A 72,089-nucleotide genomic window follows, 5' to 3' on the forward strand; every position below is an offset into this window, starting at 1 on the left:
AGTAGTATAAAAACATTTAAAAGATACTGTGTTTTTAATATAAAAAAAGTTTTGATGATGACAATTTTTTTTTATTCATATGATAGATTTTTTGAGTCAAATCAAAACTGTTCTACTAAACATGTGTAAATTGTTAAAATTCCAGGGTTTTTTTTGCCTAAATTGTCAAGTTCCAGGTAAAGTGGCAACCTTGTATATAAGTATTATTTTTGCTTAAAAAGCATGAACTTTCTATTTAGATTTTGTAATTTACTAATGAAAGCATAGAGACTGTCAAAATATCATTTTAAATTTTATATTTTAAAAGTTAAGTAACTTTTAGTTTGGATTTAATTACTCAAAACTTATGGTCAAAATGTAAAATTTTGTCCACCTACTGTATCTAAAAGTGTATATGGCAATTCTCAACTTTTAAAGAATTATTGACACTGGCAACACATTATTTAATCACGATATAACTTTACTTTAAATTAACAGGTAAAACTTAATTTAAAAACTATGACAACAATTATAAAAACATGGAAAAGAAAATAATCACTAAAATTTCTATGAAGACAAAAAGTGAAAATGTTTAATAATTTAAAATTACTAATTAGTTTTTTTTTTTTATATTATGAATTACAACATTGATTAAGACATTTTTCAAATGGGAAGTTAACTTGTATAAAAGGGACATTTATTTTTCTTAAACATTTTAAGACATTATATAGAGGAATAAACCAAATAATATGTCCATAAACCACATATTAAAATATAAATCTACCACTTTAACAGCATAATATTATGCAAAAGCTTTAGAGGGGGGAGAGAAATACCAGGATTTAACATCAGGAGTTTAATTTTCAGAAACTTGTTTACCTGATTTGATTAACATGACAGACAAGTGCACTTTAGTTTCTTTAGCTAAAAATACCCTTCCGTTTCCAGACAACTGAGGGAACATTTTTCATGAACTATAATTAACTAAATATGACAACTTTAAATCTAACACAAATGATTTAAAATACTTTTACAAGGAAAATAGTTACATTTTTTTTTATTGATAACTATACGATTTGCTAGAAGTGTTTTAATTTTTTTTATTGCATCAGGAAAAAATAAAACGAAGTTCCTTTGAACAAAACTCAAAGTGCAAACAATTACAAAATCAAAAATTTTAATCAACAACCCTTTATATTTTGCAACAAAATAATAAATATTTACATTACTTAAAAGAATAATATTACAAAGGACTTTAACCTAAAAAACTAACGAAATTAACAAATATTGCTTTGTTTAACCAACGAATTTGATTTGAATTAAAAATTATAACATTAGCTAGATTAAAATTTAAATATAACTATGTAAAACCTTATTAGGTAGTATTCATTAAACCATGAACAATAATAAAACAACAACCTTTAAAGTTTGATAAAAGTTATAACATATTTTTATAAAACTAGCTTTAGAAAAATAATACACGAACTTATTTTTCTTAATTAAGCTATGCACACTATGGATTAAAATAATCTATTTGAAAGCTAACGTAAAACAACTACTTTAGTATTAGTTGTCAAAAAAACTAAAATGATTGCAAAATACAACATAAATTACTAAAAATAGTATAGATTGATTAATTTTAACAAATAGAAGTACTCATTTAAAAAATATATATACACAAAAACATTGTTTATCCGGAAGAAAGCTGCGAAAATTTTTAACTCGTTCTTGCACTTATTCCTAGCCTAATTCTTTATCTTTTCAAACCAGAACCGTTATAAATAATGTTTATTAAGACTATCTTTTTAGAAAATATTAATTTTTTGTCTTTAAGGAATCAAGACTGTACATTAAATTAGGAGTAGGCAACTTTTGCAAAATTTACAAGTAATTTACAAGTAGTAAAAAGTGCTACAAAAAACTAATAGTTTCTTAAAAGTAGAACTGCAAAAAATTTGAATAGAATTACTGCGTACTAAAATTCAAAAACGAGCACATTTTAAGATACTGTTATCAAAATCTTAACTGTTTCTTTTACAAGTTGGTTTCAGTTTGAAAATTTGTCAAATCCAGATATTTCTATTTGCGGGCCAGATTCGACCCGAGTACCGTGTGTTACTCACTCCTAAACTAACTGATCAAGATTTAAGAGATTATAGCATTTGCCACTGCTAGATTTACTTAATACTCAAGTTCCGGGAACTATGATAATATTTATCATAAAAATATCAAGATATAGTAGATCATGATAAACTGTAGTTGTATGAATTGATGAAGTTAGGTAGCGGTCAAACAAAGAACATTCATAGAAAGAAAAAAAAACAGCTTAACAAGTAAATTTGTCTTTTCTTAAAAATTAAACAAAATGAATTAAAAAAAGGGAAAAAGAATAAAATGTATTATTGAAAAGCAAAGTTAGTAAAAATAGCAAAAAAGGTCGAAGTGTCGTAAAAATTATAACATGGTCAAAAGCCAAAAGTTTTTCCAAAAAAAATCATAGAGAAGGAAAACCGAGTAAAGTAGACAAAATAGTTTTCGAGTCGTTAGATTTTATCAAAGCGGATCCTCGAGTTTCTGTAGAAATGGTCGAGTGTCGACACAAAACTAGACTATAAATTCAATTAAGGCGACTACAAAACTTAAATCTATCACGCTTTGAAGCAAGCTTTTAAATACATGAAGATGATCAAAGTTATTTTCTTCATTTTACTTCATTCGTTTTTTATGGTATTATAATTTATTTACGTCAATTTGTGCTTTTAAGATTCGTAAAAATATTATTTATCTAACAAACTTTCTTATTAAAGTTATGTTTTGAATGAAGCCTACTAAAAATAATTATTTGGAAGCTACTACTTTTAAGACGTAAGTCACTTATAATTGAAAAGGTATCTCCGTGACTTTAGAAAAATTGCCATAGTTTAATAACTCTAACAAGTGTAAACGTAAAGATCATAGCAAGCAGGGGCGTCGCGTTGGGTGTTGCACTGCCGCAACTGCACCACCTGGAAATTTTGTAAGGAAAAAATTAAGTATCTATAATATTTTCGTTATTTTTTAGAACGAAATCTCTTTTAAATCTCTAATTTAGAAAACGATCATTTTGCCCACTTCACTGCCGCAAACTTTTAGCTGACTGCCGCAAATGAACTCAAAAAAGCAAAATTTCTTCAAGAATTACCGCAAAATCAATATCTTGCGGTAAGTAAGCTAAGTTGAAAATTCCCTAAAACAGGAAATGCTTAAGTATCATCTACAAGCTATTGTAAACATAAAATAAAAACAAAGCTAAGCTACTGCAAAGGATTAAACTTGAGTTTATGTACTCACATGATTTTTTAAATTTAAACTTGTCATAAATTAATTATTTTGGAAAAAAAAAAGATAAGAAACTTAAATGACCAAAGTCTAAGAAATTCGATTTTTTTATTTTAATCTGCATACATAAACTTAACTATAACTGATTATTGTAATCATAAAGTTAATAAAATATTTATTTTAATCATATTTAAATGTAAAATTTGAATTGATAAATAATAATAATATATAATAAAAAATAATAAAAAAAGATAATAAAAAAAATGTTAAGCAGTTTATTATAAACTTCTAATTTACTCTTACAAAAAAATAATTTAGATTTACATTAAATAAAAATTATTATTATTAAAACAGTCACATATTTAAATAAGGTAAATAGCCTTAACTTAAAATATTGGTCTGACCCCCCAAGAAACTTTGATTACTTAGAGTAGTTTAACATTTTAGTCTACTTTATATGACTTTTGGTTAAATTTTTTCATAAACAAAGCAAAATTTTTAGATTAAATTGTTGAAACATGGTTGCTTTGCCTCATAATCATGATAGCTTAGAAATTAAAAAAAAAAACTAAAGATGACCCAAGATAAATTAAAACTGACCAAATTAAAAAATATTCAGGCTGACTAAAGCAGTTTTAGTTTTTTACTCTGAAAATAAAAAGTTTATTTAAAGTTAAAAAATAAGTGTTTTACCCCTATGGCCACATGAAAACTAACTAACCAATTTTTTACTGTTATAATGGTTACATACTTATTAATTATCTTTAAATTTCTTGAAAAGTTTTACAGCCTCACCAACTAAACTTTAAAAAGTTGAGCTCTTGAGAAAAATACTGTCATCAAAATGAAAAACAAATTAAATTTAAATACAGAAAAGATACCCTTAAAAAAGTATTGAATTTTATATCTCCAACAAAAAACATTAAGTTTAGATAAAAGTTATTAAAAATCTTAAAGTTTATTGAAAAAAATTGTGCAAAATAGTGAGGGGTAAGGGGGGGATTTATAGGCACTTTTATACATGTTGTTCTTATTCTAAGTTTTTCAGAAAGCTAATAGTTACTCTTTAATAAACTTGAAACTTCCAATTAAACTTTTAGATACAACCGGTCAGGCCAGAGATTACATTGATTTATTATACAAGGAGCAAACTAAATCAGCAAAAAAATACAATTTTACTGAAAACCTATATTCTCCATAATTTTTAAAGCAGTTTTTATCAAACTTTATCATCCTAATCTTTTTAAAATTTTATAATTCTGTTGAAGAGAAGTTTTAAATTTTTAACTATCAATATAAATTTTTATATATACAAAAAAATATTACTATCGTTATAACTTTTTTTTCTAAGTGTTTTAAATATCTATTTTAGCAAATTGTTTTATTTTATAAAAGAAACATCTAAAGATTTTGAGGCCAACTTATAAAAAATATATGATTTTAGTGATTTGATTTATTTGTTGTTTGAGTTTATATTATATTAATAAGGACTCTTTTGTATCTCTGACTGTGAATTACCATATCTCAAAAATTAATCTGATTTTTTATATTGAAAAAAAATGCCTTGCAGTTAAATTAAAACTGTATAAAATAAGTTCAGTAAAATAATTCTAAAGTGTATGTTAAGGGCATAAAAGAGGGGTAAAACACTTTTTTTTAAACGCTGTTTTAGTTTGAGCCTCCTGTAAGGAACCTTTTGTTGCCTTCGACTTTGACCGGCTATATCTAGAAAAGTATTTTGAATTTTTAAAATCTGTAAAAAGCATTTTGGAGCTTAGTAAAAGCTTCATAAAATAAGATCAAATTGTGAAGAAAGTGTTTCATCTTCCCTATGCCCTTAAAAGCAAAGCTTATCTTCAGGTGTAGCAAAAGTTTAGTTATTTTCAAACTTGATAGTAAAAATATATTTAAAAAAAATCTTCATGTCCTTAAAGTTATTGATAAAATTAAACTCTTTGTTTTTGAAATTATTTTAATCTTTTTTTTAGCTATATTCAGGATTGCCACACACTCAGGGTACTCAGTGAAACTTAATGATATTTTAAATTTTAAAAATTCTCAAGGAAACTCAGGGTATTTTGATTTTTTCTCAAAAACACATGGTGACTCAGGGCATTTCAAGGTCACTCAGGACAGTTTATTTTTACTCAAAGAGTGGCAACCTTGCTGAGTTTTAATAAATTTTACTTAAAATAAACTTGCAGTTTGTACATAACATTTTTTTTGTTTGTTTGTAGACTTTTTAATGTTCTTGCTAAGTCTAATAACTCATATCTTTTTTTTTTGTTAAGTTAAATATTAGTAAAATAACCATTCTTAGTATGGTGTTTAATCAAATATTTTTTAAATTAAGTTGAGGCAAAAGAAATACTATTAAAGTTGCTGTGTTTTTCAATATAATAAAAATTTGTTTTGTCCAAATTTTTTTCTACTGTTAGTTAAAATTTTAAAGCCTTCTTAAAAATTAATACTCATAAGTAAGATAACTTTTTTGAGTCTTGTAAATTACTTAAAATTATTATTTTTCTTATATTTACTTAAATTTTCAAAGTATTTCCCTCTTTTTTTAAAGTTATTTTCTTACATAGTTTTTTTTTTTTGAAAAATAAATGTTTTATTTCTAAACAAAATTTCTGTAATTGTTGTAGAAAAAAGTCTTTATTTAAGATAAAAAAGAATTTTAAAGTTGGGTTTTTTTTTTCTAAATTCTGCACCACCTAAAAAAAATACCACGCGACGCCACTGATAGCAAGTACTGTTTGTCCCCACGCTTGGAGCAATTATGGCAGCTATGTTAAAGAGAACATGTCTGACTTACCGGCGAATAAAAAAGTTACCGAAGTAGCTATATATCAATATTATTAATATAGTGATAAGAAGTGCTATGGTGACATAAAAATAAACTGTTGAGACTGTTTTCTTGTTTTTAACGAACTTTAATGTTTTTGTATGTTGGAAAATCTTGCTACTAAAAATGTTTACTTATATGAAGTTTTCTTTTAAATTACATTTTTACATAGTATAGGAGTTATTTTTAATTTAAAACAATTCAAAACACAGCAGAAATCTATGTAAGTAAGTGTAAAACAATAAAGATAAAGTTTTACTTTACGAAAAGTTTTGGTTGTAGCTATATAAATTCTTTTAACATAGTTACAAGAAAAAATATACAAAACAATAAAAATTTTTTAATTATGTGTCACTAAAATTGCCTAAATGTTTGCTTGCAAAATTTGTGGAAAAATAGTTGCTTTATCAATTATATTACGTTTTTTGTATAATACCAATTATTTTTTTTTTAATTTCAGTTGTGCTAGTTGTACCTTTTAAATATATTTCAATAAATACAAAATTTCTCAAGGCTAAAACGGTAGAAATAATTGTACGCAAATTCTTTATTATGGAAAATGAAGAACATCAAAACTATAAATCTCTATCAAATTTCAGATTAGTTTAGCAGATTTAGTTTGAAAAATTATAAAAAAAGTTATAAAAATTGAAGAAAGTTAGTGCTTAACCTGTCCACTATTTAAGCAAAATTAATATTACTTATAATACAACTTTTAAGTTTATTGAGATTTAAATTAGTATAAGTTTTATATAGTGGTGAGGTCAAAACTGTATTATAAGTATGCGCTGATATCATGTTTATTATTAGTATTTATGTTCATACAGTTGTTTAACATCTTATAACATTTTTATAACATAGTTTAACTTGATATTTTGTTTACGTAAAATTAGTACATTAATTTTTTAAGTAATATATAAAAATTTGATACAACTATTTTTTGTAAACTTAAAATTTTTCAATTTACACTTTTAATGAAAAAAAATAAAATAAACTGCAAAATTAATTGTTGTCTCACATTTTTATTTAAAGTTAGTACCGAAAAGAAGTTATTGAGTGATATATAAAATTTAAACTTGTATATTTTTATACTAATCAGGTTTATACTAATCTTTTTGTTTAGAGATTGTTTAAAACCTTATACTTTAAATTAGCTCCTAAACTAAACTTGATTAGTATAAAAACAGCAATTCACAAATTATGTTACTCGTTAGAGTCATAATAAAATGTGTTTAGGCTAGTTAATGACGTAGTACAGTTTTATTGGTGGTTTTTCATTGATTATAAAATATAAAATTTATGTGTTTTTTATTGCTAGATGGGATATCAATATTCAATGTGTGCTACAATAATTTATAAACAGTTTCCTAACTGTTATGCTACATTTTAAATAAGAAAAGCAATAGTTTTTTTTTAATTATTGTTTTTCTTGCTAACCGATGGCCAGAAAAATCTTTAAGTAGTTTATACAGCTAACTTATAGTTAACATACTAGCTAGACAAAATTGTTTTCATAGTTTTCGTAGGGCAAATACATGAAAAAAAAATCATAAGTTTTTACTGAAAAAAATTTTCACAAGTTTTTACCTTTATACTTATACAGAGTTTAACAATTCTATAGTTTAAATACTTTTAAAGTACCTAACTGTCTTAAAAGTAAAAAAAACATATCAATGGTTCTTAACAGAGGCATATGTACTTAAAAAAATGGTATATAAATAAAAAAGGATGTTTTAAACGTATATATATGTGAAAAAATTACAAAAAAAATCATACTTACAAGCTGTAAAATATTACATTAAATGTAATAGCTGCTTCAATTGTAGTATATTTTACCCAAAACTTGATGGCAATAAAAACCGTACAATTTTATTTATTTAAAAAATAGTATGGATAGTGTTTTTAAATTACTGTAGAATTCTTAATTAAAAATTTCTATCAAAAAGAAATGTACTATGTATTTAAGCTTTGAAAAACTTTTTAAATAGCCCTAAGGTTGTAAACTTCATTTTAAATAATATATTAAACAATTTTCTACCAAGCAATAAAAAGCTTATTACTTTGGCTATTAAAAGCATCAAACCTGTTAGAAAATTTTAATAGTCACAGTAGAGATTTTATTAAAACTTGTTACAAACTTTTTTAATTTTTATTAAGTGTACATATATAAAAAGTTAAAAGAACTTATCTATCTGATTAGACTATAAAATCTGTCTAATACTATGCAAATTTATTTTAAAAATTTTGTTTATTATATTTACACGATGATTATTTTGGTTGAAAAGTAGTTTTACAACAAGTTAATATTTTTCTAGTACTACAGATAGATTAGAGAAAACTTTAAGGGACTTTCTATTGAGCTAAGAGGTAAATATTAAGTTTAAAGGAAAAAATCATTGGTATTTAAGCAATAGCTTAAAGATTTTTACTACGTCTTTGACAAAAATAACAATAGTGGAAAAAATTCTGTCTAAGTAATAAAAAGACAACACCTAGTGCAGAATATGCTCCTATTTAGACCAATAGTTTTTGCTTTTATATAAAGAAAAAAAACAAAATAAATCTAAGCACTTTAGTACCACCTTTTATACTAGAAACTATTAAATAATAAAAAAGTAAAGTAACAAAAAAAGAACTAATAGCACCAGCTTGATTTAATAAAAAATAAAAACTTCAAAGCGTTTTGTTTTTGTTTATTATAAACATTTGCTAAGCTGTCTTTTTGACTTTGTGAAAAAACGTTAACCTTTTTTAAATAAACATGAAAAAGTTATAATTTTAGTGATTTGATTTTTTAGGATTTTTGTGTTAAAAATTGAATAAACTGTTTATGTTCAAAAATCTAACCTTAAACAACTTAAGTTTTTCTCAGCTAAACTTTTATGTTAATGAATGTTTAAAAAAATTCTGTTAATGACAAATTAACTTTTATAAAACCTAATTTATGTTAGTTTTTGTATAATATACATAAGTGTGCAGATTGGTAACTTTAGGTCAGAATTTTTTTAAAGGTAAAGGTATAGACTTCAAAAAAATAATCTCCTCGTTGTCGTAATTTGTAGATTTTAAGTTTAATTAGAGTTAGACAGATTCAAAATTTCGGTAGCATTTTAAACATATTATTAGTTATTTTTTGTATAAATATAAAAATAAATTAGATATTTGCAAATATTTTGAATTAGTTTGATATATATATATATGCCCAAATTCGAAACTTTAGACCGGCAGATTTATATAGGTGACGGATTAAAATTCAGAAAAAACAAGTCATTTGTTCACCGTTGTGTTAAGTACATTATAAATTTAACTACCCAAATTACAAAAAAACATTTTTTCCTTAAAAAACTGTAGTTTAGAATTAGGTAGACTACCGCTTAAGTACGCACTTTTTTTGGTACGCACCTCGCCTTAAGTACGCACTTACCTAGAATGACAAAAAAAATTCTAAATTTTCTTAGACTTGGATTTTTTCTAAAGACTTGTTCCGTAGAGTCATTTTCTGACGCTTAACATCCATTTTTCTAAATTTTTCTAAAATTTCTAAATTTTTTTCTATTTAAAAACCTTCAGAATATTTGCAAAAGAAAAGCTAATTTCAATGTGACATAATACAAAACTAGTTAACCACAAAAACTAGTTACAATTTTTATAAAGTCAAAACAAACATATAAAAAGAAGCAACAACAACAAAAAACTAAAGTTAAAAAAGTTTAATGAGCATCTTATCATTGTGCACTTATACTATAAATGTTTCTATTGATATAAACTTTCTTACAAAAACAGTCCTGAAACGTTTTTCTTTCAAATAAAAAAAATCAAACACTTTTTAGCTAAAGGTTAATTATAATAAATGTATTAACTAAACTAAATTTAGCTTGACTAGCATTATGTAGAAACTTTTTATAGAAAAACTAAATCATTTTAAAATTTATTAAAACATTTTGCAGATTAGAATTATGTATCAAATGTTATTTAAAATAAAAAGACTTGTCTATTTGGCTTAATTATTTGGTGGCTAGTTGTAAGAAAGAAAACAAACAACTAAATTTCATATTATACTATGTCGTCAAAAAGTACGCACTACCCGTGCTAAGTGCGCACTTTTTGGTCAGGTTCAATTTGCGTACTTAAGCGGTAGTCTACTGTAGTTACGTTAGTAAGGGTTCGTAGTATTGAATAAAAATCTTTAAAAAATGCATGTAATCTGGTTAGTGACGTAACATAATTGAAAAAGAAAGTTTTCTTTGATAATTTTGTATAAATTTCTTGTGTCATTTAAATATATGCTAATAAGGTTTTATCTTCAATAGTAAACATTTATAACCAGTTCATTGAACTGGTAAAAATACTCTGAGTTAATATATTGAAAACAATATCGGTGTCGTAAGTTTGTACGGCATATTTTATGCAACTTGATTGAAAATGTGTTTCAGCTTTTTGAGTTTTAAGAACTTTAACGTTTTCTGTGAAATAACTGCTTTGAAAATATTCATAAGTAAATAAAATTTATAATGTTTTTTGAAACATGCTCACGTACATACATTTTCTACTTTGACTCATAAAACTAAAAGTTTTTTTAAATATAATAAGTTTTTTAGTTGGTAAGGTTATACATTCTTAAACTTCTTTTAAAATCAGTTTGTCATTTTTTGTTCTTAAAGTCTATGAATAAATAAAGAAAATAAAAACTTAAAAAGTAAAGCTCACAAGGTATGTGCAATAAACAGTCTAGTCTTTAAGAATAAAATACAAAAATGAAGTTTTATTAATCTTTTGGCAAATTGTAGCGATTCAATTTAAAGTAAAGATATTATAAAATTAATTACCCGTAAATCTATTTATCCTCACAAAACTTTAGTATAAAATAGTTACGAGTAAGGGTATATACTACCGAATAAAAATCTTTAAACAATGCATGTAATCTAGTTAGTGACGTAACATGATTGAAAAAGAAATTTTTGATCGATAAATTTGTTTAAACTTCTTGTGTCAATTAAAAGCCTGCAATTAAATATCTAAGTCACAATCGTTAAAAATTTAAAACCAGTTCAATGAAAAGTGAAAGACTATCAATACAAGTTTATTAATGGAAAAACTTTACTATGTGTTTTACGACGTATTCAAAACAACTTTGTCGAAATCTGTTACCACATTTTAAGAAGTTTAACTTCGGTAAATTAACTGCTTTAAAAAACTTATTTGATTTTTTTACTACATAATAAATTGTTTTTTTTTAAATACGTTTTTACCTGAAAGTACCTCGCGGGCCGCAGTTTTCCGCTTCTTGTTGAAACCATACAGATTACTTGGTAAATTGTAAAATAAATATTTTTCAATGTTTAGTATTTTTAACGGAAAGTTACATTTAAAATGCTTTTAATATATTTAGTGACGTAACATGATTGAAAAATTTAGTTTTGAATAATAGTTTCGTATAAATTTGTTGTGTTTTTGGATGTTTTATTACTTAAACTAATATTACTAAATATTTAAGACCAGTTAAATAGACTGGTATACTTCATCTATTTTGAATAACATACTTATATTTAGAAAAACCTTTTATTAAATACTTCTAGTACGACACATTTAAAAGACTACTTGAACAAAACCTGTTACTACCTTTTGCATTAAGAACATTAAAAAAAGCTTAAAATAATTAAAAAGTAAATAAATCAATAGTGAAAATTTAAATGGGTAAATTTGCGTGCTTTTATTATTGAATGATATAACCGAAATTAATATTTTTACAGTTTACTTTACTTTCTTAAATTCATTCTACTACCGGCTTAAAATCTATTGTTCTTTAAGTCTTAGAACAAATAATAAATACATTATAACTTATTGTGTAATGTATAATTTATATATGCATATAATATATGTCAAATGTACATAAAAATGGTTTAGTCTTTAACAATTTAGTTCAAGTATAGAGATTTTATAACTTCTAGATTATAAGATAGAAAGACTATTTAAAATGAACTCTGCTTTTTGGATCTCATACATTTCTCACAACAATATGCAGTTTTAAGAATATTTACCTTTTTTTTTATAACTGCATTGTTCTTGCTCTTTGTTTAGTTTTGAATCTCTTAATTTATAAATTCTCTAAAAAAACTAATATTTAAGTTGAAAAAGATTTAAAAAATTTATTAAGTACTATTTGGCCTAATTCCAGAATTAGGAATTCTAGAATAAGTCCAAATAGTACAAAATATTAACCGTTGGAAAAAAAAATGTTGTGCGGCATTTATTCACATACAAATATAAATAATTAAAAAAAAAAATATGTTTTTTAAATTTGAGCTTAGTAAAAACTAATAACAAAACTCATGTTTTGTACTATTTGGTCTTATTCCGGAATTAGGAATTCTAGAATAAGGCCAAATAGTACAGAATATTAACAGTTGGAAAAAAAATGTTGTACAGCATTTATTCGCGAATAAATATAAATAATAAAAAAATTTTTTTTTTTTTTTTTAATACAGTATACTACCGCTTAAGTACGCACTTTTTTTGGTACGCATCACGCCTTAAGTACGCACTTATCCAGAAAGACAAAGTAAAGGATGTTATACTAGAACTTCAAGAAATTCCAGTTTTTTTGCCTAAATCATTTTAAAATCTATTAAAAAAATTTGCAAATTAGAATTATGTTTTAAATGTTATTTAAAATAAATGACTTGTTTATTTGGCATAATTATTTGGTGGCTAGTTGTAAGAAAGAAAACAAACAACTAAATTTCATATTATACTATATCGTCAAAAAGTACGCACTACCCGTGCTAAGTACGCACTTTTTGGTCGGGTTCAATTTGCGTACCTAAGCGGTAGTGTACTGTATTAATTTCGAGCTTAGTAAAAATTGATAACAAAAGTCATTTTTTTCTAAGGGACCCCACACTAAAAGTCAAACCTCAATCCAATGTTTGTTTTTCAATTTAAGACAAAGAACCATTATCTAGAATATAAAAAAAAAAGATTTTTGTTTAGCTATTTAGGTAAGAAAAATAATTGGGTCTAAAGTTCAGACATTTTTAAAAAATTCTTGAAAAACGTTACCAAGCTAACTTCACACTCGTCTATTTCTTTCTATAAGACTATTTTGTTTTATCGTTATCAAATGTTATTGAGTAAATGATTTTTTATTTTCATTTATTTATTGTAACTAAATGTAAGAACTATCACTTTTTTATATTGGTCAAACTTAGTGTTTAATATTATTAAGTTAGTGTATTACTTAGTTAGTGTATTTTCTTTTTAATTTTTTACATCTTTAAACTATTCAGTAGACTCTTCTTGAGTTAACTAAAACAATTACTTTCAGCTGAAAAGTAACTTATTAACTTAAAAAACAGTACAACAGTTTTAGTTAAAACTTGGCAAATGTCAAATACTGCATATGCAAGTTTTAAAATAAGTTAAAATATTTATTTAAACATAGAAAAAAATGTTAATAGTCATTTTGCTGCTACTTTTTAAGTTTATTATAAAAATTCAAACTAAAGTTCGTAACAAACTAGTTACCGGAGAAAAGCTTTAAATAGTTTAAATTTATACAAACTCAATTTTTTTAAGTTTAAAGCTGGTAACAAACAAGTTACCAGAGAAAAGCTTTATATAAATTTAAAAATATTGAGTTTGTATATATTGATTTCGAAAATTTACTCTTATATTAAAACAGGCTCAAACGAAAGTTTTTAAACAAACTACATGTAAAATTTGTAGTTACTAAATAAAAGTTAACCATATTTACTTTTTTAAGAACTTCACATTTTTTCGTTTTTTTTTTTTATGATTATTGTACAAGTTTTTCAAGATTACATTCCAGTTTAATCTTTTTACAAAAAAATACTTGAGTTATCAACTAATTCATACAAATAAATGAGCTTAGAAATATCTATAACATAAACAAATTGTAAAAAAAAGATTAAACGCAAGTTTTTTTTGACAATTAAAAACCCTTTGATTAACTTTAGTTAAAACTAGATGCTTTGAAAAACAGATGTGTAATAATACACAATATTTTAACTTTTAGGTCTTGCAGACACTTATATTATAATATTCTTAATTTTTATTTAACTATTTGAAGTTTATAAGAAGATTAATGTACCTTTTCAAAATACTTACTAACAGCAACTATTATTGTTGCTGAATAAATTTTCCTTTCAAAATTGAAAGGTATTTCATTTAGAATACTATTATACTAAATGGATTATAATTAATTGTATCAATATTAATTGGTTCATTTTCATCTGATCTATTTTATTTTGTCGTTTTTTCTGTACTTGGAAAAAAGCAATTTATTTCAATGGACAGTTTATTTATGAATACTTTTGTTCACTCTAAGTTTGCAGTTTTAAAAAACTTAAAAATTTAGTCATTTTGAAAACTGTTTACTATAAGTGTTAAATTCAGTAAAGCCTAAGCAAAAAAATTTTTGAAATAATATTTTGTTCTTGCTCGTTTCTTTAGCTCAATTAACTCAAGTTGTGGAAGTAACCCAATAACATACATTGACATGTATTAAGTTAGCTCACTTCTAAATAATTATATAGTAAGACTTTAAGAATACGCTATAACTATTGATTATGTAATTTTAGGCGGCATTCAAGGTGCATACTCAAGAGGAAAACCAAAGTGATTAAAAAAAGTTAAAATATAATTAATACAAATAAGTTAAACAGTTTTCATCGTTAATAGCGGAACAATTGTAAAACGCTACAAGAAGCTTTTAGCTATTGCCCTAGACAAGGCGTTAAAAGGTATCCAAGTGTTGTGCGACTCGATAACCGAAAGGTTCCTTCATACACTATATCCCAGGTCCAAATATTTTAAGCGCTTTTTTTGTCGTTCAATAAATAATATTTAATCAGACAACTTAAGAAAAAGTAGAATAGATTGTTTGTTAAAATTATTTATAAATAAAAGAGTCAACTATATGAATAGTATAAGAACTTTTTCGTTTAAAGATTAAAAAATGTTAAAATAAATTTCATTCGCTAGCTAATGTTGATCGAACTGCGGACTTTTTGTTTAACGTGTAAAGTATTCAAAATGAAATCTCTTTTTCTTTGATAAAGTTTATACAACTTTAAAACATTTAAATATACAGTAGACTACCGCTTAAGTACGCACTTTTTTTGGTACGCACCTCGCCTTAAGTAAGCACTTACCTAGAAAGACAATTAAAAAAAATTCTTAGACTTAGATTTTTTCTAAAAACTTTGTTACATAGAGTCATTTTCTGACGTTTTCCATCCATTTTTCTAAATTTTTTGTAAAATTTCTAATTTTTTTTTTATTCAAAAACTTTCAGAATATCTGCAAAAGAAAGGCTAATTTTAATGTGACATAATACAAAACTAATTAACCACAAAAACTAGTGTCAATTTTTACAAAGTCAAATTAAACATATAAAAAGAAGCAATAACAACAAAAAACTAAAGTTAAAAAAAAATCAATGAGCATCTTATCATTGTGCACTTATACTATAAATATTTCTAGTGATATAAACTTTCTTACAAAAACAGTCCTGAAACGTTTTTATTAAAAAAAAACAAACACTTTTTAGCTAATGGAAAACTATAATAAGTATGTTAACTAAACTAAACTTAGCTTGACTAACATTATGTAGAAACTTTTATAGAAAAAATAAATCATTTTAAAATCTATTAATAAAATTTTGCAGATTAGAATTATGTATCAAAATTATTTAAAATAAAAATATTTGTTTATTTGGCTTAATTATTTGGTGGCTAGTTGTAAGAAAGAGAACAAACAACCAAATTTCATATTATACTTTGTCCTCAAAAATTACGCACTACCCGTGCTAAGTACGCACTTTTTGGTCGGGTTCAATTTGCGTACTTAAGCGGTAGTCTACTGTACTTTTTCTAATGCACTATTGATTCGATCTGTTAGTTTAGTATACGTTAAATGTGAAGTTTGAAGTTTTGAAATTTAGTAACTTGTTTACGTCTAGCGCCCGGTAGTGGCATATTAATAAAAGCTAATTATTGGATAGTTATGTTGTTAACTAACTGTATTTCTGTTTGTATAGGCTTTATAAAATAATTTACAAACAATTCAATTACAGTTGTAAATTTATTTTAAACTGCAAGCAAACAAAAAAGATATAATTTAAATTAGATTGGATAGTAAAAAACTATGTAAGTCTGTTTGTTAGTACTGAAATGGTGTGGTTTGGTTCTTATAATATCCTGGACAAGACGTCACAAGGTATCCATAGTGTACAACTCGATAACCAAAAGGTTCTATGTGCACTTCTTTGTCTTAGGACCAAATATTTTAAGCTTGTTTTTGTTGTTGCTGTTAATGGCTTTAAAAATTATTTAGTTGAAGATTTAAACTTCTATAAAGATAATGTGTGGCCTAATGGTGTAAGGGTGATAATAACAGCTATGAAAACTCTGCATATATACTAAAAACCAATAAGCATTATTATGTGTTAAGAATAGTTTAAGAGCATAGAAGGGGGTTGAACACTTTTTTTACAATTTGATCTTATTTTACATAGTTTTAACTAAGCTACAAGTTGCTTTTTACAGATTTTAAAAGTTCAAAATAGTTTTTGAGATATAGCCGGTCAATGTTAGAAGCAACAATAGGTTCCTTATGGTAGGCGCAAACTAAAACAGGATAAATAGACTATTTCACTCAAAATCTATCTTCTTTTACGTTTTTTGAGATAATTACTTCAAAATTGCTAAAAGTTTTCATTGATATATTTAGAAAATTCTGTCAGAAAACAATTTTATAAAAGTTAAAAAACTATATTTTTATATAAAAAATAAATAAAGAAAACATTTTTTTTTGTTATAAAGTTTTTGTTTTTGAAATTAAAAAAAAATTGTTCCAACATAATTTTTTAAATATTGCAAGGAACATTTCCTAAAAACTTGAGGTAGTTATCTCAAAAAACGTAGGAGATAAATTTTAAGTGATTTCTTGTTACATGCTGTTTTAGTTTGCACCTCCCTTAAAGATTCTATTGTTGCCTCCAACTTTGACCTGCTATATCTCAAAAACTATCTTGAATTTTTTAAATCTGTAAAAAGGATTTTGTAGCTTAGTATAAAATAAGATAAAATTGTGAAAAAAGTGTTTAATCCCCCTATGACTTTGATGTATAAAAAAATATTATTAGTCCAGTTATTTATTGTAATCAGAAAAGCATCAAGTCTGACTTTAATACATATACCTTTAATTTGTTTAAGGTTTCTAGATTTGATTTGTAAGAAAAAGTTTATCATATAGATAAAGTCTTTTGTCATCATCAAAACATTTTTTAAACACATTTCACTTTTGTTTTAAACGTCACTTAAATTTTGATAAAGGTCAATTATAACAGGTAGCTTAATTTTTATGTGAAAATGAAACCAAAAACATTGTCATTTATCCCTCCCTTTTAAAATTTCAGCCTTAAAAACTACAGAGTTTTTGAATATCCTCAGGTCCATTTGCAACAAATTTTTCAGGTGTTGCAACTATAAAGTTAACAATCAATTCAATTGTGATCTCTACCACCATTAATAATAATAATTATAATCAATTAGTTACTTACAGATGGCTGTTTCAAATCAAACTTAAAATAATAAGTTACTGAATACACCTTACTGAATCTTACTTTGAAGAGTTTTATCAAAGCTACAAGAAATTGCTACTACTTACAAAATAAAAATTATCTTTTTTGATACAATAAATTAAAATTGGCAAATTCAAAAAATGCTTATTTAGGTTGCAGCAAGAATTCTTTACTGCAAAAAAATTAGTAACCTACAAAGTTTAGTAAAACATAAAAATAATAAAGTAATACAGTAACAACTTATAAAAATACAATTTTTGAATAAAATACTTGAAAACTAGTTGAGACTTAAGAAAATCAAAAAGCTTGAGACCGCCTGAGTATTTCAGAAACTTTAAAATAGTCTGACTACTCATAAATTCAGGCCAATTTAGGTTAGCTTGGTGTAACTTTTACTACCTTTAGTCACTCCGGCTGGATTTTGTGAATCAAAGAGTACCATGTAATATGTACTCAATTTTAAAGGGTTATAAGAAAAGCTTTAAAGATAAAGAGCAGAAATTTACATAAGGTTATAGCATTGTTAGGTTATAAAGTAACTTTGTTCAAACTGTAGTGTTATTCAAATACCTATGAATACTAATAACTGCTTTAATATTAAACAAAATATATGCACAAGATCAAAAAGTTATCATTTATTTAATATAAATGCAAAACTTTATTTATTTCCTTCACTAGAACATTACTTCAAAAAAAACAAGATTTTTTAACAAGCAGCAATATGTTTCAATTTTAAGTTAACATTTTGTGTAGTAAAAACAACGTAAAAAAAATAGTTGGGTATTGTATAAAAGAATTTTTTAATTTATAAAAATGGTTTTAGTAACATAAAAGCTTGATTTTGATGAGTTATATACTGTAAATGTAAATTCTAATAATTAAAAAATATTTTTTTTTGCACTGCTGTACTTTAGTGAAGTTCAAATTTTTAAATTCATTTATTAATTTTACAACTACAGATATTAATACCTTAAGTTGTAAAATTAAATCAAGTTTAAGAAGGAAAGAAAGTATGCTTCTCTTTCAGTTTTTTCTATTTAATTTTTATCAGGGTTGCCAAATTAATATTGTATAAGAACTTGATTTTATAATGTTAATAATTTTTTTTATAATTTAAATATATTAGGATGACTCAAAACAATTTAAGGTAACTTAGTGTATTTAAAAAAAATCATAACGACTCAGGATAGTTTTGTTGTTTTTTGCAAAACTCAGGATAGTTTTAAGAATTTTTAAAACTCTTAAGACATAATTTTTTTCTAGATCTTGAGTGAGATCTAGTTCATCCAGTTTCAATATTTTATAATTTTGTATAATTGTATTTATTTAGATATGAAATGTAGAAGCATATATATAAGGCTTTTCTTTATCATTTAGAAGAAAAATGAATATGAGGTATAAGTAATGTGCACTAAAAACAAAAAACTTATCTTAAGGATTTTATAAAACTCAGGATGACTCAGATGGTTTTCTTCGGGACAGTTTTTGACCGTTCAGAATAGATTTTTTTGACTCATGACAGGCAACCCTGTTTTATTGGTAATCTGTGCATATATAGAACAATAACTTTAATGTTTTTAAATTTTAAAGCTATTTAATTTCAAATTTGAGCACAATAATTAAAAAAAAATATATGTAATATGTGCTTGTTTCTATAAGTTTTTTTTTTATAAATTACTCAACTATAGATAACAATATTGCCTACTTAGCAAAACCCTGAACTAAATTCATATAAAACAGATTTAAATTCAACAAAGCGTAGCTGAAATAAAATTGCAAACCTTTATTATACATTTTATCATTTTAATTTTGTACCATTTGTCTATAAATAATTTATTTTAAATAATATAACTTTGAAATGATTGATATTCTAAAAAGTTTTCAAATACATCAAGTTTAAGACTGCCTATTTAAAATTGATATTACATTGTTAATTGTTTTATAAAAATATAAGTAGTATTTAGTTTAATAATAAGAAAATGCATTAAATAATTTTGCATTTGAACAAAACAAACATAAGGTCTCACATGAGCAAAATTTTATTATATTTTTCATAGTTCAATTTGGAACATAAAAGGTTTTTAACTGAAAACTTTAATAACATTTTAGCTTCTAGTAGATTCATGTTTAAAACAAACTAAAACTCAACAAAAAATTGATATTGTTTAAGTATCATTTTTATATAGTTCATAACTTACATGAAAAAAAAATGTTAGTATTAATGATAAAATTTACATTTTACTCTTCATTTAAAACAAATAAAAATTCAAGAATGGTAAAAGTATTTTGTGTTGTTTTATTATCATGTTAATATAAAAATAAAAGTTGTAATACTAGTATTAATAAATAAAATGTTCAGTAGATTCATATTTTTTATATTTTAAGACAAATAAAAACATAAGAAAATGGTTGAAATCAGAAAAGCTTTAAAACTATACCATAATTCATAAAATAAAGTTGATAACCAAAAACTTTCAGTAGATTTATATTAAAAATTAAATAATATATTTTGTTATAATTTTATAATTGCTTGCCTAGCTAAAATTGTAGATTTATGTTAATAGTTAAATTCATTATGTTTTGTTTTAAATTAAATTTGATCATTTCTGTAGTACAATAAAAGTTAATAAAGAAAGATAGTTATTTATGATCAAGTCTTTTTCAAATAGATCTTTTTGCAGTTTTAGTATTCATTTGCAAGTATAATAAAGTTTTAATAAAAAAAACTTAAGTAAAAGATTAATATACTTGAAACATATAATTACCAAAAACTTTTAGTAGATTCATATTTCAATATTTAAAACTAAATTTAAAACCCAAGAAAATGGCTGAAATCAGTGACCCGCAAGACATCACCGAACTCACTGACTTTGTCCAATCAACACTCAAGGACCTCCAAGGTAAATTCAAAGTGATGTCAGAAGGTATAGTGGGCAAGATAGACGACATGGGAGGAAAGATAGACGACCTGGAGAAGAACATTGCAGAGTTGTTGGCGCAAGCTGGCATGGAGGAACAAGAACTGAACAACTCGGTTGCCGATATTACAGAGTAATTATGGTGGTGGTGTCAGAATTGCATTTTTGTACTTAAGTTTTAATATTTGTTATCCAACCTTAAGTTCAGCCCTTAGTTTTTAACCCCTTATTTTCAAAATAAACTACTCCTTTTGCCACTATTTCAAGATCTAAACTCTCACATAAACCCATAACTTTATTAAAATTTTGCAAAAGTATCAGTCAGCGTATTTCTAATGCGTTTCTGTTTGAAAATGTTGTAAGTTTATCTTTTTGGAAATGTGTCAGAATTAGACTTGTTTTGATGAATCTTAGTATGATCCAAGTTTAAATTACAACCCATTAATAGTAACAATTAAGCCAACATGTAACCTAAAATAGCAACTTGTGCAAAAAGATGCAATTCTGATCCTATTTACAATAAGTATGTTAGCTGCAGTTAAATATTTCCTTGCTCTGATAAAAATTTATGTGATTTAAAAATAAAAAAAACGCTTTGCTTATTTTTGTGGTAGTGTCAATTTTAGCTTGTTTTACAAATTTCAGTCTGTTTCTATTACAGTTCGTGTTTTTTAACTACTTAAAATCATTTTCCTGTTTTAAGATAAGTTTGTTTGTTTAAGGAAATACGTAAATATTATTATTTGTACAGTAAATAGAAAGTGCACTTTAAATCTTAAGTATCTTTTTGAAATATCTGCACATGTTTGACTATTTCATTGCTTTTTTAACTTTTGTGATGCTCATAAGAAAGTTTTTATAAATGATACGTTTTTACTCAAAATTTAATCTATTACTTAAACGACAAGAGTTGAATAGCAGTTTATTTTGTTTTTCATTCCTCAATAAATGATACAAAAATGTTGAAAAATATTTAGTCATCATTGTTTGATCTAAGTTAGAAATAAAATTTTGTTTTATGAAATACGATTTCTAATCAGTTTTGATAATAAAGATGTTATTAATTGTTTTATTACAAGGTATTAAATATAGTTTTAATACGTATTAATTTAAATGATATCTTATTTTAAAAAAACATTAGTTTTTTTTTTAAATGTCTCAATATTTATCCTTATCGTTAAAAAGCTAAGAATTTATTTCAATTAACTACCGAGTTTCGATTATAACAAATATTGTTTTGTTTGATTATCCAGTACTTAATATATGCGCCTAAATTTAGTATTTATTGAATTTTTGAAGATTCGAAGTTAAATAAGTCACAACAAAAGCTAGTTTACTTGGCTACTAAGTCGCAAAAGTTTTTTTAAGCGTCGTTCCAATACTTTTGAAAATACTCGAAACTTGACCACACAATGGAAACAAACAATCGGATAATGCCAACTTAAAAGTTGTTTGAACAACGAACACTTTCCAGTCTCAACTCATTACGGACTTGTTCAAAGTTGTTTGTAACGCTTTCCGGTTGCCATGGCTACTCGTGTGTTTGGCTGTTTGTTTTAACGAAAGTTTATCTTTTTAACGACAAGCGTTTGAAATAATTGTTTGCACATCAATTGAAGCTTTTTGACCTAGTAAACAAAACTGTAAAGTCCATAAGTTTGTTTTCCAACTTTTTCAAAACTATTTGTCTGTTTATGAAATGTAAGTGTTATGAAAAATGTCCAGCTTTTAAAGTTTGTAAATTGATGTTTTTAAAATTTTTGTATTTAAAAGTAAAAGTATTTTTTTTTTTGCTGTCTGTTAAACTAAAAAAAACTACCGAAAAATACTTCTATGTAATGCATATATGTATTCAATAAAAATATTCGTGAAATGCCACAACTAATTAGGTTTTAAAACATGTTTGATAATTTTAGTTAAAATAAACAAGTTAAAAAAGTACTTTTAATTATAGTTTATTAAAGGAAATTAATGTTGATCAATGTGTTATCCAAAAGTTCACAGGACAAAAGTTTATGATTTCTGTTAATAAACAAGTAGTTTATCATTTTGCAATTCAACTTAGACGTGCTGAAAAAATAAAATAGTTCTGCATATAAGTTTCAATACTTAAACTTTTTTTTATTTTTTCAGTATATATGTTAAAGAATGTTTTCGTGATTATGTTTTCAGAAAGTTTTAATGAGGTTTATAAAAGTGTTTTTGTTCATTAAAACCTTATTCCTCAAAAACTGTTTTTAGGAAATTTTGTGACTTGAAGGTCAAAACAGGGCCAATTAAAGTTTGTAGTTGTGGCACAGAAATATATTTCTTTCGTAATATTAGTTTAGTAAATAGTATTTTATTAATATGTATATAAGCCATTTTACTTTGTAAAAACAAATTTTTTTACTAAAAAGGTTTATAAGCAACAGACCGTTTATACAAATGATTGTTCTATCGAGAGAAACAAAAAATATTAATAAAATATTTAATTACAAGAAAAACGTTTTTTTATTAATTACTAAACTGTTAATACATTATTACAAAATCAAAGTTTCTTAATACTGAATCCAGAACAATGTATCAATACTGCAATGAAAAATAATAATTTTCTTACAAGCCAACAATTAGACAAAGTTTAATTAAAACCGGTACTGTTAATGATAAATAAGATATTCTCTAGATTCCAAATACAAATAGTTTATTGATTTTAGATTAAATGATTCGTATTATTTGTAAAGCAAAGGTCAATAATTTTTAAGATTGGTAAATATCATAAAATATGTACAAACTTTTGGTTACTTCAAACTTCAAAAAACTTTGATCAAGGTAGTTTGTATTTCAAATAATTTAATATAATTAGCATTGAAAATTACACAAAATACATTTTAAAAAAAGCTTTGCATTTTATGGTTTATAAAAACTTATCTTCTTGAAAGTTTATAACTTTAGTTCTTCTTCATTTACATCTATAATTAAAATATGAAAAATATTATATGTTGAACATGCTTGATGATCCGTTTTTAAAGTTATTTGTTTAACATAAGTCGGATATGAAGAAGAAATAATAAAGTTTAAAATAGTATTAAAAGATATAAATATTTTTTTTTAAATAAGCATCAATCATTATTTGGTGTTTTTTGTCAGCTATAATATAAAGTTACTAATCGTCTTTATTCATGTTGATATTCTGTTTGTAAATTTTCTAATACAAACTACCTCACCTTTATCACAAAAGCTAGCGAACACTTAATGTATAATTTTACAACTTTAATACTTTTTTAAACTTTCTACAAGAATTTCATACTTGGATTGAAATCTTTTCTTACTTTTTGCTATGCTTTAAGTAGGAATAACAAAACATTAATTTAAAGTTCTTAAAGCATCTTAAAATTGTGAAAGATAACTCCGTTTTTGTTTGTACTGTATATATTAAAAATATAATAACGAAACTTTTAAGTTTTAGCAGCCATAAGAATAAGATAAAAAAGTCTGTATGTCTTTTAGTCAAATTGATATAGTCATACTTAAATAGATGTATCATAAAACATGCAAACATAAGGAAAAACAATACAGCATTTAAACAGTGTACAAATTACACTTCTATTTTACTAGATAATGGTTATGATATATTTAGTGCAAAACATATTTAGCTGAAGACGAAGTTACACCTCAATAAAATTAATCACTACAAACTTTGTTTATTAATCGAGTGTTATGTAAAACTTGTTAGATAGCTCACTTTTAGTTAGAAAACATCAAAAAATGAAAACTTCTTCTATTGGGTTTAATTGTTTTAGTTTTTGTTGCTTGTTTTAATTTAAGCAAGACAGGGATACTTCATATTTTATGAGCAACCAAACGTCGTAAATAAATAAATTTTTGCGTATTTAAACAGTTGTTTTTATCAACTAAATATATAAAATTTATATTTCAAACGAAAAAAAAAAACAGATCTATTATAAAAATAAAGACAAAACCTCCAAAGTTTAAGTCATAAAAAGTTTATGGAAGTCTCATAAAGTTGAAAACTTTAATTATAAAACGAACTTAAACTAAAACTAGGTTTAAAACCTACAAAAATTCAAGTATATATATATATTTGTTAATTTTTGAAATTTTTTCTATAAGTTAAAAAATCGACTAGGTAAGAGTGAATCATTTAAATAAATGAACCATGTGTAAGCAAAGGATAGTTTATTTTTCTTTAGTTGTACATAGTTTTTAACTGGTATATTGAATTTACTATTACGTTTTTTTATTAATTACTAAACTGTTAATACATTATTACAAAATCAAAGTTTCTTAATACTGAATCCAGAACAATGTTTCAACACTGCAATTAAAAATAATAATTTTCTTACAAGCCAACAATTAGACAAAGTTTAATTAAAACCGGTACTGTTAATGATAAATAAGATATTCTCTATATTCCAAATACAAATAGTTTATTGATTTTAGATTAAATGATTCGTATTATTTGTAAAGCAAAGGTCAATAATTTTTAAGATTAGTAAATATCATAAAATATATACAAACTTTTGGTTACTTCAAACTTCAAAAAACTTTGATCAAGGTAGTTTGTATTTCAAATAATTTAATATAATTAGCATTGAAAATTACACAAAATACATTTTTAAAAAAGCTTTGCATTTTATGGTTTATAAAAACTTATCTTCTTGAAAGTTTATAACTTTAGTTCTTCTTCATTTACATCTATAATTAAAATATGAAAAATATTATATGTTGAACATGCTTGATGATCCGTTTTTAAAGTTATTTGTTTAACATAAGTCGGATATGAAGAAGAAATAATAAAGTTTAAAATAGTATTAAAAGATATAAATATTTTTTTTAAATAAGCATTAATCATTATTTGGTGTTTTTTGTCAGCTATAATATAGAGTTACTAATCGTCTTTATTCATGTTGATATTCTGTTTGTAAATTTTCTAATACAAACTACCTTACCTTTATCACAAAAGCTAGCGAACACTTAATGTATAATTTTACAACTTTAATACTTTTTTAAACTTTCTACAAGAATTTCATACTTGGATTGAAATCTTTTCTTACGCTTTGCTATGTTTAAAGTAGGAATAACAAAACATTAATTTAAAGTTCTTAAAGCATCTTAAAATTGTGAAAGATAACTCCGTTTTTGTTTGTACTGTATATATTAAAAATATAATAACGAAACTTTTAAGTTTTAGCAGCCATAAGAATAAGATAAAAAAGTCTGTATGTCTTTTAGTCAAATTGATATAGTCATACTTAAATAGATGTATCATAAAACATGCAAACATAAGGAAAAACAATACAGCATTTAAACAGTGTACAAATTACATTTCTATTTTACTAGATAATGGTTATGATATATTTAGTGCAAAACATATTTAGCTGAAGACGAAGTTACACCTCAATAAAATTAATCACTACAAACTTTGTTTATTAATCGAGTGTTATGTAAAACTTGTTAGATAGCTCACTTTTAGTTAGAAAACATCAAAAAATGAAAACTTCTTCTATTGGGTTTAATTGTTTTAGTTTTTGTTGCTTGTTTTAATTTAAGCAAGACAGGGATACTTCATATTTTATGAGCAACCAAACGTCGTAAATAAATAAATTTTTGCGTATTTAAACAGTTGTTTTTATCAACTAAATATATAAAATTTATATTTCAAACGAAAAAAAAAAACAGATCTATTATAAAAATAAAGACAAAACCTCCAAAGTTTAAGTCATAAAAAGTTTATGGAAGTCTCATAAAGTTGAAAACTTTAACTATAAAACGAACTTAAACTAAAACTAGGTTTAAAACCTACAAAAATTCAAGTATATATATATATTTGTTAATTTTTGAAATTTTTTCTATAAGTTAAAAAATCGACTAGGTAAGAGTGAATCATTTAAATAAATGAACCATGTGTAAGCAAAGGATAGTTTATTTTTCTTTAGTTGTACATAGTTTTTAACTGGTATATTGAATTTACTATGACAGTTAAGAATATAATAAGTATAGAAACATTATTACTAAAAATAACAATTGTCCTGGACAAGACATTAAAAGGTATCCGTGGTTTGCAACTTTATAATTTTTTTCGTGCACCAGGTCCTAGGGCCTAATACTTTGAGCGCTTTTGTTTCTGTTGTTCAATAAACAATATATTTTAAAGTCTAGTTCTAAATAGGTTTACTTAATGCTCATTAAAGCTTTTTTACATATAATAATAAACTTATTTTTGTATGAAATTTTAAACTTAAAAAGATTTTTATTTTTAAATTTGTATTATAAACTTTCGGTAATTCAGAACTTCAACTCCTGGATCGAAAATTAATATTTCAGCAAAGCTTTAAGTAAATTCAAGATTAGTGGTCGGCAGCCTTTTATACTTTTTGGGTCAATTTTCCGAGAAAAAGTTGTTCTCTGGTAGAACTGCATAGAAAATAGTCTTTCGTAGGGCGCTTATAGTAGGTTCTAGTAGAAATATAAAAAAAATAGACTTGAAATTTTATAAACATACCAACAAGTGAACACTGGTAAAGAGACTTTTTTTTGAGTCTCTATTCTACCCTTGAGACGTTTTGACTTTTGTAAAGTCTATTTTATACTTTCCAGGACTCCAAAGATAAAGAAATATGAACACTGAATAAAGCCTTTTTATGCTTAAAATATGATGGTTGAGTAATCTTGTGCCCTTTTGCTGGTTAAAATCTAGCAACTAAAAACTCTGGCACTGACCTCAAATTTTTGCTTTGAGGGCCACAATTTGCCGGCTTCTGGTTATGATCGGTAATGATAAAATATTATAAGTTTGAAGGTAAGTACATATAGCATTCTAAAAATACGTTCATCCAATATAAGCCTTAGAAAACCTCTAATTTAAAACTTTTGAAAGTTTACACGACAATAGTTCTTCATAAAAGTTTAACGCAACAAGTTCAACAAATAACTGTTTCTTTACTTTGTGCTTTACAAAGTATACTTTATACAATATATTATGGCTAAATTTTTAAATGCAATAATCAATGATTGTGTTAGGGTTTATTGGGTCAGTGATAGAGCCAAAAGAAAAATTGAACAATTTGGCTTTTATTTGGTAGAATGTCTAATAAAACACTATTCTTTTAAAAATGGTTCGTTGAAAAACTGTAAAGTTAAGAAGTTTTTTGTAGAAAATTCAATTTTTTTTTATTGTATTTTATTTTCTTTTTAGTTTTTGCTTTAAGTTTAAGGTTTTTTGCAGAAAACATATTTAAAAAAATGATTTTTTAGACAAAAAATAGTTAAGTATAGTTGTTATAATTTGGTCTAAGTTAATAAAAAAATAACTTTTTTACTTGAAATATGTCACCAAGTATAAGAATTTCTAAGTTTTGATACAATATTAAAAAATAAATTTTTAATTATAAAATAAATAAGAATAGTTTAAATCGATTAAAGCCAAGACATTATTCAATATTTTATTATTTACTATCAGTCGAAAAAATTAAACTTACCTTAAATTTATTTAATAGTTAGTCTTAGCCCACAAAAGCTTTTATTTATTTTAGTATTTTTTTTTAGTTTTACAAAAAGACTTAATAATAGTTTAGCTGAAGTTTTAATGTATCATTTCTTATTAAAAGCAAACTAGATAACTGGTCTAAACTAACAATAACTTATAGAAATTTTTATTTTTTTGTACTAACAGTATCTTGTATTATCTTATATTAACACAAAAAAAATTGCTTACTGTTTAGTAAAAGTGATCACAAATTTTAGCTTTGTTAAAGTAACAGAACTAAACAATTACTGACAATTTTATTTTATAAAAGTAAAGCTTTGAAAAAATTAAGAATTATGGTTGTTCTAAACATAATTTTTAAATTATTTAATCAAACATTTTTCTAAAATTTATTTTACTTGTGTTGTTTTTTGTTAAGTTTGAATTTTTGTTTAGGTAGAATTGATAAATGTTTAAAGTCTTTATTATTACCGTAATTAAAAAAAGAATACACTAAAATTTACTTAAATGTTAAAACTTTTTTTGTATGTATAACAAACTAATAACAGGTTTACAGAATTTTTTTTTAATGTTTAAGCTTCTATTCTTAAAGATTAATGTGCAAATTACTTAAAAATTTGTTTTGAAACAGTAATTTTTTTAAATTTTATAGCTACTTAAATATACACCACAGTTAAAAAAGATGTCATCAAACTAAGTTTTAACTATATAGTATGAAAAGACTTTACGATTCCAAATTTTGGAGATACTTTAAACTAGAAGTTTTTCTTGTAGTATGAGTTTTAAAAAACTTGTTGATTTTTTCTTTATTTGTATGTTTTTAGACTAAAAGAAAGTATTGTTGTACACATTTACGGTTACTTTAAAAAACAAAAAATACACCTTAGACTTGGTTATTATTTTAAAAGTTTTGCAAAAATGTCAATAAAAATAAAGTAGTTTTTAATTTTTTAAATTTTTTAGTCTAACAAAAAGTGTTTTAGTCTAAACTTTACAAAATTATTGTTTTTATTAAAAACTAACATAAAACCAGACTAAATTTATTTAAAGTAATTAAGTTTATCTATGAAAAAAAAAACAAATAAATGAAGTTGAAGTATGCTTCAAGATAAAATTTATAATAAAAAAGTTTAAGTTGTTGTGAAAAAGTAAACAACAATTAGCAACAATAATCGATTAAAGTTCATATAAAAAGTTAATATTTGCTTAGCCTGCCGATATCTGTCTTTGGTTTTGTGAATATTTTTCGCTTTACAAATAAACAGTTGCAGATATTGCTGTTTGTAAACTGGAACTAACAATTTTTAGTAAAAGATATAAAATAACGTTTTAGTTGTTAACAGATGTTTTATGTTTTGTAATACAGATTCTCTAAAAACTAAGAATTGTTTGATAAAACTGAATTTATTTCCGTTTAAATTAAGCTTTCGTACGCAAAAACAGGTATAATAATTAGTATATTTGCTTTATAAGAAAGTTTTTAACAAGGTTTTAGTTTGTAAAAGCTTATGTTTTAAATTTTTAAGTTTTTTAAGAACTTAATATACGAAAAATTGTTAGAAGTTATAAGAAGAAGTTAATTTAAGTATTTCCTTTTTTATCATATATTTTCATGTGAACAGAAATAGAGAATAATGTATTTAAATACTTTTTGGTTACATTCATTGAGCTAAACCTTTATCGCTTGTTTTTGTGCAAAAATGCTTGAAAGTATTTAAATAAAAGATTTTACAAAAAACCAGTAAAATAAATTGTCGTAAGTAAGCTTGTTTAAAACTTTTAATTAAAAAAAAGTTTTGACTTATATAGTAGGTTACTTAATGAAAACAAAATTAAATAGCAATCAACCTAATACCAAATAAAATGTTTAGGAAGAATAGTTTATAGTTTTTTTTAACAGTGCAAAAGATGATACAACTTATTTCAATTAAGTTTGTAAGACAAGACTTATCCTTGTGAAATTGATAGAAAAAGATAAATATATTCAATGTTATAAAAGTTTTTTTGAAAGTCTACACATAAAAAAAAATAAAGAAGTTTTTAATATTATGAATACAGTATTTTTTATACAAGTGTTTGGTTTAAACTAAAAAAGAAAATGACTGATAGTTTTTCGTTTAAAGACAAAAATAAATTGTTCTATGGAACAGCAAAGTAAACATATTTTAAGTTTAACGGTTTATAAAAAAAAAACAGCAAAAAAAAGAATTGAACAAACTAGTACGATAGACAATAAGCAAAACGTATAACTATTAAACAATAAAAAAATAACAAAAATAATAGACAAATTAAAATATAAACGATGGAAACGGCTAGTCTTTTGATCGCGGTGACAAGCTTTTCGTTTTTCGCTGCTCTCCATTTCATTTTGCCAAGAATTCCAAAAATTAACAGCTACAAGAATTTGAAAGGGAAAAAGAAGGAATGGGACTCAAGGTAAGTGTTGAAATAATTAATTGATGATAAATTTTTAGAATTTGTTTAGAATTGATTAATTAACTCTAAAGCAACGATTTTAAATTTGCACAGTAGGTCTCTTTCTGAAAAAAACCTTAAAAAGCTTGATTTTACCAGTTGTTTAGACCTAACAAAAAATACTTTTTCACTGGCCTTAGAGAAGAAGTTATAAAAAAAAACCTATTTCTTGTATTTCAGCAAATTTTTTACTATATTTTTGCTTACTTTTATTTAAAAAAATTTTGTTAGCAAGATATTTTAAATGTTTTATACAAGCTCCTTTTTATAAAAACAAACTATTAATATTTTTCAACTTTAATTTTCAGTTATTAATATAAAGTAACACATTATTTATTTTATATTTTAAGTAAGCAAATTCATTGAACTATTTAAAACAATTTTTATTTGTATTCCCTTAAAAATTAGTATTCACTATGTATACAGTTCATTTTTGTTGTTATATTAAGCAAATGCGGTCCCAACAGGACGCAGTCGACAATCCACGCTGTGGTGGTCACATTGGTCGGTCTGGTCGTCATGTGGAGGGCAGATCACTTTGGGGACACCATGTGGTTAGTGTATTTGATTTTATATTAACTAGTTTACTGCTGTTGTAAGACACCATGTGGTTGGTATATTTTATTCTTAATTTAAATAGTTTACTGCTGGCATCATGGACGTAGTATACTAATATGTCTAAAATTTCTTTTTTATAAATTCATGACTTAAAAATAATTTTTAATACTTCAAAGTTTAATTCAAAATGTTTCAACTAAATTAGACTACAAAAAGTTACTCACGATCTAAGTAGTTTTAAGATAAAAGGAACAAAAATTAAATTGAAAACAGTTATTAAAGTAAGTATTTTCTTACAGGTTATTAGACCCATTGTCTTTTCACAATGTAGCGTTTAGTCTTGGATATATTATAGAGGGTTAGTTTTAATTTAGTTTTATCTAAGATTCTAACCACTATAATGCTTTATCATTGTTGATAAAAGTTCTACTTTCTTTTTCAAATGATACTATCATTCTAAACTAAAATAATTTAACATGCTGATTTAATTTTTGTAAAGCATTCTAGAACTATGGTATTTGTTTAAACGCAAACTGTTTAAATACTGAATTTGACGCCTTAAGTTCTAAAGTGTGACTGCTTCCAACATTTAGCTTAATAAAATGTAAGATGCTCAGCTAAACATCGTCATGCTTAATGATTACAAACTAAAACTGGTCATGAACATTTTAAAATGTTTCCTTACACTGATATTTTTGCTTATTTGGTTTAATTTTTTGTGCTAACATGAAAAAAATAACCAGATTTGCTGCTGGTATTTTATTACGGAAAAGAAGTTGGAGGTTCAATTGGGTTCGTTTGTCACCATGTTTTTGCAGCAGCTGGGTATACCCTTTGCTTGGTATGTTATTAGTTATAAAAAGTAAAAAGTATATAATTTGTACAATTTCTTAACTTAATATTGAACACACAATTTGCTTGGTATGTTGTTAGTTATAAAAAGTATGACAGTTTGTAAAACTAAATAATTTTTGCATGTATAATGATGATAAAGAAACACCAAAGAAAACATTTAAGTTTAAAAAAAAAGTTTTATTGCATGTTAAGGTAGGTATACCGGTAAAAAAACAATGATGTATTTTTATTCTGTTAAAAAGATAATTTCAAACGTACTTTTTAAAATAAATTACAAAATTAAAACAAAGGCTTTAAATTTGTAGTTTAAAGTTCAAAAGAAAAATATTTCAACATGATGTAAGGTATTGATATTAAAGGTTTAGTATATAACATATCATGTTCAAGTATTTAAACTGAATAATGTTTTACTCAGATGAGTATGTAGAACTTTTTTGAAAGCATTTGAATTGTAACAAAATAATAGTCTTAATAATAATTTTTTTTCACAACAGAACAATAGCTTCTTGTCGTATTATGCCAACTTCAGAATAATATCTGAAATGTCAACTCCATTTTTAAACTTCAGGTCAGTTTTGCTAGAAAGTTGATTAAACAACAATTTTTAGTTTTTAATTAAAATAAAAATATTATGTTTCTATAATTTACTTTAATTTTTATAGAATTCTTAGTTTTTTTTGTTTCAAAAATCTTTACTTAAACTATTTGATTTAAAGATTTTGTAAGTAAGCAGTTTTAACTTGTTTTGTTTAACTTCTCGTCACACTAGTATCTTTTTTTAAAGTTTTTGTTCAAACATTTTTTGTGTTGTTATCTTAAAGTAAACTTTGTTATAATATTTAAAAACTATAACTATATGACATTAACCTTCTTTATACATCAAACTTATATATAGTATTAGTAAACGAACTGTTTTAATTTTTAATACTTTTCAACATCTCTATGTTATACTTATTAGTTTCTTTTACAGATGGAAAATATACATATCAGGTAACGAGAAGTCTCCCCTGTATTTATGGAACGGAATGCTACTCCTTACTACCTTCTTTGTTGTCAGGATTGTTCCCATACCATTTATGTGGGCTTCTGTCTACAAACTTGTTCACTCTGAAAGCTACATTAACGGGTAAATTAGTTTTAAAATTAATACTATTTTTTATACTGAGTTTTGTTTAGTTTAAAACATGTTTAAGTTAAGTTATGAAAACTGACCTAACTCATTTTGTTGACATTTAAGCTGCATAATATTCTAACTTAAAATTTTACCAGCCTTTGTAATAATTAATTATTTTTTTAGTAGGTTTACTTTTATCAAAAATTTGTTTAGCTAAACTAATTTTTAATAACGAAACTTATATAAAGTAGTTTATTAATTAATTTTTCAGAATTTAAATTTTTTATGTGTTTAAAATGAATTTTAACTACATAAATAAGTAGCTCGACAGTTTAAATAACTTTAGTAGATTAATAAACCTACTTATACTTAAATAAAGAGAAAAGTTGTACGTTAAAATTACCAACAAAATTTTTTAAATTTAATTTACAATCTAGTTGATTTCATACGGATTAGTTTAAAGCATGTTACAATTTTTTTAGTCTTACTACAAATATATAGTTTACAAAATCTTTTAAACTAAGAGTATATTCTGTTTCTTTTTAGCTTAAAGTAAATTTATATACTTAAGAATTTTAACCCATTAGATATTCAAATTAGGTAATTGAACTCAAAGATAATATTGTTTTTTAAGCATATTATTCTTACTTTAGATAACGTTTTGATTCTAAAACTTTTGTTTATATTTCGAAGACGTCATGTTATAAATGTTTGTTGGTATTCAGAACTATAAACCCAACAACTTTTTGTTATACAACTTTAATCCGTTGGAATTTTTTCAAATAAATAATTTTTCAAAATCTTATTACAGAATTAGCACAACAGTCCATTACACTTGGCTTGGACTGACAGCAGGACTGGACATTCTGAACATATACTGGTTTAATTTGCTTATGAGGAGGGCAATGTCTGCATTTGCGCCCAAGAAAGTCAAAAAGGAAAACTAATGATGTTTTATTAAATTGTTTTCTAAAAATTGCTTTCTCTTCTTTTAATAGTCGTGCACACTGCTTTTTTTCTGCTATAATTAATTTTACGTAAAAATGTAATAAAACAGTGATAGTTTTAAAGAATGATAAGAACTTAAATTTAACATAAATGAACTAGTTAGTTATTTTATCTTCAAACTTGACTGAAAACATATACAGACATATGTCATAATAGCTTGATTGAAAACTAGTTTCGTATACCATGTTTCTACTTGAAAAGTCTTGCAAAATTTTAAATTTTTTATTTTATTTTGTGTATTGTAAAATAAACAGTAGAAAAACACTTAAATATAAGTCAACTTGGGATGTCCTGCAGTTTTTTATTTGTTATTTTTAGTATAATGATTTTTTTTACGGAAACAAGCAAATAATAACCTTCATTAGATATTTTGAATAACTATTTCATAAAATTTATTTTTACAAAGTATTCAGAAAAAGTTACTTATTGAATATTTTATTGATAAAAATGACTCTATATATTATGTGTAAAATGTTTTTTCCTACATTTGCTATTTATTAAGTTCTAGCGCTTTTTTGATAGCTACCTAAGAATATTTCACAATCATCAAAAGTTACTGATTTTTTTGATAATTTTCGTTTGTATTTATATTTATTAAGTACTTATATTTGGTTTTGGTATTTTCAAAATTATCTTAAGTCATTCTAAAAATTTATTGTGTTACATATACTTTTATTTAGATAACTTACCAACCATTGAAAAAATCGACTTAAATTAAGATAAGTAAATTGATAAGAATAAAAAGCAAACAATTTCGAAAATGTACAAAAGAATCAACAAAACATTGAGCTTCTATTGAATGCATTCATCATTAGACATTTGTTGTGTGAAGCTTAAAGTCATAAAAATATTTTTAGTTTTACAAATTTGTTAATTAAAAGTTCAAATACATTTTAGAAACTTAAGTAAAAAAAATCATAAAGCAGAGAATAAACTTGTGCCGAATTCTCTTTCCTTTTAGCAAAAATATCTGGCCGACGACTTTTTATTAGACTTGAAAATACTTTGATTATATATATATAACTTTTTTTATGTATAAATTTCAAAATAAACTAATATGTATTAAGCTTTTTATTCGCCATGGATTATTCAAACCGATATTAAGTTTTTTCTCAAATACTACATTTTTATGCTTAAAGTTTGAATGAATTTGCATTCAGTTTCCAAAAGAATCTTTAAGTAAGTATTTGTTTAAATATAAGCAGGGGTGCCAATTTTTTTTGATAATTTTTTTCGAAGTTTTCTGAATTTCTTCAGATTTTTTAAATTAATCGTTTTAAAGTCTATTAAAACTAGATGATGAAATTATTTTTTATCTATGTGGTATAGTTTTCGTGTCATATTGAGGTTTTACTTCTTAACATGTAAAAACTGTTTAAAATTTCATGTTTTGTTGTGACATTTTTTTTAAAAATTTGAGGTTTATTATAGCTTTTTGTTCAAAATTTCAAGTTAAAAAAAAAATTTTCTAATTCCTGGTTTTTTAAGTCTAAATGTCAAATATCAGGATTCCAGGTTTTTTATTAACCCTGAAAAGTAAAATAAATTAAGCAGTTTTGTTTTTAGTTTTGAGTTAATGTTTTCTTAATTTGAGCAATACTGAATGTTTCCATAAACCATTAGAAATTAGTTAAATATTAAAATTAAAAAAAAATGAGAGAAATGAATGAGCGAACGTAATTATTTTTATTATATAAGCTTATAAAACTGCCTTCTTACGCGAGGCAGGATGGTTCGAGGCGTTACTACGCTGACTGCTGAGCGCGGCGTACGATAAGGGTCGTGGGTTCGAATCCCGCCAGTACCGAGTTTACTGGTTGGGCGTAAACCTTTGCACGAACTGCCATGATTTGGGCCCCCTCGGTGTGTTAGGACTGCTAAGAATTGCGTAGGACTCTGGTGAGGTTGGAAAGACTGACTGTTGTAGACAACAGTACTGTAGACTGTCTCACCTTTGACGGCTTACGAAATGACTTTCAAATCAAAATCTAAGAGGTTGACAAGTTCGAACCACGTTCGACTAGTATGCCGTTCTTTTTTAATATAACATAAAGTTGAGGTAGTTGTTAAAAATTTTAAAAAGTAAACTATAAAAAGTAAAAGTCTAACAAAACTATTTTTACAACAGAACAATCGCTTTTTGTCGTATTATGGCAACTTCAAAATAATTTCTAAAATGTCAACTCCATTTTTAGTTTTCAGGTTACTTTTGCTAGTTTGTAAAAAAAATGTTATTCTTGTTTTGAAAGCTTTGTTAGCCTTTATTTCAAAATTTATTGTTTTTTGCTTTTGCATTAGAAAGTATTACTATTCATAAAGCGTCACTTGTACAGTTTAAAATGATTATTTTAAAGTATCTTTTTTTTTTCTTTTAAACTTATGTCACATTTAATATATCTTTTCTTTTATTTTCTAAATAGAATTTTTATGTTGTTATCATAAAGTTAATTTCATACAATTACTTAAAATTAACAGTTTTTCACATTAACCTACTTTACACGTTGACTTTTACTGTAATCTTTTGGTAACAAACATACAAGTTGTTTTGGGTTTTAAATACTTTCCACTCAATTATTTCAAACTTATTAGTTTATGTTACATATGTAAAATATACATATCAGGTAATGAAAAGTCTCTTCTGTATTTATGGAACGGAATGCTACTCCTACTACCTTCTTTGTTGTCAGAATTGTTCCCATACTATTTATGTGGGCTTCTGTCTGCAAGCTTGTTCACTCTGAAAGCTACATTAACGGGTAATTTAGTTTTTAATTTAATACCAATTTTTTTGAGGAGTTTTATTAAGTTTAAACATGTTTAATTAAGTTATGAACACTGATCTAACTCATTTTATTGACAATTATGCTGCATAATAGTCTAACTTAAAATTTTACCAGCCTTTGGAATAATTAATAACAATTTTTTAGTAGGTTTACTTTTATCAAAAATGTGTTTAGCTAAAACTATCTTTAAAAACGAAACTTAAACAAATAAAATTTAGAAAATACTTTTTCAGAAATTTAATTTTTATGTTTTTAAAATGAACTTAAACTATATAAATAAGTAGCTCGACAGTTTGAAATAATTTTAGTAGATTAGTATCTCTATTCATACTAAAATAAGTAGAAAATTTGTACGTTAAAATTACCAACAACAATTTTTAAGTTTAGTTTACATTTTACTTAGTTTCATACGGATTAGTTAAAAGCATCTAACAACTTTTATTTAAATCTTACCACAATATTTAGTTAACAAAATCTTTTAAAATAAGAATATATTCTGTTTGTTTTTAGCTTCAAGCAAATTTCAATACTTAATATTTTTAACCTATTAGTATTTTATCTTAGTGAATAGAACTCAAAGAAAGTAATTATTTTAAAGCTCATTATTCTTACTTTGAATAACGATTTGTTTTTATAACTTTTGTAAATATTTCAAATATTTCATGTTATAAATGTTTGTTGTTATTCAGAACTGTAAACCCTGCAACTTTTTGTTATACAACTTTAATCCGTTTGAATTTTTCAACTAAATAATTTTTTAATCCGTTTACAGAATTAGCACAACAGTCCATTACACTTGGCTTGGACTGACAGCCGGATTGGACATTCTGAACATATACTGGTTCAACTTGCTTATAAAAAGGGCAATGTCTGTATTTGCGCCCAAGAAAGTCAAAAAGGATAATTAATGCTGTTTAAATAAATTGTTTTTGTATTTTGCTTTCTGTTCTTTTGATAGTCGTGCACATTGCTTTTTTCCTGCTATAACAAATTTTAACAAACGAACTTGTAATAATGTTGTAACAATGATAGCTTTTTAGTAAAAAAGGAATTCAAATCTAACATAAATAAATTTGTTAGGCTTTTCATGATTCAACTTAACTGAAAAGATACACATACCTGTGTCCTACAAGATAACTTGAAAACTTCTTTTGTAAACCAAGTTTGTGCCTCAAAAACTACCTTGCAAAATTTTATATATTTTTTTATTTTGTGTATAGCAAAAAAAAAACAGTAGAAAACACTGGAATAAAAGTCAGTTAGGGATATATTATAGTTTTTAAAGTTATTGTTTTTAGTACAATGAAAAGTTATTACAGAAAAAAGAAAATAACAATTCGCATTTGATATTTTGAACAACTATATCACAATTTTTTTTTACAAAGTTAATCCAGGCAAAAGATACTTATTAAATATTTTACTGATAAAAATTATTCTATATGTTATGTGTAAAATGTTTTGTTTCTACATTTACTAAAAAATTTATTAAGTTCTAGCGTATTTTTGATAGCTCCCAAGAATATTTCATAAACATCAAAAGTTATTGTATGTTTTTTTGATATGTTTTGTTTGTATTTATATTTATTAAGTACTTATACTTGGTTAAAGTATTTTCAATATTGTTTTTTTTTAATATATACTTTCGTTTGTATTTATATTTATTAAGTACTTATACTTTATTAAAGTATTTTCAAAATAATCTTAAATTATTCTAAAAGTTTATTGTTTTACATATACGTTTTTTAAATAATTTACCAATCATTGAACAAATTTAGTTGAATTAAGATAAGTAAATTGATAAGAATGAAAAGCAAACAGTTTAAATTTTTTAAAGCTTTTCAAAACGAATAAAAAGCATGTGGTGTTAAGCTTAAAGTCATAAAAATACCTTTCATTTTACAACTTTGTAAATTAAAAGTTTAGATATTTTTGAGAAACTTAGTATATTAAAAAACAAGTCAAACTTGTGCTGAATTCTCCGTTTCTTTTACAAAAGTATCCGACCCGCGATATTTGATTGGGCATGGAAATATCTTGATCGTTTACAAATAAAATTTTTATGGATAAAATTAAAAATCAATCAAGATGTATCAAGCTTTTAGGGTTGCAATAAGTTATAAAAACTAGTATCGAGTTTCTTTTCAATACTACATTTTTATGCTTATAGTTTGAATGAATTTGCATTCAGTTTCTGAAAGTATCTTTAAATAAATATTTATTGAAATATAAGCCGGGTTGCCAATTTTTTTTGATAATTTTCTTCCAAGTTTTCTAAACTTCTTCCAGGATTTTAAAAGTACACGTTTTAAAATCTCTATTTAGTTTAAGGTTACAAACTGTGCTAAGTTATATAACACCATTAAAAAGACACTGTAAAGCTACTTTAATTGTGTTTTTTATTTAAAAAAAAGTTTTGATGATGACAAAGTTTTTTTTATTTATATGGTATATTTTTCGTCTCATATTAAAATTTTACTACTTAACATGCTAAAACTGTTTAAAATTTTAAGTTTTTTAGTGACTTTTGTTCAAAATTTCCGGTTTTTTAGTGATTTTTCTTCAAAGTTCCAGGTTTATCAAAGGTGCTCAAATTCCTATTTTTTTAGCCTTAATTGTCAAGTATCATAATTCCAGGTTTATTAGCAACCCTGATAAGTAAAATAAAATTAATAAGTTTTTTTTTTAGTTTTAAGTTAATATTTTCTTAATTTGAGCAGTACTGAAAGTTTCCATAAACCATTATAAATTACTAAAAATAATCTAAAAAAGTAAGAGAATTAAATGAGCGAATGCCATCATCTTTATTATATAAGCTTACAAAATTGCCTTCTTTCGCGAGGCAGGATGGTTCGAGGCGTTACTACGCTGACTGCTGAGCGCGGCGTACAATAAGGGTCGTGGGTTCGAATCCCGGCAGTACCGAGTTTACTGGTTGGGCGTAAACCTTGCATGAACCGCCATGAGGCTGGACTAACGTCCACTCGGTGTGTTAGGACTGCTAAGAATTGCGTAGGACTCTGGTGAGGTTGGAAAGACTGACAGGTGGTTAGAAGCTCGGATCTTCGGAAACTATAGTTACCTGTAGACTGTCTCACCTCTGACAGCTTACAAAATGACTTTCAAATCAAAATCCAAGAGGTTGATAAATTCGAACCACGTTCGACTGCTACGCCGTTTTTTTTTTAAATAACAAATAATAGTTGATGAGTTGTTAAAGTTTTTAAAAAGTAAACTCTGAAAAAAGTAATAGTCTAATAAAATTATTTTTACAACAGTACTATTGTTTTTTGTCGTTTTATGCCAACTTCAAAATAATTTTAAAAATATCAACTTTATTTTTAAATTTTAGGTTAGTTTTGCTAGTTTGTAAAAAGTAATTGTTATTCTTGTTTTGACAACTTGTTAACCTTTATCTAAAAATTTTTTTTTTTTGCCATTGCATTAAAAAGTAATACTATTCGTAAAGCGTTACTTGTACAGTTTAATATTTTTACTTTAAAATATCCTGTTTTATTTTTTTTCTTTGAAACTTATGTCACATTTAATATCTCTTTTCTTTTATTTTCTAAACATAATTTTTATGTTGGTATCATAAAGTTAATTTTATACTATTTACGAAAGTTTTTTTTTTCATGATTAAAAATTGTTTCAGCTTAAAAAAAATGTGAACTCAACAGTTTATGTTATAAAGCTTTATTTAAAAATGCATCCGTTTATAGTTTTTGAAAAAAAAAAACACAGAATTAGCACAACAGTCCATTACACTTGGCTTGTACTGACAGCAGGACTGGACATTCTAAACATATACTGGTTCAACTTGCTTATAAGGAGGGCAATGTCTGTATTTGCGCCCAAGAAAGTCAAAAAAGAAAAATAAAGCTGTTTAAATTATTATTTTCTTAATATTGCTTTTTGTTCTTTTGATAGTCGTACACATTGTTTTTTTTCTGCTATAACAAATTTTAACAAACGAACTTGTAATAATGTAGTAACAATGATAGTTTTTTTTAATGATAAGAATTTAAACTGAAAATAGATGAATTAGTTGGTTATTTTATTTGTAAACTTGACTAAAAAGATATACAGACATATGCCCTACTAGCTTAATTGAAAACTAGTTTTGTATACCATATTTCTGCTTGAAAAAATGTTGCAAACTTTTTTATTTTACATCGTGTATTGTAAAACTAACAAAAAAAAAACACTTAGATAAAAGTCAACTTAGGATATGCTGCAGTTTTTTAATTATTATTTTTAGTCCAATGAAAAATTTTTCACAGAAACAAGCAAACAATAATATGCCTTAGATATTTTGAATAACTATTTTACAATTTTTTCTACAAATTTACTTCAGGCAAAAGATACTTACTGAAGACTTTATTGATAATAATGACTCTATATATTATGTGTAAAAAGTTTTATTTCTATACTTATTTGAAAATTTATTAAACTCCAGCGCACTTTTTATATCTACAGTAACCTCTCGCTTATTTACGCACATTGTGTCCACAGAAAAACTGCGTAAAAATATGAGAGATCGTAAATAAACGAGAGGTACCAAATATACTCACTAAAATGGCTGTTTTTTAATATTGCTTCTAGTTAAAAGCAGACTGGGCACTTTCCAACTTTTAAAATTTGTTTACTTTATTTATAAATATGAAAACAACAGATAAAACTATACATAAATTAAAAAAAAGGATTTGAATTTCTATAGAACAATAATACGAGTAAAAATAATTTTACTTTTTTGATAATAAGTAGATATTATCTTTATTTATATGTGACATTTATATTCTATTCTACTTAGCAAATTCAATTTTTAATTCAGCATTTCTTTACAATTATAAAATTTTGTTTATTGATATATAATGCAAGACTGCTGTATTATTTCTTTGTGTTTATAACTCTCATTATTTCATTATACTTTCATTATTAAAAACAGTCATGTTTATTTCAGAATTTTGATTTAATCTCTTATTGTTTACAGAATTTTTGATATACTGAGGTATAACTAAATGTTTATCAATTAGTCAAGGAACATAAATTTACAAAGTCTAAAGATATAGAGAGGTGTGTTAGCATTCAAAAACATATTTTAATTTAAAGATATACATTAAACCTAATTTGTGCAATATTAAAAAAAATTAAAATTTTTATTTTCTGATTTTTATAGAATTCTGAAATGCGTAACTAAACGAGAGTGCGTAAAGATCCGAGAGGTTACTGTACTTAAGAATATTTCACAAACATCAAATATTGTTTATTTTCTGATATATTTTCGTTTGTATTTATATTTGTTAAATACTTATACTTGGTTTTAGTATTTTCAAAATTATCTTAAGTCATTCGAAAAATTTATTATCTTACATATACTTTTATTTAAATAAGTTACAAACCATTGAAAAAATCTAGTTAAATGAAGATAAGTAAATTGATAAAAATAAAAATCAAACAAATACTAAAATAAACAACAGAGTCAACAAAACTTTGAGCTTCGTATTAAATGCATCCACTATTAGACATTTTTTTGTGTTTAGCTTAAAGGCATAAAAATACCTTTAATTTTACAAATTTGTGAATTAAAAGTACAAGTATTTTTTAGAAACTTAGCATTATTTAAATAAAAAAAAAAGTCATAAAGCAGAGATAAACTTGTGTCGAATTCTCTTCCCTTTTAGCAAAAGTATCTTGCCGACAACTTTTTTATTTGGCTCGAAAATACTTTGATTATTTACATATAATATTTTTTGTGTTAAAGTTCAAAATAAATTAATATGTATTAAGCTTTTTTTTTTCGCCATGGATTATTTAAACCAATATCAAGTATTTTTCAAAAACTCCATTTTATGCTTATAGTTTGAATGAATTTGAGTTTCTAGGAGTATCTTTAAATAAATATTTATTTAAATATAAGCCGGGTTGCCAAATTTTTTTAATAATTTTCTTCCAAGTTTTCTAAATTTCTTACAGGTTTTTAAAAGTACACGTTTAAAAGTCTATATTTACTTTAAATCTAAGTTTAAGGTTAAAAACTGCGCTAGGTAGTAAAACAACATTGAAAAGACACTGTAAATAAGTATTTTATTTAGAAAAAAATAAAATAATGAAAAAGTTTATTTTTTATCTATGTGGATTAGTTTTCGTGTCACATTAAAATTTTACTTTTTAGCATCTAAAAACCATTTGAAATTTCAGGTTTTTGTTAAAAATTAAAGGTTTTTCAAAATTTCTTTAATTATTCGTTTTTTTTAGCCTTGATTGTCAAATATCAGGATTCCAGGTTTTTCAGCAGCCCTGAAAAGTAAAATAATGTTACGTAGTTTTATTTTTAGTTAATATTTTCTTAATTAGAGCACTACTGAAAGTTTCTATAAAGCATTATAAATTTCTAAAAAAAAAAAAAAAAATAAGAGAATTAAATGAGCGAATGCCATCATCTTTGTTATTTAAGCTTACAAAATTGCCTTCTAACGCGAGGCAGGATGGTTCGAGGCGTTACTACGCTGACTGCTGAGCGCGGCATACGATAAGGGTCGTGGGTTCGAATCCCGTTAGTACCGAGTTTACTGGTTGGGCGTAAACCTTGCATGAACTGCCATGAGTCTGGACTAACGTCCTCTCGGTGTGTTAGGACCGCTAAGAATTGCGTAGGACTCTGGTGAGGTTGGAAAGACTGACTGTTGGTTAGAAAGACTAACGTCTTGTGACCAACAGTTATTTGTAGACTGTCTCACCTCTGACAGCTTACAAAAAGACTTTCAAATCAAAATCCAAGGGGTTGATAAATTCTAACCACGTTCGACTAGTATGCCGCTCCTTTTTTAATGTAATAAAATTCAAAGTTGAGTGAGGTAGTTGTACTCAGGGTTGCCACGCAAAATTTTGGAAATTTAGCCTAACTTTTCAAGATTTTGACCGATTTAGGCTGACTCTTACCTTCCTCTTACGTACGCATTTTAAAAAAGTAGGTGTTTTGAGTACATGTATTTTGACAAGTACGCATTCTAGCACGCACTTCTATTCAGTACACATTTTTGAACCAAAATAAAAACTTTCTGTCAGGTTTCTTATTTATTTAGACTAGTAATTCTCAGCTACAGACTTTCTATTGAGTTCAGAATGTGTACTTCAGCGAAAGATAAACGTAATGATAAGTTATTGGAATGTAAAAACAAGTGTTAAAAACTTAATTTTAAAGTTTTTTTAAATGAACCAGGTATACTTTTTTCTCACTTTTTGCAAAAAACCTTCTAGTGTCACAAATGTGAAGTAAACTACTGACAAAGAAATTTTAATTAAAATTTAGTAGTTTTATAAATACTAAAAATAAGTTAACCATGTTCTATTATTTAAATTAAATACTTTCTTATATCATTTAAAATGAAACCTTTAAACTGATGATTCATAAATACTTTTACAAATTCAATAATAAAATAAACATAATATCTATTTTATAAAACACTTACTCCTAACATTCGATATGAAATATTCATAATACAAAAATTATCAACATAATCCGAATTTACTTATTTTCAAGGTTTAAATAACTCTGAAAAAATTATATAAAGAGCTAACCATACACATAAACTAGTTACTTAAAATTCTAAACTAAGTGCTTAATTATTAATACTTTATCAACTTACTTAAACAAAAACAGTCCAATATAAAATATTACAAAATAGACGTTTGTGTATTTATCAAAGTTTAGATATAAAAATTGTCCTAGCCACAGATCATCAAACTAAAAATATTACATACAACAACTACTTGTTTAAATAGGGTAATAGTTCAACATATTTCTGGGAAAGTTTTGCAATTTTAGTCGGACTTCAATATGTTTTTTTTATTCATTGAATTTTACCATTTCAAGGCTTTGGAATTAAATAACTTTGTAAGTAAATTTCTACGAAAATTTTTCAATAAAACTTTTTTTTTAAAAGTCATTAAAAGATTATATGAACTAGTAAGCCATTTTAGTCTAACTTTATAAGATTTTTGTTAACTTTCTACTATTGGCTTTGAAAGTCAAGGAATTTTGTAAATTTGAAGTGACAACTTCTTACACTTTGACCTGGAAAAACTTACTTTTTGCCATTCTAATGCCATTAATGTCATTTTGACCCCAAAAAAAGTGAATTAACCTGACCCGTGGCAACCCTGTACAAAAAAACCTTTCAACTGAACTTGTTGTTTTTGAAAACTTAATTTTATCTTTATGTACTCGATAAGCGATTCAAAAAAAAATCATGTAAGAAACTTGGTTTATTTTGTACAAATTTATAAAACAAATTATATAAGAACACACTAAACATACAACTGTTACTAATTTCGACAAATTTTATGCATCAAGTATATTTTTCATGCAAAAACATTTATTAAAATTTTAACTAATTTGCTCCGTAATCTAAAAATTTATACGATAAGAAAAACCAACATAAATCAATAACTTAAACAAAAAAAAACAATATTTTTTAAACAATTTACTAAAGGGAATTTAAAACTATGCTACAATTTAATCTAAGCTTTCTTCTTTCAGTTGTTTTTCAGGAAACACAATATTTTTCAGTTTTGCAGCGCACCCGGAGAAGATACTCCTGAATGTTTTGATGCAGCTCCTGGATAAAACCAGCCAGCAAATTGTTCCGATCTGAATGTTTTTTTATTTATTTTTTATTAGTAAAAAAACTATTTAAAACTATTTGATGCATGTCTTGTTAATAAAACTTATACCAGCAACCTGAACATAACTATTCAACAAACTATTGTTCAAAAAAGTTTAATATCAGGGTTCCATTAGGAAACTATATTATAAACAATAAAAAAAAACATTTTCAATAATTTATATAAGCAACCTGAACATAATTTTTAAACATTCAATAAAATTTAAATCAGAGTAGCGTTCTGACCTGAGCTATTTGACATATTAAAATTTATACCTGAACAGAGAAATTGTTTGATAAATGATTATTTCATAAAACTTGTATCAGCAGAGTAACACATAACAAATTTATTACATTATTATTTAACAAATTTTATACCTGAACAGAACTTCCCGTAACTTCGGACAGTCTCCAGGTGTTGAAGAACCTCAGAATGGGTCCGGCTGTAAACCTGAAATTTGATTGCCGTGAACTTAACTTTTGTAAATCTAGCCGTTATCATTATTGTTTAATGAACGATAAAAAAAAGCGCTCAAAAAGTTTGGTCTAAGGAGCTGGTGTACAAAGTAACCACTCGGTTATCGAGTCGTACACCACATACTTATAATTTTTTTAACAAGTTATTAAACATTTTTTTTTATCATCTAAATATTTAAATCTTGAGTAAAAAACAAACAATTAAAAGAAATGAAAGAAAAGAAAACTAAACGAAAATTAACCGAGTTTTGTGTTTAAAAATGTACTTAAAATCTTATCTAATAACTAAAACATATATGTATATATATACAACTTTATATTAACTTATATAAGGAGATAAACAATACTAATAGCAATTATGTGAATACTTGAATGATAGTCTACAACTTCTTTAAAAAAGGTAAAAATGTATCTTATCATTACTATGATTTATCACTTAGTCCACCAAGCGTTTAGTTTTAATAAATTAAGTAGAAAATAGTTCATGTTTAAGAACCACTAAATTTTGAAAATATTTTTGCACGCAACTTCTACAGAGAAAAAAAATATTCAAATTAGGATAGGATGTAAAGTTATGGCTTCTAAAAATTATTTGAATTGAAAACTGTTATAGTGATTGTTTTGGAGTATATTTATACAAGATTAGCGATACAATTGATAGATCTTTCTGAAGATTAGTTTTTGGTAATTAAATATTTAATTGTATAAAGCATGAACTGTCGTTTGTTATTTTAAAATTGTAATACTACTTAAGGCAGTTATATAAACAGAAATGTAAACTATAAAATTTTAAGATCAAATTTTTAGACTTTGCTCAAAATACATACACAGTCACCTCCCGCGAATCTACGCACTCGTTTAATTACGCATTTTAGAGTTATTAAAAACTACAAAAATAAAGTTTGAAAATCTTAATATTGTAAATTAATTGTATGTTTGAGTTAACGCTTTTTTAAAACTTCAATAATATAGATGAAGATGGTTTGTGCCTTTCAAATGAAACCTGTTGAAATCTTTGGATTTGCTCTTTTTATTACAGATGTTTTAGCCCTCCTTTATATCTTAAGATTGAAAAAGGCAATTTATTAGATTCTTATTAATATTTATAGCATTAAGTTTCATTTCAACTCAACAAGTCTCTCATTTTAGCTAATTTGTTCCTTGCCCACCTAATATTAAACTTGTTTGCATGGTACAGAGTTGCCACTCGTTTTTTCAAAATTTTTTCCAGATTTTCCAAATTTCTTCCAGGTTTTTAAAAGTAAACATTTTTGGGTCTATATTTAATTTTAAGTTAATTTCTATAAAAGAAACTGTGTTAAATAGTACAAATGCATTTAAAAGATGCTTTAAAGTTATTTTAAATGTGTTTTTTAATAAAAACTTTTTTAATGATGACAAAAAAATCGTATTATATGATAGATTTTTGTATCAAATTGAAGTTTTAGTATTGAAAATGTTAGAAATATTAAAAATTCCAGGTTTTTTGATCAAAATTCCAGGTTTTCCAGTTTTTTTTTCAAAATTTCTCAAATTTCAGCTTTTTCCAGGTTATTTTTGCCCAAGTTGTCGAATTCCAGGTTTCCAGGTTAAGTGGCAACCCTGATGATATTAGAATCTTTTTTTAATACCATGCAAGACAAGCTTAATCTTAGATGGGCAAGGAACAAAGTAGAAAAAAAAAACTTTGTGTATTCATAAAAAAAACTTTTCACGTATATGTACAACTTGAATGTAAAATATTTTTGTAAAAAAAAAAATAGGAAGGTCACCATAATGTAATTAATAAAACTCATTATACAAATAGCCAATATAAGAGGTATATTTGCTACCTCACGTTTAGTTACGTTTTCTCATTTAGTCACGCACTTTTGCTGTGAACACAATGTGCATAGGTTCGCCAAAGGTGACCGTACTGAAATAATTCAACATTTTCATAATCCACATACAATATTAATAAAGTAAAATTTGAACCTTGAGTTAAGTGTTAATACAGATGTAGTGGCGTGTGAGTACAACATTTTCAGTTACAAACTATTTATTAATGGAAAACTATATAACTATGATATATTAAATAAAAAACGAACCTGGAATCTAGGGTGAGCACTGCAGTAGTGGCGTGCAGATACAAATGTCTTATGATGGATGCATTCAATACGAAGCTCAGTGTTTTGTACACAAATTTGTTTATTTTCGACTTTTGTGATGTTTGAGATGTGAGTGTTGATATTTCTTTGCTCACCGCGTCTATTTTGCGCTTCAACCTTTGATAAATTTTATTTAATACAAGCGAGTAAACAAGTTTTACGTAAAAAAAAATTACAAGATATGATACTAATTACTGAAAATAGAATAAGGCATTTAAACTATTTGTTTATTTAAACCTACTCCCCACTTTACCTTTATTAAATTTGTTATTTAATCTTTATGGAAAATAAAATCACTTAAAGGACACAAGAATACGTTGGTAAACAATTATATTATGAGTTATATATTTTGCTTTAATTATCTTAAAAATGTATTGATAGTGTAAAAAAATCAAAAATTGCATTATTCAGGGTTGCCAAATGATTTTGGAATTTTTTTTCTAGGTTTTCAAAATTTCCTCTGGGTTTTTAAAAGTACACATTTTTGGGTCTATTTTTAGTTTTAAGTTAAGTTTAAAGTAAGAAACTGTGTTAAATTGTATAAAAACATTGAAAAGATACTGTAAAGCTACTCTAAATGTGTCTTTTAATAAAAAACTAATGATGATAAAATATTTATAAATGGTAGGTTTTTTGTGTCAAATCAAAACTTTTCTATTTAGTTAACATGAAAAGTTGTTTAAAATTTTAGGTTTTTTGTTCAAAATTCCAGTTTTTTCCAGGTATTTTGGCCTAAACAGTCTAATTTCAGGTTATTCAAGGTTTTCGAGTTTTTCGGCAACCCTGATTATTAGAAAATAATGCCTTAAAAATAGAACTGTTTGTTTAGTAAACCAATTTACCATTTTGACCTAAAAGCTATGCTTAAGTTATGGCTTTAAAAACAAGTTGAGTAATAAAAAACTATTAAATTAAATAAAATTTTACTTAGAGCATGTCTAAAATTGCAAGTAAGATGAAAAAATCTTTACCATTTTAAAACATATTAGTCTTAGTTATAGAATGGTATTATTGTTGAGTATAAAACTAAGTTAAGTACTTTTTAGAACAAGTTATAAACTACAAGAATTTTTAAATCTAAGTTATAATACTTCAATGTAAATTTATAGTAAATTAAGTAACTCTTGATATTAAAATATAAATAAACATCAAAAGTTATACCATTCTGCAAACAAGCTTAAAGCTAAAATGTACTTTGGAAAATAAGTTATTAGCAATGCAGTTTAAGTTTTACTAAAAAATTTAAGGTACTAGCAATAAAACAAACCACCATGCAAGAATTAGTATTAAGTGATTCGTGTATTTACTTACCAGTAAAGAAAAAAAAATCGAACAAACATTAAGATTATTTAAAAACTTTACGACAAAACTATAATTGATTTGCCATGGAGTAAGTAAAGAAAAAAATGTATAAAACATTATGGACTAGCTAAAACATTATTTGCAAGATACTGGGTTTAAAATGAATTAGGTATGAGGAAAAATATGTTAGCTATTGTATATAAATAATGAAAAAGAATGAGAAATGTTCCACTTTAAATATATGTGAAAAAATAAAAGCTGTTGTATCTAAAATCAAGTGAAAAAACTAAAAAGATATTATGTTAACAATGTTAACTTTAACAAAAATAATTTTATAAAAATTCTTTGCATGTTTTACAAATTAATCCATCATATTAATAACAAAAATTTAGAAGCAGCATAAACAATAAAACTTGAAATAAGTATAATCAAATAATATTAAAATAAACAAACTTGGCATGTTTTGCGAACTCATCCATCATAGAAATTCCATTTAATTCCTCATTCAAATTTTTCTTCACAACCATCAATTCCTTGCATTTCACATCATTAGCAGAAGTGGGAAGGAAGAAGCATATTAAAGTGGTGATCAGACTTGCAATGAGGTCACTGAACTCTTGGAGGAGCAAAACAGACAATAGCTTTATGAAAGGATCAGTCATTTTTTGGGTTGTGTGATAAGAGTAGGTATGCTGACTTTAAATATTACTAAACGGTTTCTGTAAAAAAATTAAGCTCATTATCATACAAACTCTTATACTTAGTTTTGGTGTTAATTTTTACTAGCTTTTTTACAGATTTTGAAAATATGTATACACATACTTTGGAAAAAAGGTATACTAGTTTTGTAAAAGTAGTATTAGCTTAACTTTTGTATTAAGAACTGTAGAATTATTATAGGTATAATAAATTTAATTATTCACTATAAAGCACAAATAATATCATGATAAAAGGTTCAGTCATATCTTGTATTGTGGGTAGATGTCTGATGTATCACTAAATTTGAATATTACTAAATGTCTTCTGTAAAATGTTAAACTTCATGATTATACTGATTTGTTGAAAACTGTAGAAATAAGATATGTACAAGAAAGGTATTTATTAAACATTTAATTGTGAACATCTAACTTTTACATAAATTAAAGTTTTACATAAAAGTGTGTTAAAACATTTCAATGAAAACTTAGTAAATATAAAATATGAATTGAGATTCAAATAAGTTTTGTAACAGCAACAGGGTTGCCACAGATCAAGCTGAGAAAAATTTCCTGACTTTTCTAAATCAAACTCTTAATTCAAACTTATTCTGAAATACATAATCTACCACTTGAAACTATATAAAACTTTCAACATAACTTTAATACAGGTTATAACAACAGTCATAAATCATAAACTTTCAATCATAAACTTTTGTGTATATATCACAGTTTCACTATGGAAGTGTCCTTGCTACAGATCATCAATACTAAAAAGCTTACAAAAACTGCTCATTCAAGTAAGGCATTGGAAATTAAATAATTTAGAAAACTTTGCATTATTTTCCTGACTTTTTTTTTAAAATATTTTTTTACCATTTGAAGGCTTTGGAAAATAAAGATTTTTTTATTTAAACTGACAAAATATGATTTTTTTTTTAAATTTTTGTCAAATTTCCTGACCAGTGAAATTAACTTCTACCTTAGGCTTCTATATATACTTATACATTTAATTAAAGCATGAGTCTATGTTTCTTAAGTTCTTAAGTTATAAAACACTATTAAACATCCATTATAAAAAGCAGTTGAATACATTAAATATTTCAAATAGTGTCATGCAGATGTGGTAGCATATGTTTGTTTAAAAATTATACTAAAGTTTCATAAAAGTGACTATAAACAGCTTTAACAGTGGGTTAACAATTATCAAATTATATATATAAATTGTTTTTTTTTTATAAAGTGACTTGAAATAACTTTAACTTTTTTATCATAATTGGGTCAACTACATCAACTCTGGGAATGTGCAGGGTTCGTGCGCGAAATTTTTTGCCACTCTTTGAGCCAAAAAATCTTCCCTGAGTGACCAAAAATTTCCCTGAGTAACCTTAAATTTCCCTGAGTATTTTTCAAATCTTAAAAAAAAAATTTCTCTTCTAACACAAATTATTAATACCTCATTCTCATTTTTCTTCTTTAATAATAATTAATATTATCGCAAGAGTTTCCTGACCAGTTTTCTTTGGTACACTTGAGAGCCCAATAAATTTCAGCAGCTGTTGAAGAAGTTGCAGCTGATATACTAGTTGAACTATTAGCCCCACCAAAATAAGAAGTAATTGCATTATTTTTACTCTTAGAGGCTTTCAATTTAAGATGTTTTTTCGACATACTGTGCGATTTCAATGCCCTTATACCCGTGTTGAATAAGGCCATTGGTGTATCATCACCACACCACTTACATTTAAACTTCTCTTTGTCTACATCCTCAAGTAACCAATCTTTGAAGTCTTCATGGTTAAGCCAACTTTTGTAAACAAGGTTTTAAACTGTACTTTACTCATAACACTTAAAAAAGCTTTTAAATTAAATCTGCAAAAAAGTTGTAAAGTATATTAAAACATTCACACTAAAAAATTAATTACCATTACTGCTACTACTTTTGAAATTATTATTTATAAACAAAAATTTAACCTCTCTTTTTTTAACAAAAGTAATACAACACTAATCTGTATTCATTTTATTTTTTTACTGAAAACAAGTAGTTGTAAACAAATAACAAATAACTTTATTATTTTAAAAATAAGAACTAATAGTACAACATAGTGTTTTTTAAACTACATAAGTAACTAAAAATAAAAAGTTTATTAGAACTTTTCAATGAATAGTTAACAACAACTTTCATTTCTCTAAACTGTTTGATTTTACTTAAGTAAATATAAATTTAAAACTTAAAAAAACTACAATGTTAATACTAAAAATATTGAAGAACTAGCCGCAATGCTAAAAAAGTTCTAAATAACCACTTATATAATAAAAATTACTACTTTTGAACAAAATATTGAAACTGGATTAACTAAACCTCATTCTAGATCTAGAAAAAAATTTCCCTGAGATTTTCAAAAACTTCCCTGAAATTTAGAGAAAAAATCAAAACTTCCCTGAGTTAAAAGAAAAATGCCAAAATTCCCTGAGTTTCCCTGAGATTTTCTACAGTTTGAAAATTCCCTGAGATTCCCTGAGTGTGTGGCAACCCTGTAAGCACTTATTATTACAAATACTGACTGATTTTATCTTCTAATAACTAAATCTTCATTTAGAAATAAATTCACATCTCAATTTGATCTTAAAAAGATTTCTCAATTTATTCTAATCAAAAATTTTCAAGCATTTGAACTGAGAAAAACTGATATTCTCAAATTTTTAAATAAAAAAACTGATTTAGCCTGACGTTTTTTAACTTTTTTCAAAAAAACTGACTTAGCCTGACGCGCACGAACCCTGAATGTGGCAACTATATAATAAAGGAAATGTTATTTTTTTTTTGTGGTAATCTACTCCAAAACTTTTAACAACACAAATGAAATATGATAAAAAAAATTTTTTAACATGTGCATAATTAATAATTTCACAGAACCTTTTCGTAAGTTATATACTGAGCTTTTTTTAAGTTAGAGCCATTTTTTCACTCCCTCATAATTGTGGTATATTAGGTAATAAGGCTATAGTTTGTTTAAAGTTCACTCTAATCAAAAATAAGAATTGAACAGTTTTTTGTAACTTTTTTACAAAGGGATAAATGAGGTTATAAAATAAATACTCATAAAAAAAAATAACTTACTTAAAACAAAATTGCTCATATATAAGTTTTATTAGTAAATTTTGTGAATCAATACAAAGTTGATGTACATATATGTATAACCTATATTTAAAACAAATTATATAAAACATTAAGGGTTGCCACTGATTTTAATAAAAAATCTAGCTTTATTATAGCTAAGAATATTAAAACCATAAAAAAATTAGTCATTTTCTGTATTACCTTAATATTAATACTTTTTTTATAGAGATCATGATTAGTTGAAATGTATACTGCATCCTGTATGCTTGTAAAATTTTTGTAACATATATTTGTATAAAATCAAAATTTTTAAAAAGTACAAAAGATAAAACTTGGGGTGAAAATGTATAAACTTTTGTCTTTATACAGAAGCAATCAGTTTAAAATTTTTTTAAACAAATATTTTTATTTATTTTCTCTGAGTTCAAAAACTTACTATAAAGTAAATGTCTAAGTATATATTCTTTTTTATTTTTATAATTTGGAGTATTTAGAACATTTGAAGACTTTGATTAATTTACTTTTTTTTATCTTGACTGTCTTTACTATTATAAATCTCAATTTAAAACATTTCAATAAAAACTTAGTGAACATACTATATGAATTGTAAAAAAAATCTTCTAAAAAATCTTAAAATTTCCCTGAATTCTTTTAAAAACCCAAAACTGCCCTGAGTTTTCTGAGTTAAAAAAAAACAATCAAAATTCCCTGAGGTTTTCTATAACTTGAAAATTCCTTGAGTTTGTGGCAACCCTGATATAATATTACTACAATGTGTTTTTTATAATGTCTTAGTCCTCTTGGGTGCTACTGAGTGTTAAAAAATCCTGAATTTATAAAACATTTAAAACATTATATTGAAGACCAGTGAAATTAACTTCTACCTTAGGCTTCTATATATATTTATACATTTAATTAAAGCATGAGTCTATGTTTCTTAGGTTCTTAAGTTATAAAACTCTATTAAACATCCATTATAAAAAGCAGTTGAATACATTAAATATTTCAAATAGTTTCCTGCAGATGTGGTAGCAAATGTTTGTTTAAAAATTATACTAAAGTTTCATATAAGTCACTATAAACAGCTTTAACAGTGGGTTAAACAATTATCAAACTACATATATACAGAGCTTATTTTTCATAAAATGACTTGAAATAACATTAACTTTTTTTTCATAATTGTTATTTTATATATTATACAAAACACAAATAAAAATTTTTATACTTAAGTATAGCTAAGCCCAGAGCAGAAAATTTTACCTACTAGAAATTTAAACAATGGTTAAGAAATTCATAAAACTCAAAAATTGATTGAGGGTTTACAGTAAACTCTGAAAACCCCAAACTAACTAGTCTAAAGTTGGCCAGAGCTTTTTTTAAAAAACTTTAAACAACTCTGGGAATGTGGCAACTATATAAAAAAGGAAATGTTATATTGGTTTTGTGCTAATCTACTCCAAAACTTTTAACAACACAAATGAAATAGGATAAAAAAAAATTTTAAACATGTGCATAATTAATAATTTTCACAGAACCTTTTCCTCAGTTATATACTTGACATTTTTTAAGTTAGAGCCATTTTTTCACTCCCTCATAATTGTGGTATATTAAGTAATAAGGCTATAGTTTGTTTAAAGTTCACTCTAATCAAAAATAAGAACTGAACAATTTTTTGTAATTTTTTTACAAAGGTATAAATGAGGTTATAAAATAAATACTCATAAAAAAAATAACTTACTTAAAACAAAATTGCTCATATATAAGTTTTATTAGTACATTTTGTGAATACAAATTTGATATACATATATGTATAAACTATATCAAAAAAAAAACATTAAGGATTGCCACTAATTTTAATAACAATTCTAGCTTAATTATAGCTAAAATATTAAAACCATAAAAAAATTAGATATTTTTTGTATCACCTTAAAAGTGATATTTTCTTATAGAGATCATGATTAGTTGAAATGTATACTGCATCCTGTATGCTTGCAAACTTTTTGTAACATATATTTGTATAAAATCAAAATTTAAAAAGTTCGAAAGATTGAACTTGGGGTTAAAATGTATAAACTTTTGTCTTTATACAGAAGTGATTAGTTTTAAAAACTTTTTTAAACAAATATTTCTACTTATTTTCTCTGAGTTCAAAAACTTACTATAATGTAAATGTCTAAGTATATATTCTTTTTTATTTTTATAATTTAAAGTATTTAAAACATTTGAAGACTTTGATTAATTTACTTTTTTTTTATCTTAACTGTCTTTACTATTATAAATCTCAATTTAAAATACTTCAATAAAAATTTAGTGAACATACAATATGAATTGTAACGAAAAATCTTCTAAAAAATCTTTAAATTTCCCTGATTTCTTTTAAAAACCAAAACTACCCTGAGTTTTCTGAGTTAAAAAAAAAGAATCAAAATTCCCTGAGATTTTAAATAACTTGAAAATTCCCTGAGTTTGTGGCAACCCTGATATAATATTATTACAAGGTGTTTTTTATTTGTGTTAGTCATCTTGGGAACTTTTATATAGAGAACTGTAGAATTATTATAGGTATAAAAAATATATTTATTCACTATAAAACACAAATAACATATTGATAAAAGGTTCAGTCATATCTTGGATTGTGGGTAAATGTCTGATGTATCACTAAATTCAAACATTACTAAATGTCTTCTGTAATATGTTAAACTTCATGATTATACTGATTTGTTGAAAACTGTAGAAATAAGATATGTACAAGAAAGGTATTTATTAAACATTTAATTGTGAACATCTAACTTTTACATAAATTAAAGTTTTACATACAAGGGTGTTAAAACATTTCAATAAAAACTTAGTGAACATACAATATGAATTGTAACAAAAAAATCTTCTAAAAAATCTTAAAATTTCCCTGATTTCTTTTAAAAAACCAAAACTGCCCTGAGTTTTCTGAGTTAAAAAAAAAGGAATCAAAATTCCCTGAGGTTTTCTATAACTTGAAAATTCCTTGAGTTTGTGGCAACCCTGATATAATATTATTACAAGGTGTTTTTTATTTATGTTAGTCATCTTGGGTGATACTGAGTGTTAAAAAATCATGAATTTATAAAAAATTAAAAAAACTATATTGACCACCAGTGGAAATAACTTCTACTTTAGGCTTCTATATGTTTATACAAATAATTAAAGCATGAGTCTATGTTTCTTATGTTATAAAACACTATTAAACATTCATTATAAAAAGCACTTGAATACATTAAATATTTCAAATAGTTTCATGCAGATGTGGTAGCATATTTTTGTTCAAAAATTATACTTAAGTTTCATAAAAGTGAATATAAACAGCTTTAACAGTGGGTTAAACAGTTATCAAATTATATATATACATAGCTTATTTTTCATAAAATGACTTGAAATAACATTAACTTTTTTATCATAATTGTTATATTATATATCACACAAAACTCTACTAGTTTTTTATTACTTAAAAATTATACAAAACACAAATAAAAAATTTTATACTTAAGTATAGCTAAGCCCAGAGCAGATAATTTTACCTACCAGAAATTTAATCAATGGTTTAGAAATTCATAAAACATAAAAATTGAGGGTTTACAGTAAACTCTGAAAACCCCAAACTAACTAGTCTTAAGTTGGCCAGAGCTCTTTAACAAAAAAATTAAACAACTCTGGAAATGTGCCAACTATATAAATAAGGAAATGTTAAATTGGTTTTGAATTTATCTACTCCAAAACTTTTAACAACACAAATAAACTGTAATAACATTTTTTTTAAACATGTGCACAATTAATAATTTTCACAGAACCTTTTCCTCAGTTATATACTGAGCATTTTTTAAATTAGAGCCATTTTTTTTATTCCTTATAATTGAGGTAAATTAAGTAATAAGGCTACAATTTGTTTTAAGTTCAATCTTTAAAAAAATGAAAACTAAACAATTTTATGTAACTATTTTACAAAGGTATAAATGAGGTTATAAAATATAAATTCATAAAAAAATACCTAAAACCAAAATTGCTCATATATAAGTTTTATTAGTACATTTTGTGAAACATTTTAAACTTGATATATATATATAAACTATATTTAAAAAAAATTATAAAGCTTACAAATCTATATACAATAGTTTGGCGTATAAAAATAATTATACCAAATATACATAAATCATTAGGGTTGCCACTAACTTTAATAAAAAATCTAGCTTCATTATAGCTAAGAATATTAAAACCATAAAAAAATTAGATATTTTTTGTATCACCTTAAAAGTGATATTTTCTTATAGAGATCATGATTACTTGAAATGTATACTGCATCCTGTATGCTTGCAAACTTTTTGTAACATATATTTGTATAAAATCAAAATTTAAAAAGTTCGAAAGATTGAACTTGGGGTTAAAATGTATAAACTTTTGTCTTTATACAGAAGTGATCAGTTTTAAAAACTTTTTTAAACAAATATTTCTACTTATTTTCCCTGAGTTCAAAAAGTTACTTTAATGTAAGTGTCTAAGTATATATTGTTTTTTATTTTTAGAATTTTGAGTATTTAAAACTTTTGAAGACTTTGATTAATTTACTTTTTTTTATCTTGACTGTCTTCACTATTATAAATCTCAATTTAAAACATTTTAGTAAAGATAGCTGCAAAGCGAACTATTTTACCTAATAACTGAATTCACCACTATAAAACTGAGTAAAATGGTAACACAAAGTTAATTAGAATACAAAATATTGAAAACATAATCTTGCACAAAAGTTGCCTGATTAACCAAAAAGATTAAAACTAGCAAAAGTTAACAAAAAAAAATCATACTAAATAGACTTTAAAATAACCTAAAAAGGTTCATACTGGATACACTTGGGTTAGGCTGAGTTTTTCATAAATTACAAAGTAGTAACCTGGGTGTGTGGCAACCCTGTTATTCTGAGCACTACATTCAACTCACTTGTTACACTATTCCCACTTGGAAATTTTTCTACTGGTGTCAACAACGTTACCGTCTTCGTCTACAATGTTGTACAATGATGCTTCTTTTCTGTTTTCAGCAGTTGCGTTGAGATATGCAAGGTATGATACGCAGCCCGTTATTGCAATTAAGCCAAAGCCCATAACATACTTGTTCTGAAAATAAAACCTTGTTTTTGTTTGCATTAAAACCTTGAATATATAAAGACAAATTTGTTACATAAGTTTGCAAGTAGTTTTATGTTTCAAACATGTACGTATGGCTTAAAGAGTTTTAAATGAGGTATGATTAATTGCAGAAGATGTATTGTTGAATTAAGTTTAAGGATTTAGGTTAAATTAAGGTGTGTATTTTAAGTTACAGATTGCTCATTTAGAGTATTTTAGTATTTAGTATTTTACAAGTAACTTACATAGTTTTTTATAAATAGTGAAAACAAAAACATAATATAGCAAATTTAAATAACTGTTCAGAAATTAAATTTACAAAAAATCTCAGCAAATTAAAAGTATTTAAAATAAAGGTTGATTTCAAAGGTTCTTTTTAACTTTTAAATATAAGATTAATGTAGATTCAAGGGAAAGTGACAGTATTAAATTTTATAAAAGTTAAGCAAAACAACATAATTTAAACTAAATTCTAATATTAGCATTAAGGTTTGAATTTAATTTGCACTGCTTTAAACTTAATTAACTTTAACTAAAAAATAAATGATATCAAGTTATTAATGTTAGTATATGATAATGTATTGGACACAGTATGATTAAGTTCAAGTATAGTATTAGTATTACAGATTAAACTATGGTTGATAAAAGATCAAATGTTTTCAACTGTCTAGTAAATGCTTACTTACTGGTTTGGCAAATAATTCAAAGTTAAAAGTACGGAATAGAGTTGTTGTTGTGACGCCTTTCAACCCAGGATCTCTATAGGTTGTTTTTGTAGTTGCTGGAGTGTCTTTTTTCAGTTTCATAAATACTATCAAAAATATCTAAAACACAGTTTAGGTTCAATGCAACATGGCCTATATGTCAATATTTAATACTATCATAAAATGATTTATTTAGTGAAAGAGTCGGGAAGATTTGCAATATCAGATTATTATGATTGCTACAAACTTTCACCTTTCTTTCACAAACTCCTTTTAAGACGTTTTAATATGTTGTGTAAACAAGTAGTTACTCTTTAAGGCAAAATAAAACAAGCTGATATATCAAAAATACAAATCTAGTGCTAGCCTAACTTTACCGGAGTATATGAAAAACTTCAAAAATATATATAAGCCAAAAACCTAAAACAAGCTCTTAATAGAGTTTAAATATCTAAAATACTAAAAGATTAATACATGGAACTAAAAAACCACAATTTTTGCAAAAAAAAACTAAAATACCTGAGATGAGCTGGCCTGGATTTTTTTTATTTCTTTAAAGCTAATTTCAGTTATCCTTATTAGCCTGAGCCTGTTTGTCTGATGAAAAACCACAAAGCAAGAGATTATTTTTTTAGGGTAAAGTTCCCAAGCAAGCTTTACTGAGGCTGCAACTAAAACAAACACCAAAAAAGCCAACTGTATGATCACTGAATTTAGTTATTTGCTTGATGAGTCCTAATAAGGTCAAAACTGGTTGTAGGTTGTCTTGGATGCTGTTGTTGTTGGTTGTGTGGTGAAGTTTATTATTTATTGTTGATTGCACAAACATCTCAACTTGATTGATGATGGCAAAAATAATTATTGGTTAAAACTGATCAAACGAGCACAGACTATAATCTTGCAATAAGCTGACAATGTTTTAGACGTTGGGCAGTGAATGATTTAACTGAGTCAAATTTTTCAACTTTACTCACAAACAATTGCTTCAGTACTTTGTACTTTGTACTTAAGCCCGCTTGGTTAAGATTACTACAGCAATTTCTTGTGACTATGCCTGCCTGATGAGTTTTAATTAGGACAAAACCAGTTGTAGGTTATCTGGGATGCTGTTGTTGTTGGTAGTGTGGTGAAGTTCAGCATTTATTGGATTTAGTTAAGAATTAAGGGTTGCCACTCTTTAAAGCAAAAAATCTAGTCTCAGTGACCAAAAATAGTCTAAGAAAAGATAATTGTTGTAACAACCAAATGTGTGTGGTGTGATAGTGTATGGGCATTAATGACAAATATGAAAACTTTTTGAGCTGAATGTTGCAAGATCAAAACCCAGTGGTCAAAATATAACAAAAAAAAAGCTGTTTCAAGCTTAGTTAATCATCCAAAGTTATCAAAGCAATACCAAAATATTTTTTTTTGTTTATGGTAAAAAACATCAGTCGTATTCTTCCTCTACATTCTACAAAAATAAACCTTTTTTGATGGTCAAGCAAGAAAGTTGTCATCACCTGTAATTCCACCTGCCCTTTCAAAATTAACCTTAAACTAACAAAAAAACATATTTTTAACTGAAAAAACTCTTTTAGGGACATGTCATTTCGCAAACACTCACAAGGTTTTGAACAGTAAAAACCATGAAATATGGGAAAACCATTAAGCTCAAATCCTCAAGAAAGTTTACCAACAATGCAACAAATAAAAAATCAACAATCCAATCATGCAATCACTACCACCAGTGTGAACTCACAACCAGCCAATATCTAATTGACAGTTTAAGAAAACCACAAATTAAGAAAAAAAAATCATTTAAAAACAGCTTGACAATTCAAACAAGCTTGAGATTTTTATAAAAGTTTAAACTAAGCTGAGTTGTCCTAGTATGCCTGAGTTTTTTTTATAATGTCAAGCTAGCATAAATTACCTTAAGTAGCTAGAGTGTTTGGCAACCTTGTAATCTATTATACTAGGCCAAATTTTAAGATTTTATTGAAAAATTGGTAAAATTTTTAAGTATTTTAAAACCTAAAGAGCACTGTAATTTCAAAACTAATTAGTACTGCTACTAAGCAAGCTACAAACAGCTATGTATTGTGACTTGTGAACATAATTCATTTCAGACTCAAGCTAAGTTAGTCATTATTTAGTTTATTTAAACAACTTGGTAGCATGAGATGACAACAAAACAGTTGAAGAATCAGCATAAATAAGAATATTTGTCTGCAACTAAAAATACCCTTCTTATTATTTTTAACTACATGGATTTCATTGACTATTTAGCCCAAAAAAGTTATTTTCTTTGGACTAGTTAAAACTTTTAGTTTACATATATATTGTTTATTGAACGACAAAAAAAGAGCGCTCAAAATGTTTGGTCCTAGGACCTGGTGCACGAAAGAACCTTTCGGTTATCAAGTCGTACACCACTTGGATACCTTTTAACGTCATGTCCAGGACAATATAGTTATTTTACTGAATACTAAAATATCTTTCATAACTTCACTAATATTTCTTTTAAACAAACAACTTTTTCAGTCCGTCTTTAATAAATAACTTTTTTGTTTATGTTTTTATGAAAATATTAAAGGTGTTTTGATTACGATAATTTTATAGTTAAATTATAGTATTCTTGAATTCATAATTTTGAATTATTAATTCTGTTTTTATATTTTATTCCAGGGTTTGGCAGATTTTTTTAAGTAGTTGACCTGACCAGGTTTTTTAGAAAATAACGCTTCGCATTAAAAACATATCTGACGAACGCTTTAGATTTGAAAATTTTACTAAAACATAACTCTCTAGAAGCAAAGTGATAAATAAGTATGTACTAATTTTAACTCTGAATCAATCTGCAAAATTCAAAATATTTTTTATGAAAAAGCTCATTTTTGCTTCTATAACACAAGTTCTTTCGAAGAAGAAAAATGTTTTTGCTTCCGGATACCTATTACACGTCACTGCTTTATTCAATAAATATTAAGAACTTTTATGATTTAAAAGTAGCATCACTTATAGCTATTTGTAAAATTTTACATTGAACGAAGTCCACAAAAATTTACCTGTTACGTAGCTTTTACAACTAGTGTAAAAGCAAGTTAATTTTTCTACAACAAAAGTTTACATTTTATGTAAGTTGTTACTTTGTTGCTTGTGAGTTAACTCTAGTGCTAATTTACTTATTTAAATGCATACTTCCTTCTGAATTTATTAATTCTAAAACAAAACTTTTCAAAATTACTATAGCCTGCAAATGTTTCTTTTAATGAATCTCGTAAAATGTTGTCGATTAAATACACAATGGAGTTTTTGTGAATTTAGAAATTTTGAAAACTTCAACTTGCTTAACTTAAATCGAATTGCGTCCATGGTTGCCAAAAACGCTATAATTGTCAAAATTTTCTGAGGAATGTAATGAAACAAACACAAGCGTAGAAAATACGAAAATTACAGCAACTAAGTATATGTTTAGTGCAACAAGGTCACACTCTACGGTTGAGAATTTCCTAAAGGCTTTTTCATAAAGAACCCTTTTAAAAAAAATGAAAAAATAACTACGACCCCCTTTGACAAAATTTCTCAAAAAACTACCCTTAAATACGCCTAAGACCTTTTGTCTGCCTTTATCATCACCTCTAGGATATCTAGTTCAAGTTATGGCCTTGTGGCCCCCTTAATTTCTAAAATTTTACCTTACTATCTAATATAAGTTTTAAAATTTAAGTAGTTAGTAATCAAAAACTTCATATTTACTTAATGCAATGGATTTAAAAATAAGCTTATACTACATTTTAACTAAAAACATTTAATTTAAATAATTTTTATTTTATTTTATCAGGGGTATTAAGTATTCTTTTCTTTAAAGTTGTTAATAACTTACTAAGTTATATAGTTATTTGTCTTAACTAAAAAAGGTTGCTCAATTTACTGAAATGTAAAGAGCTTATCTAAAGATTAATGTGCAAATTAAATATTTTATTTTAAAGTTATTTATAAACAAAATTAAAGACAAGTAACATTACTATGCGCAGTTTACGGTTTTATTATACTTAAAAAAGTCGTATTTTTCTACAACCGTAACCTGGTAATATATAAAATGTTAAATTTGCACTTCATTATTTAGTTTTTTCAGTTATGCATAAATCATTTAAACGCTTCCTTCCACAATAGTAATTGTTTTAAAAAGTAAAGTAAATAAGTGTAAATCTACCTACACTGCTTTTTGAATTATCATTAAGTTTTCTATATAATATTTTATGAAAAGCTAACTTTTCTTCTAAACAGTTTTCTATAACTTTATTTTCAATCAAATTTTACCACATATTTGCTAATTTTAAAAAGGGCAGTTGAAGACTTTAAATTTTCAAAAATAATTCCACAAATAATGTCTCTTCAAGGTTTAAGCGAACTATATAAGTTATATAACTAGCGCTTCTAACAAAAACTTTAAACTAGCTACTTTAATTTTGGCTGTGATGAAGTAATATTAAACATTAGAAGAAATCACAATACCAATTAATAACAGAAATTTATTTTATAAAACAAGCAAACGCAAACACAATTTTCAGTTTTACACGAGCTATTTCGAACACAAATTTTTAAATAAACGCAGTAGCTTTTAACAACAGAAACCATTTTACAAAATAAACGCAGAACTATCACTTTTACAAAAACAGCTTCTGCTCCTCAGCATCAACCTTCAAACCGGCGTCGAACTTCATAAGTCTGAACGGTTTCTCACCGAAATCAGCACCGCTGTAAACTTTGCAACGAGGACACTCTTTCTTACTGCTCAACACAATTCTATCGGCGCACTTGCAACACAGGGGATGCCCGCAAGTCGAAACGACGATGTGAAGGTCTTTGTCAAGAATCTCCTTGTAGTTGTTGAGACATACAGAACAGTTGTTCTCTGCAAAGAACTTCATGACGTCTTTTTCCACGTTCTTGAGGTTTTCCTTCACGAGTGACTGAGAAATTGCCACTTTCTCTGAAGGCTTTTTTTCCTGTAACACTTCTTTTTCTGAAGATTCTTTCTCCTCTGAAGGCCCGTTTTTATTATTTGAGGGTTCTTTTTCATCTGAAGATTCTTTTTTCTTTGAAGATTCTTTTTCATCTGATAATTCGTTTTTCTTTGAAGATTGTTTTTCTTTTGAAAATTCTTTTTCTTCTGAAGGTTCTACTTCCAATATGGATTCTTTCTTCTTTGAAGACCCCATCCTGCACGAAAAATGCGGCTCCAGTTGGGTGTGCGGTTTAACAATCAAACTTCTGTGTCCGTCCCGGTTGAACTGGCGCAAGTAACGGAACCCTGCCACGCATTCCCCCCTCAAGTGCTCCGAGTTCGTCTCCTCCAGGAAAACGTCCAGGAGGCTCTTCACCGCGTCGTCCTCGTCCTTCGAAAACAGCCTGCACCAGGTGATTCCCCGCCAGTCACCGTCCACGCAAAACTCGACGTTCACGGACCACCAGCCGCTGAAGCCAAAGTTGCCAACGGACCTTCCGAGCTCCAAGTACTCAAGTCCCATAATTTAAATTTTCACTGAAGACTTCTAAAAAATAATTGATGCTTTTGTCTGATACTTTTGGCTGTTTTTTTAAGTTTTTTCAACTTGTAAGAACTATGTAAGAGTTTTTAAAATAAAAGACAACTTATAAAACCTTTTTTAAATAATAATAGATGTTTTTCCTAATTTAAATAACACTAAGGTTTTGCTTATAAAGCTCCATAAAATTAATAAATTACTTATTTAATAGCTTAAGGCTTCAATAAAGTAATATTTTTTAACAGTTTTTTAAATTAAACGTTTTTAAAATGAGTTTAATTTTCTTAAAACATACATAGCTATAAGTTATAAGTTAAAATTATTTAAATATAACAATAAAAAGAATTAGAAAAAAAAAAAATTTTGAGTTTTTTGTAATAACTTTTTAAGGTAGCTAATTTTTTCAATGCAAGTATAAAAGTCAGTTACTATATTCATGCAATATAATTATTAGTTTAAAAAATATAACACAACACATTTCGTTTTTTCTTAAATTTATTTGAGTACTTTAATAGGAATGCTCATCAGAAATCGTTTCTAACTAAGTTAATAATAAAAAACTGAAATAAAATCATACTGCAGTTTAAAGAAAATTTTTATCACTTGTTTATTTTAGTTTGAAACTAATCGTGATTTAGTAGTTTTTTTTTCTTCAGAACTAATAACTATTATTTTAATAAAGTAACTTGCATTGATACAAAGTGTGTTTTATTCATAAGTTAAGGAATAAGTTACCTTAAGTAAGACCAATATTCGAAGTTTAGTATTTGTAAGCTACTCGTAAAGTAGCCAATTTATAAGTACTTGGAGATCACGTATTTAAGACATAAACAAAACCAGTACTGAAAATAAATCACTGTGGTTAAATTGGCCGTAAGCAGCAAAGAAACAAAAGGGGTACGAGGCCATATGAATGTTACACTAGATGTTCTGGAGTTGATGATGAAAAAAGGTCTCAGGCGTACTTAATGGTTGTTTTTTGAGAAATAGTTTCGGAAGGATACATTAATTTTTATATTTATTTAAAGGGTACCTTACAAAAAAAAAATTTCGTAAAATTCTGCGTTAGATTGATCATAAAGAGTTGAAAAAACATTAAATACAAAATACGTTAAAAAACTGTAGTTAATTAGCTGATTAAAGTTAGATGCTAAACTAAAGTAATTAGTTACTTGCTAATTGCAAAGCTTAAATTTTGTTGTTTAAATGACCTACTCAGACATAGTATTATATAAATTAATCTAACATTGTTTTTAATCTTGTTATTAAACTTAATCAGAAAGAGTATGGTTATTCAATCTGAACAACTTGCCAACAAATTATTAAGCATTATTTAATCTTTTACAGCAAAAATAATAAAGATTAACTGTATTTTTTTAGATTAAAACAAATAATCATTATTTTATTTAAAAATTTACAATTTTTTTGCAGTTTAAATACTTAAAAAAGTTTTTACTAGAATATCACTAATTTAAAGGCGTTCTAGATAGTTTTTAACTTTTCAATTTGAAAAGTAATCTCGCTACTTTTTTTAAATATTTTTTTTTATTAAACGCTCTAGAAATTTTGTAATACAGTAAAATTTCTTACAAATTTAAGATTAAAAAAAAGAATTAAAATTAAACTTACATATCAAAATTAATTTTTATAGTAGCAGGCATTTAAACTTCTTTAAGTTACAAATAAGTAATTTTTATGCACTTGTTTAAACATGAAATTTTGCAAAGTGTACAGATTTCGTATTGAGAAGAAGCAAGTTTTAATTTTTTTTTATTTTAGCTATTTGTTGTAGATAAAAGTTAATTAACTAATAAACTTTTTAAATTAAAATTGCTAGTTTTTTACTATTATTTAATTTTACATAAGTTAAGTTTTGCATTTTTCGCTTTTTTAACAAAACTACATTGCAGTTATTTAGTAAGTGAATATTATATGTGTATTACAAAAAATTAGTTACTTTTTAAACTAATTACAAACATTTAAAACAATAAATTTTACTAACTTCATTGTTTTATAATTCTACCTTTAAAGTAACTTAAACTTATGACTCACAACAATATAAGTTTAAAATGAATTTAAATTCGTTTTAAAAACATTATTTTGGAAAGCTTTTTTGAAGCCTTAAAATATTAGATATTTAGATTAATGTTTTTGGAGCTTTAAAAGCAAAACATTTGTGTTTTTTAACTAGAAAAAGATTATAAATTTTTACTTAAAAAAGGTTTTATAAGTTATTTTTTCATAAAATACTTTCAAAACTATTACATAGTTCTTACAAGTTGAGCAAATCTAAAAAACAGCCATAAGTATCTGACAAAACATTCTTTTTTTTTCAGAAATCTTCAGTGAAAATTTAAATTATGGGACTTGAGTACTTGGAGCTCGGAAGGTCCGTTGGCAACTTTGGCTTCAGCGGCTGGTGGTCCGTGAACGTCGAGTTTTGCGTGGACGGCTACCCACAGGGAATCACCTGGTACAGGCTGCAATCTAGGGATGAGGACGACGCGGTGAAGAGCCTCCTGGACGTTTTCCTGGAGGAGACGGACTCGGAACACCTGAGGGATGAATGCGCGGCAGGGTTCCGTTACTTGCGCCAGTTCAACCGGGACGGACACAGAAGTTTGATTGTTAAACCGCACACCCAACTGGAGCCGCATTTTTCGTGCAGGATGGGGTTTTCAAAGGAGAATAAACCTTCATTGGAAGTAGAACCTTTAAGAGAAAAAGAATCTTCAGAGGAAAAAGAATCTTCAGAGGAGAAAGTTTCTTCAGAGGAGAAAGTTTCTTCAGAGGAAAAAGAGTCTTCAGAGAAAAAAGAATCTTCAGATGAAAAAGAATCTTCAGAGGAGAAAGTTTCTTCAGAGGAAAAAGAGTCTTCAGAGGAAAAAGAGTCTTCAGAGGAAAATAAACCTTTAGAGAAAAAAGTGTCTTCAGATGAAAAACAATCTTCAGAGGATAAACTGTCTTTAGAGGAAAAAGAATCTTCAGAGGAGAAACTGTCTTTAGAGGAAAAAGAATCTTCAGAGGAAAATGAACCTTTAGAGGAGAAATTGTCTTCAGAGAAAGTCGCAATTTCTCAGTCACTCGTGAAGGAAAAGCTTAAGAACGCGGAAAAAGACGTCATGAAGTTCTTTGAAGAGAACAACTGTCCTGTATGTCTCAGCAGCTACAAAGAGATCCTTGACGAAGACCTTCACATCGTCGTTTCGACTTGCGGGCATCCCCTGTGTTGCAAGTGCGCCGATAAAATTGTGTTGAGCAGTAAGAAAGAGTGTCCTCGTTGCAAAGTTTACAGCGGTGCTGATTTCGGTGAAAAACCGTTCAGACTCATGAAGTTCGACGCCGGTTTGAAGGTTGATGCTGAGGAGCAGAAGCTGTTCTTGTAGAAGTGATAATTGTGCGTTTATGCTAAGTTTGTGTTTTGTAAATGATTTCTGTTGTTAAAAGCTACTGCGTTATTTTAAAAACTTTTGTTTGAAATAACTCGTGTAAAGCTGAGAATTGTATTTGCGTTTGCTTGTTTTATGTTATATAGATTAAATTTCTGTTACAAACTGGTATTGTGCTTTTATTTAATGTTTAACATTACTCTATCACGGTTAACGTATAAATAACCACTTCAAAGTTTTTGTTAAAAGCGCTAGCAGTATACTTTTCATAAATAGCGAAAACTAATTAGCTCAAAGTGTTATTGTGAAGATTTTTATTGTTTATGGACAATTTTTAAACTATTTGCTTTCAAAAACTCTTTATTATTTTTTGCTAAACAAAATATAATCTTTAATTGGCACAATAACCATTGAACGTGGAACTGTAACAACTCTGTCACAAATTTAGGGCAAAAATGACGTTTTTCCTGTCAATTCCTGCATTAAACAATGTGATCATTGCCAATAATTCGCTGCAACTCGTTGGAAATTTACTGAGAAGCTTTAAGAAAGTTTTTAAATAGTTACGCTTTTGGAAGAGAAGGATTTATAACTTATAATATTAACATAAGAAACAGTATCATTTTATATTTGCTCATATGGTGAACAAAACAATACAGTTCCGAAAATGCAACGAACAAAGTATTAAAGCAAATTAATGTGACAAATGTTTAGTTTTATTTTTAAAAGTAGTTTAGCTTGGTCTTGATTATGTAAGCTAATAAAAAACTTCAAAATGTTCAACGGTTGATATTTAGTTTTTGTATCTGATTTAAAGAAATTCAAAATAAAGTTTTCTGTTTAAAATTAATTACATTAGTCTTTGTACAACGACTGAAGAGAAAATAACTTGTTGTCATACAGCATTTAAATTGTTTTAAAATTGACAAAAAACTGGTTACATTAGTCTGTGTGAACGTGTAAATTTTGACAATTAAAACTTTTAAAATCTACGTGCCAACTTTATTTTCCGTTTTACAACACATTTAATACTTTTTAGGTATGGTTTAAATCAGTTTTAAAATATACCTATCTTTAGTTATTTTTGAGTGTACTCAAAATTTTAAGTTGTCAGTACTCAAGTATTTACTAAGATTTTAAAAGTTTGTGACAAGCTTTATAAAGTCCTTACAACATTTAAACTGTTACTGAATTAAAGCATTAATGTACAAATTGAACTGTTTATACATACATTTATTTGAAAAATAGTCTTCTAAATGTCAAACATGATTAGACGTATAAACGTAAACTTATATACAAAAACTTATTTTAAAAGAAAAAACACAATATTTGTACCTTTTCATGTTTTTTGCATCTTTTATAGTTTTAGGAAGAGGAACATTGTGGGTTTTTGGCAACAAAAGAAAAACAACAGCTGAAAAACCGGTGAATATTCCGATCACTGAGGCAGTTATAAACGGATCTCAAAGTATTTATTTTTGTGTAAGATAATATTTTCAAGATTACTTTTTATGTTAATGTAAAAAATTCAGGAACTTGTTTTACATTTGAGAATAGCAACTGTTTTTTATCAGTCTTTATAAGGCATAATTTTTTACCAGTTATGAAAAAGTTTTTATCTGTTTTTAAAGCTAGCAACTTTAAAGTAACTCAACTACTTAATAGTATAAAATTTTGTAATATTAGACTTTTTACTTAAAATCATTGCTGAACTGAAAGCTTAAACTTCCGCACTAAAAAAATTATATATTTTCTTTTATTAACAATCAATACTTTATCGAAAGTTTAATTTTATTACTAAGATCGATTTTAGGTAAATGTTAATTTGAATGTTCTGATGACTGTAACAGATTTTTTGTCAATTGAAATACATCTTGTCATAATGGACATCTAATTTCAAATATGCACAGTGCACAAAAAAAACTTTTACATTTCAAGACTGCGAAATAAAAGCGTTGTGTCTAGCTCTTGAAGCAACTTGCAGCCATCATTAATCCACGCTTAATTTTCACACACAACAAATTAAAACATGATACCTGCTCAAAAGAAAAAAGCGACATCACAAACCCGCGTAAATGAGAAACGATGCTACAAATAAGCGATAAAAGCACAACAGCAGTTTCTAACAAAATTTTATTTAACAAAAAAAAAAAAAACAAGCAAACGCAAGTACGATTTTCAGCCTTACACGAGTAATTTTTTAACAACATTTTTTTTTAATAAACACAACAACAAGCTTTTCATAACAGGAACTTAATTTACAAAAAATTAAATGTGGCACAAACACACAATTTACAGTTTCAAAAGTACTGCCTCCGCCCCTCAGCATCAACGTTCAAACCAGCGTCGAACTTCATGAGTATGAAGAGAGTAGCGCCAAAGTGGCAACACGTGCAACGAAGACACCGATTCTTAACAAAATTGTATCGGCGCACTTGCAACACAGGGGAAGCCCGCATTTTGAAACGACAATGTGAAGGTCTTCATCGAGGATCTCTTTGTAGGTGTCGAGACATACAAAACATTTGCTCTCTTAAAAGAACTTCAAAACGTCTTTTTCCACGTTCTTAAGCTTTTCCTTTACACGTGACTGAGATATTACATTTTCCTCTGAAAGTTCTTTTTCCTCTGAAAATCATTTTTCTTCTGAAGATTCTTCATCCTCTAAAGGTTCATTTTCCTCTGCACGAAAAATGCGGTTCAACACGATGTGCGGTTTAACAATCAAACTTCTCTCACCGTCCTGGTCAAACTGGCGCAAGTGATGGAACCCTGCCACGCATTCACCCCTCAAGTGCTCCGAGTCCGTATCCTTCAGGAAAACTCCACCGCGTCATCCTCATCCTTAATATTCATCTCGTACTGGGTGATTCCCCGCCACTCGCCGTCCGCACGAAACTCGAATCCCACGAACCACCAGCCGCTGAAGTTCAAAACGGATCTTGTGAGCTTCTAATACTCAACCACCATAATTTGAATTTTCACTGAAGATTTCTGAAACATAATTGATGCTTTTGTCTGATACTTTTGGCTGTTTTTTTTAAGTTTTTTCAACTTGTAAGAACTATGTATAAGTTTTAAAATATTTATATGTAAAGACAACTTATAAAACCTAATTTTTAAGTAAAAAAAAAATTTTGCTAATAAAATAACTAAAGTTTTGCTTATAAAACTCTATAAATAAAGTTAATTTAGATACCTAATAATTTAAGGCTTCATTAAAATAAGGATTCTTTAACAGTTTTTCAAATCAAGTTATTTAAAATGAACTTGAATTTGTTTTAAACCTATGTAGCTATGATTCACAAGTAAAAGTAAAATTTATTGTTTGAGTTGTTTATAATAAGTTTGAAAGGTAGCTAACTTTTTGTAATATACATATAAAAGTCAGCTAGTAAATAAGTGCAATGAAATTTTGATTAAGAAGAGAAAATAGCAAAAAAAAAAATTATGTTAAATTAAGTAAGAAAAAGTTAATTTAAAGTGTTTATTAGTTAATAGTTTTTTATTTACATAATAAAAAATTGAATTTCGCTTTTTCTCTACACAAAATTGTAAGTTTAAATAAGTATACAACGGTTAATATTTGTAACTTAAAATAGTTTTAAGTAACTCACTACTATAAAAATTAGTTTTAATGAAAGAATTTAAACTTAATTCTCTCTTTAACCTTAAGATTACAAGAAATTTGACTGTTGCAGAAAATTTCAAGAGTGTTTTATAAAAAGTGAATACTAAACAAAGCTAGTAAGACTACTCAATAAATTTAAAAGTTAAAAAGCATTTAAAGTTTACTAAAGTTATCAATATTTTATTTAAAAAATTTCAAGTGTTTAAATTACAAAACAAATTGTAAATCTTTAAATACATTAATGATTGTTTGTTTTAATCTAAAAAAAAAATACACTTAATCTGTTTTATTCTATTCCTGTAAGACTTTTAACATTACTTATGGTT

The 72,089-nt window shown here is 25.7% G+C and overlaps 3 protein-coding genes across 3 annotated transcripts; 2 read left to right on the top strand and 1 right to left on the bottom strand.

Moving 5' to 3' along the window:
• Nucleotides 1-20,532: 20,532 nt before the first annotated feature.
• Nucleotides 20,533-21,632, top strand: LOC145838225 (uncharacterized). The gene has a single exon (XM_082945786.1). It carries the CDS (start codon nucleotides 20,575-20,577, stop codon nucleotides 20,803-20,805), a length of 231 nt encoding a protein of 76 aa, XP_082801912.1. The 5' UTR covers nucleotides 20,533-20,574; the 3' UTR covers nucleotides 20,806-21,632.
• An 8,827-nt stretch (nucleotides 21,633-30,459) lies between these two features.
• LOC145839166 (TLC domain-containing protein 4-B-like) lies at nucleotides 30,460-34,106 on the top strand. Its single transcript, XM_082946775.1, has 7 exons — nucleotides 30,460-30,593; nucleotides 31,100-31,186; nucleotides 31,490-31,548; nucleotides 31,934-32,031; nucleotides 32,540-32,613; nucleotides 33,016-33,171; nucleotides 33,971-34,106. The coding sequence occupies exons 1-7, from the start codon at nucleotides 30,460-30,462 to the stop codon at nucleotides 34,104-34,106; spliced, it is 744 nt and encodes a 247-aa protein (XP_082802901.1).
• An 11,248-nt stretch (nucleotides 34,107-45,354) lies between these two features.
• LOC145838389 (guided entry of tail-anchored proteins factor 1-like) lies at nucleotides 45,355-58,438 on the bottom strand. The gene is made up of 5 exons (XM_082945969.1): nucleotides 58,318-58,438; nucleotides 49,993-50,258; nucleotides 48,178-48,354; nucleotides 45,992-46,064; nucleotides 45,355-45,600 (listed from the first exon to the last, which is right to left on the bottom strand). Exons 2-5 carry the CDS (start codon nucleotides 50,199-50,201, stop codon nucleotides 45,466-45,468), a joined length of 594 nt encoding a protein of 197 aa, XP_082802095.1. The 5' UTR covers nucleotides 50,202-50,258; nucleotides 58,318-58,438; the 3' UTR covers nucleotides 45,355-45,465.
• Nucleotides 58,439-72,089: the final 13,651 nt, after the last annotated feature.

Source organism: Thalia democratica, chromosome 6 (assembly GCF_965202585.1).
Source record: "Thalia democratica chromosome 6, ktThaDemo2.hap1.1, whole genome shotgun sequence".
Classification (NCBI taxonomy): Eukaryota; Metazoa; Chordata; class Thaliacea; order Salpida; family Salpidae; genus Thalia; species Thalia democratica.

Bases quoted from the DNA above. Each gene is read 5' to 3' on its own strand.
- LOC145838225 (XM_082945786.1), top strand. From the start codon at position 20,575: ATGGCTGAAATCAGTGACCCGCAAGACATCACCGAACTCACTGACTTT.
- LOC145839166 (XM_082946775.1), top strand. From the start codon at position 30,460: ATGGAAACGGCTAGTCTTTTGATCGCGGTGACAAGCTTTTCGTTTTTC. The intron at 31,187-31,489 runs GTTAGTGTATTT...ATTTTCTTACAG, and splicing joins CACTTTGGGGACACCATGTG to GTTATTAGACCCATTGTCTT. The intron at 33,172-33,970 runs GTAAATTAGTTT...ATCTTATTACAG, and splicing joins TCTGAAAGCTACATTAACGG to AATTAGCACAACAGTCCATT.
- LOC145838389 (XM_082945969.1), bottom strand. From the start codon at position 50,201: ATGACTGATCCTTTCATAAAGCTATTGTCTGTTTTGCTCCTCCAAGAG. The intron at 46,065-48,177 runs GTTCGTTTTTTA...ATCAAATTTCAG, and splicing joins GTGCTCACCCTAGATTCCAG to GTTTACAGCCGGACCCATTC. The intron at 45,601-45,991 runs GTATAAAATTTG...AAAAACATTCAG, and splicing joins TTACGGGAAGTTCTGTTCAG to ATCGGAACAATTTGCTGGCT.